Source organism: Polyodon spathula, chromosome 10, assembly GCF_017654505.1.
Source record: "Polyodon spathula isolate WHYD16114869_AA chromosome 10, ASM1765450v1, whole genome shotgun sequence".
Classification (NCBI taxonomy): domain Eukaryota; kingdom Metazoa; phylum Chordata; class Actinopteri; order Acipenseriformes; family Polyodontidae; genus Polyodon; species Polyodon spathula.
The window spans coordinates 8,410,546-8,476,770 of record NC_054543.1 but is presented as its reverse complement, the minus strand read 5'-3'; the positions used below and the strand labels follow the sequence as shown (position 1 = coordinate 8,476,770).

The following is a 66,225-nucleotide window of genomic DNA, read 5'->3' as shown; positions in this document are numbered from 1 at the left end:
TTGATATTCTTTGGTTTTCGTAAACGGTGCATTGCCAGCCTCGTGTAACAATGTGGTAAGCTGGAGACTGCTCCGTCGCTTTGGTTTTTGCCGTGCACAAGATGGCTGCTAATTGAATTTTCCTTTCCCCTTGTTACCTATTCGCGACGGCGTGCTCTTGAAGCGCTTTGATTTACGGCTCGGTGAGATGCTTCCAGATCAGATGAAAGGTGATTAGAAAGCATTGCGTGCGGGAATGGGGTTGAGGGTGCGAGCAGCACGGTGCCGGTTTGTATTCATGAACAGTAATGTGCCAGGTAGCTTCTCGCATGTAAGGCAGAATCTGTTTCAAGCAAGCACTATAACTGTTGTTTGTATTTTGTTTTCTGAACATGTTCTACATTGCTTTTAAAAAATGGCATCTACATAGCTAGTTTTTCAGCAGTACAAAATAGAAGTGCATTCACACGTCAGCGGTGCCCAATCACCCGGGGAAATCTGCCTTGAAACTTCGCTCTCCGATGCAGTTGTAAGTGCCAGTAAATTTCAGAAGAGAAGATGTATACGAATGAATGAAAGAGAGGAGGGAACCGTGTACCTGTGATTGCTGGACCGTCGCAATCTAAAATGAGATGAATACGAGACACACGCAGGTGTACAAAAAATACCTCTATTATACACCCTATTCAAAATGACACAAGCAGTGACATCCAAAAACTACAAAAAACAAGTTCCGTGAAGCTAGCAACAGTAAGATGATTACCTCCGGTTTTCAAAACGGCTCAGCGCAGGAAAGGTATCAATATAAAAGTCCCGTATCTTAAAGTCCCGTATCCAGCACAAAAAATATAGTTTCTGTACACATAGAAAGTGGGGTGCAGTGTAATGTACACACACTGGGGGGTTACCAAAGCTACTTAAGATTTACTGTAATAGCAACACTACTTTTTATGTCAGGTGTCCAGTTAAAACAGCCACTTCCCCTTCATTTTGAGGTGCTGACAAAACTAAAGATTGTGCATCTATGAAAGTGGGGTGCAATGTAATGTAGACACACTGGGGGTACAGAAAATAAAGATGACGCCATACTTTGAAATTGAATTATAGTAACTTTATTTTCTGTACCCCCAGTGTGTCTACATTACACTGCACCCCACTTTCTATGTGTATAGAAACTATTTTTTGTGCTGGATATGAGACTTTTAGCTAATAAAGTACAGAAAAAGTTAGTTCTGTATTTGTAGCGTTAATTAAACAATGCAAAAATGGGTGGATAGAAAGAAAATAAATAATAAATGTGATGTACACAAAGTTTATTTAATGAAATTATATTTATTGTACTGCATTTTGTATTGCATAAACATATAATCACATACAATACAATTTAAAGTAGATATTTAATGAAGATTACAATATAACAATGAAAATAATATATATCATAAATATAAAATATAAAAGGTCGTTTTAAAATATACTTAGATTGGCAGGAGTTAGAGACAATCGTTATATGAGATTAACGAGAGACTTTTATTTGAGGGGGAAAAAAATGCCGCTTCTGGAGTGAGATGCTGAAGTAAGTTTTCCCGCGTTGCTGCTGTTGCTAGCTTCACATTGCTCAAAAAACAAATGAAGAAAGTTGTACGTGCTCTGCGCAATGCCCTTCAGAACCCAGGGAGGTACGCTGAGAGTAGGGGGCAGGGGGGTGGGGTTGCACACTGGGTCTGCATTGTGTTTACTGTCAGTTCGCACCAGGGGGTGCTGTTTTCTCACCCTGCGCCCCAGTCCATGGACAGACAGAGCTTCTTGAGAAGGGGTCTGTTCAAAGAAGACAAAATTGAAAATAAAGCGCTGAGCCTGATAGCAGCAGCAGGGGGAGACAGAGAGCTGGTACGAATTCCTCTCAAGAGCGTTCTAAACACACAAGGGGCCCAGTTCAGAAAGTTTTAACTCTGCAATTATTTAAACACATTTTACAAAGTCTGTTCTTATACATAAAATAGTGCGTGAAACTATTGTAGACTGCTGTTCAAGAAATTCAACAGCAGTCTCGAGCAGTTTTGTGAATGTAGAAATATTTTATTCTGAAAAATAAATAAGTTAAAGCTTTGTGAATCCCACCGGGCCTGATTTTCAAGGCTTTTTAGTGTATAAAGATGTGTCAAAGTAATCAAGCTACGCATCTAGACAGCAGATCTGTAAATAAGGCATGTTTAGTTATTTCAAGTTTTAACAGATTAAATACAAGTGCATTTCACTTTTCTAGATTGTTTCCTTAAATGTGTATCATTTCCCTGCCCGGTTGTATTGTCCCTTGATTACTATATATTCATACTCTATTATCCTCCTTCATTGTTGTAATTTTTTTTTGGTTATTGTTAACTAGTTAGAAAACATATTAAAATATACTTTTGAAAAACTAAGACCTTTCTAAATGATTGTAAAAAAAAAAAAAAAAAAAAAAAAATTTTAGAACAGTTTTCTGAATATTAAAATGATTTTGATAGATAAAAAGGGATACAAAAGAACACCCTATGTATGTTATGATGTGAAGATCAATGTAGCGTACCTAACTGAGTTTGAGTCTCTTGCTTGGGTTAAGCACAGTTCCACAGATGATCCCAATTGCAGTGTTCCCAAAGTGGATCAGCTCATTGGGGTCATCCGTTACACTAGAGCACGTTTACTGAACAAAGTGCCTGCTGTCACAAATAAAGGAGGTTTTGTTCAGATCTTTGGGGTTTTCTGATCTTCAGGTTAAACCACAAGTATGGTACAGATGACCCTGAGTGTCAATTGGACTTCTCACCATTGTTGTCCAGGATGTCTATGGTAGGTCCTTTGGCTTCCAGCAGGGGGCTCCACTCAGGGGCCTCGATAGCATCCAGAAGGATGGATGCCTCTGTCTCCAGCTGTCCCACCGACTCCTCCACACGCTGCCAGGGATAGGGGGACACGAGGGACAAGGTTACAAATACAGCAAGGGATGAACAGGACCTTCCACTGAACTGTGGCCTTCTGTGTTGTCCAAGTTCATGTAACAGGCAGTGCAGTTCACTGTGATGCAGTGTAGTGTGATTCAGTACCGTGTGATACATTGCAGTGTGATGTAGTGTAGTGTGATGCAGTGCAGTGTGCAGCACAGTATGATGCAGTGCAGTATGATGCAGTGCGGTGTGTAATGCAGTATGATGCAGTGTGGTGTGACGCAGTGTAGTGTGCAGTATGATGCGATGTAGTGTGATACAGTGTGTGCAGTATGATGCAGTGCATGCAGTGCGGTGTGTAGTGCAGTATGATGCAGTGTGGTGTGACGCAGTGCAGTGTAGTGTGATGCAGTGCAGTGTGCAGCACAGTATGATGCAGTGCAGTGTGATGCAGTGCGGTGTGTAATGCAGTATGATGCAGTGCGGTGTGTAATGCAGTATGATGCAGTGTGGTGTGACGCAGTGTAGTAGTGTGATAAGTGTCTGTATGTGATGCAGTGCAGTGTTAGATGATGCAGCACAGTTAGCAATAGTGATGCAGTGTGGTGTGACGCAGTGTAGTGTGCATATGATGCAATGTGTGTGATACAGTGTAGTGTGATGTAGTGTAGTGTGATGCAGTGCAGTATGCAGTGTGTGTAAGTGCAGTATGATGCAGTGTGGTGTGATGCAGTGCAGTGATGCAGTGCGGTGTAGTGTGATGTGGTGTGACAGTGTAGTGTGATGTGAGTGTAGTGTGATGCAGTGCAGTGTGCAGCACAGTATGATGCAGTGCAGTATGATGCAGTGCGGTGTGTAATGCAGTATGATGCAGTGTGGTGTGACGCAGTGTAGTGTGCAGTATGATGCAATGTAGTGTGATACAGTGTAGTGTGATACAGTGTAGTGTGATGCACAGTATGATGCAGTGCAGTGTGATGCAGTGCGGTGTGTAATGCAGTATGATGCAGTGTGGTGTGACGCAGTGTAGTGTGCAGTATGATGCAGTGTAGTGTGATACAGTGTAGTGTGATGTAGTGTAGTATGAGTGCAGTGTGCAGTATGATGCAGTGCGGTGTGTATATGATGCAGTGTGGTGTGACGCAGTGTAGTGTGCAGTAATGTAGTGTGATACAGTGTAGTGTGATGTAGTGTAGTGTGATGCAGTGTAGTGTGATGCAGTGTAGTGTGCAGCACAGTATGATGCAGTGCGGTGTGTAATGCAGTATGATGCAGTGTGGTGTGACGCAGTGTAGTGTGCAGTATGATGCAATGTAGTGTGATACAGTGTAGTGTGATGTAGTGTAGTGTGATGCAGTGCAGTGTGCAGCACAGTATGATGCAGTGCGTGTGCAGCACAGTGTGCAGTGCGGTGTGTAATGCAGTATGATGCAGTGTGGTGTGACGCAGTGTAGTGTGCAGTATGATGCAATGTAGTGTGATACAGTGTAGTGTGATGTAGTGTAGTGTGATGCAGTGCAGTGTGCAGCACAGTATGATGCAGTGCAGTATGATGCAGTGCGGTGTGTAATGCAGTATGATGCAGTGTGGTGTGACGCAGTGTAGTGTGCAGTATGATGCAATGTAGTGTGATACAGTGTAGTGTGATGTAGTGTAGTGTGATGCAGTGTGCAGCACAGTATGATGCAGTGCAGTATGATGCAGTGCGGTGTGTAATGCAGTATGATGCAGTGTGGTGTGACGCAGTGTAGTGTGCAGTATGATGCAATGTAGTGTGATACAGTGTAGTGTGATGTAGTGTAGTGTGATGCAGTGCAGTGTGCAGCACAGTATGATGCAGTGCAGTGTGATGCAGTGCGGTGTGTAATGCAGTATGATGCAGTGTGGTGTGACGCAGTGTAGTGTGCAGTATGATGCAATGTAGTGTGATACAGTGTAGTGTGATGTAGTGTAGTGTGATGCAGTGCAGTGTGCAGCACAGTATGATGCAGTGCAGTGTGATGCAGTGCGGTGTGTAAGTGCAGTATGATGCAGTGTGGTGTGACAGTGTAGTGTGCAGTATGATGCAATGTAGTGTGATACAGTGTAGTGTGATGCAGTGCAGTGTGCAGCACAGTATGATGCAGTGCAGTATGATGCAGTGCGGTGTGTAATGCAGTATGATGCAGTGTGGTGTGACGCAGTGTAGTGTGCAGTATGATGCAATGTAGTGTGGTGCAGTGTAGTGCAATGCAGTGCAATGTGCAGTGCAGTGTAGTGTAATTCAGTGCCTTTATAGATTCTTACCCCTTCACAGAGATGAGGTTAAAAAGTTCTATAAACTTTAGAACTCTTAGCATAGTGGTTAAAGGCTTGCACTTGCCCTGTTATATTCCTCCCTCACCCTTCTATCCCTCTCTCTTCCTCCCTACATCTGTCTCTCATACCAGGATACTATTCAAATCAGATGAACATGTTGTGTTATTATTATTATTATTATTATTATTATTATTTAGCATATTATTATTATTATTATTATATTATTATTATTCTCTCTTCCTCCCTACATCTGTCTTGGAGTAAAATTGAACCTGTGTGTTTTTATTATTATTATTTATATTATTATTATTATATATTATTATTATATTGCTTAATACTGCATGGACCTTTTCTTTCATCAGTTGTGGTGTAGTTGACTACAGGTTCCTAAGTCTACTGCCTCCTCCTTACCCCCTCACAGAGATGGGATACTATAAAATCAAAAGTGTTATTATAGTGCCATATTTTACCTCCCTCACCCTTCTATCACCTGTATATAGATATTTTATACCAGATAGATTAAACGTCTCCTTATTATTCTGAAAGCGCATGGCTGCTGTACACTACCTATAGACTGATGGGAGGTGGAGGAGGTCTTCTCCCAGTTACCTTCTCGACTGAGTCCAGTCTGTGGTGCAGGACGCTGTTTTCCTGATAGGCAGTGCTATGGACAGCTGTAGGCAGTGTGCCCACTCCAGGTCCTGCAGACAAGAACAGCACAGCCCTCAATACAATACGCCACAGTACTGTCTTAATTTTTTTATTGTCTGTATAGTATAACCAAAAGAAAAGCACAGTTAAAACTGCAAAATACCATGCAAACTATTAGAATACTATTACACAGCACTGGCAGATACGAACACACACACAAAGCATACACCATCACATTCATTGTGCATCACAGTGTTTCAATAAACATTGAAACATTTCTGAACTCCTAAATACATTTTTAAAACAGCTTAAAACAAAATTCACACGTAATCATAAGCAATGCTTGCCGGTCCTATTGACTGTGACTTCTCTGTGCTTTATTACATTCTATTTAGCTTCGTTTAGGAGGATGGACGCTGACAGTTTGACTGACCATTGCTCCGCTGCCTGGCAAGGTGACCTGGAGATGATCTCTGTGCCAGTGAGCCTCTCTGATACAATTGCAGGCAGTATCAGAACAGCCATCGCACATGTTTCCTATTCCAGGCTCTGAGCTGAGAGCTGGCAAACAAGCTGAACCCAGGCCAGGACAGCCTTTAGAGAATTAACTCCGTTATTCATTTACAAAACACAAAGCAGAGCTGCGAAAGGGCAGGGAAATAGTTGTGTTTTACCGTCGAAGGATCATTTTTCCCTTTTATAGTAGTAAGGAGGTGGGAAGGATTTTGTTTTTTTTGCATATGTGTTGCCTAGTACTGGTTCATGGTGAGGGGACTGGGAGGAAGGGAGGCAGTGTGGTCTGGTGGTTAGAGGTGAGGGACTGGGAGGAAGGGAGGCAGTGTGGAGTAGTGGTTAGAGCTGAGGGACTGGGAGGAAGGGAGGAAGTGTGGAGTAGTGGTTAGAGCTGAGGGACTGGGAGAGGGAGGGAGGCAGTGTGGCAGTGGTTAGAGCTGAGGGACTGGGAGTGAGGGAGGCAGTGTGGAGTAGTGGTTAGAGCTGAGGGACTGGGAGTGAAGGGAGGCAGTGGTCTGGTGGTTAGAGCTGAGGGACTGGGAGGAAGGGAGGCAGTGTGGTCTGGTGGTTAGAGCTGAGGGACTGGGAGGAAGGGAGGCAGTGTGGAGAGCTGAGGGACTGGGAGGAAGGGAGGCAGTGTGGTCTAGTGGTTAGAGCTGAGGGACTGGGAGGGAGGGAGGCAGTGTGGTCTGGTGGTTAGAGCTGAGGGACTGGGAGGAAGGGAGGCAGTGTGGTCTAGTGGTTAGAGTGGGGAGAGCTGAGGGACTGGGACTGGGAGGGAGGGAGGCAGTGTGGAGTAGTGGTTAGAGCTGAGGGACTGGGAGGAAGGGAGGCAGTGTGGTCTAGTGGTTAGAGCTGAGGGACTGGGAGGAAGGGAGGCAGTGTGGTCTAGTGGTTAGAGCTGAGGGACTGGGAGGAAGGGAGGCAGTGTGGTCTGGTGGTTAGAGCTGAGGGACTGGGAGGAGGGAGGCAGTGTGGAGTAGTGGTTAGAGCTGAGGGACTGGGAGGAAGGCAGGTGGTGTAGTGGTTAGAGCTGAGGGACTGGGAGGGAGGCAGTGTGGTCTAGTGGTTAGAGCTGAGGGACTGGGAGGAAGGGAGGCAGTGTGGAGTAGTGGTTAGAGCTGAGGGACTGGGAGGAAGGGAGGCAGTGTGGTGTAGTGGTTAGAGCTGAGGGACTGGGAGGAAGGGAGGCAGTGTGGAGTAGTGGTTAGAGCTGAGGGACTGGGAGGAAGGGAGGCAGTGTGGTCTGGTGGTTAGAGCTGAGGGACTGGGAGGAAGGGAGGCAGTGTGGTCTGGTGGTTAGAGCTGAGGGACTGGGAGGGAGGCAGTGTGTGTGAGTAGTGGTTAGAGCTGAGGGACTGGGAATGAGGGAGGCAGTGTGGTCTGGTGGAGCCAGATTGAAGAAGCTGGAAAGAGTTTGTATTTGCTCAGCACACAATCCACATCTTGATGAATATCTCCTATTGCTTGAGCCCTGTCTGGCAGAGCAGCTTTCATCCCCGTTACATACAGCTCCCGGTTCACAGGACGGTTTGAGACCGCTCAGCACTTTTTACCGGCGCTTTTTCTATAAGATGCAGGACTACAATTACCAGAATGCACTGCAGTGTGAGGTGTGAAGCCTGTATAAGTGGGTAGCTAGCAAAGAGGCATTCAGGGAGCAGGGACTTGTCACTGTATAAAACATGCTGTAGCACCTGTAGCATGTGGATTGTTTAGTACCTGTTTTTTACATTATGTATTCCATAGTAGCTCCGTGCACTCTGCTATAGCAGATTGGAAGCTGGCTGGTCCCTGTGACAACCCAAACAGTAAGATAAACTGCTAAACTTGATCTCTTCCCATTTTCAAAATCTACATTTAATAGATTCAATATTTAGTACACCTTTTAGAACATAAGAACATAAGAACATAAGAAAGTTTACAAACGAGAGGAGGCCATTCGGCCCATCTTGCTCGTTTGGTTGTTAGTAGCTTATTGATCCCAAAATCTCATCAAGCAGCTTCTTGAAGGATCCCAGGGTGTCAGCTTCAACAACATTGTCATTGTCATACATTGTCATACACATGTTCAATAGAAAAGAAAGCATTTCTGCTCTACTTTTGTGTATTAAGCAGTATTTCAAACTTTCACATACGGTATTAAAGTGTACTGCTGTGTATCAAAATGTTAAACAGTGGCTTGCTATATTGTTTCAGACTTGTTATCCTGTTAGTAAGACACAAGCGAAACAATACATTCAAAGACCATCCTTTTCTCAGTGTCTTCAATTAATGCATTTGAAATAGACTTCTAGTTGGAACATTTGTCAATGCATGTGTTAAGTTTATTTTAGTATTTTGAAGACACAGGCACAGGAGACCTGTGTGGGCATCTTTGTGAGTGGGTGTGGGTGTGGAGTCACCTACCTGCGGCAGCCTGGTCCCTGAGAAGCAGCAGCAGGAGGCCCAGTATTGAGGTGCGTTTCATGGCCCGGCTTGGGTGTCTGGGTCCAGATATCCTGGTTCTGAATCTCTACAGGTCCAAGTGTGTGAGGGAGAGGGAGTGAGTGCAACCCTGTTGCTCAGAGAGACTGAGAGAGAAAGAGTAGGGGGGGGGGGGGGGGGGGGGGGGGGGGGGCTACAATGAGTCTCAGAGCCAGAGATGAAATTCTTAAGAGCTGAGCCAAGTCTGTAAGCCTCTCCCTCTCCCTCTCCCTCTCTCATTCACTTAATTTCCTATGAAAACAAAGAATTCCTATTATACTGAAAGAGGGGGGAAGCGATTCAAACACAGACATTACTACATTCAAAAGATAAGGATATGATACAGTTGTGACAGTCCGGAATGACGGCGATACTACAAACATACACACACACAGTGTAATTAACACAGATGTACAGGGGCTCACTCACACACACACAGTATAATTAGCAGATGTGCAGGGGCTCTCTCACACACAAACGCACACACAGTGTAATTAGCACAGACATGTAAAGGGGCTCTCACACACACAGCAAGAAGGGGATTGGCCCTGTGGAAACACTCTTACTGTTAATGAATATTTTTGGAGTGGTTTGAGGTGCGCTGCCAGCCTGGCTGCCTGCCTCAGCCTCTTGAGACAGGACTGCAGCCGTAGTGCTCCTGAGACCTGGGTTTGAGTGAGGGTGCGTGTGTGTGTGTGTGTCTGTCAGAATGTGAATGCGTATCTCTGAAATCGCTGTGGGATGGAGATCAGACGTGCCAAAGAAGTGCTGGCCAGTGGACAGACAGGAAGGCGGCTCCCACATGCTGATATATTACCTTCATTTAACCAGATGAGTCAATTGAGAACAGATTCTCATTTTCAATAACAACCTGGCCCAGAGGCTTACACCATAGCAGCAAAATTACACAACACAACACAATTCATACAAACAAACAAACATGAAAAATAAAAACATTTAAGACAATAAAAATCAGCATTAGCAGGGATTTAGGCATCCACAGCAAGAAAACTGTTTAACTTTAGTCTAAGTTATATCATGTTCCAATCATTGAAATGAGCTGCAACTGAAGACGAGAAACCTGAGGTATGACTAGTTTAATAAATTCATCTGATCTTAAATTATGATGATGAAAATTGTTACAAATGATGCAGATAAAAAGGGGTTATACCAAGCAGCGATGTGTAAATGATTAAATACCAGTGGGTCTGATGTCTCGTATGTAAATAGGGCCATTTAATTAAAGAATGAAGATCGCAGTGGTGAGTGTGATAAGGAGCTCCCGTCACAAATCTTACTGCTGAATGGTATAAAACAGCAAGCCTCCTAAGAGCGATTCTGGAGGTCATTTTATAAATGACATCACCGTAATCAAGAACCGACCGAGGAGAACCGACGTCTGAACTGCTTCAGAGAATGAGTAAAACAAGATTTGCTGCAATATAAAAAAATCAAGTCTAGACTTAACTTTAGCTTGTAGACATTCTCTCTCAGTAGACGCTCACTCTCAGTAGATGCTCACTCTCAGTAGATGCTCTCTCTCAGTAGATGCTCTCTCTCAGTAGATGTTCACTCTCAGTAGATGCTCTCTCTCAGTAGATGCTCTCTCTCAGTAGATGCTCTCTCTCAGTAGATGTTCACTCTCAGTAGATGCTCTCTCTCAGTAGATGCTCTCTCTCAGTAGATGCTCACTCTCAGTAGACGCTCTCAGTAGATGCTCTCTCTCAGTAGATGCTCACTCTCAGTAGATGCTCTCTCTCAGTAGATGCTCTCTCTCAGTAGATGTTCACTCTCAGTAGATGCTCTCTCTCAGTAGATGCTCTCTCTCAGTAGATGCTCTCTCTCAGTAGATGCTCACTCTCAGTAGATGCTCTCTCTCAGTAGATGCTCTCTCTCAGTAGATGCTCTCTCTCAGTAGATGCTCACTCTCAGTAGATGCTCTCTCTCAGTAGATGCTCACTCTCAGTAGATGCTCTCTCTCAGTAGATGTTCACTCTCAGTAGATGCTCTCTCTCAGTAGATGCTCTCTCTCAGTAGATGCTCTCTCTCAGTAGATAGATGCTCTCTCTCAGTAGATGCTCACTCTCAGTAGATGCTCTCTCTCAGTAGATGTTCACTCTCAGTAGATAGAGACGCTCTCTCTCAGTAGATGCTCACTCTCAGTAGATGCTCTCTCTCAGTAGATGCTCTCTCTCAGTAGATGCTCTCTCTCAGTAGATGCTCTCTCTCAGTAGATGCTCTCTCTCAGTAGATGCTCTCTCTCAGTAGATGCTCACTCTCAGTAGATGCTCTCTCTCAGTAGATGCTCTCTCTCAGTAGACGCTCACTCTCAGTAGATGCTCTCTCTCAGTAGATGTTCACTCTCAGTAGATGCTCTCTCTCAGTAGATGCTCTCTCTCAGTAGATGCTCACTCTCAGTAGATGCTCTCTCTCAGTAGATGTTCACTCTCAGTAGATGCTCACTCTGCGTAGACGCTCTCTCTCAGTAGATGCTCTCTCTCAGTAGATGCTCTCTCTCAGTAGATGCTCACTCTCAGTAGATGCTCTCTCTCAGTAGATGCTCTCTCTCAGTAGATGCTCACTCTCAGTAGATGCTCTCTCTCAGTAGATGCTCTCTCTCAGTAGATGCTCACTCTCAGTAGATGCTCTCTCTCAGTAGATGCTCACTCTCAGTAGATGCTCTCTCTCAGTAGATGCTCACTCTCAGTAGATGCTCACTCTCAGTAGATGCTCTCTCTCAGTAGATGCTCACTCTCAGTAGATGCTCTCTCTCAGTAGATGCTCTCTCTCAGTAGATGCTCACTCTCAGTAGATGCTCTCTCTCAGTAGATGCTCACTCTCAGTAGATGCTCTCTCTCAGTAGATGCTCTCTCTCAGTAGATGCTCTCTCTCAGTAGACGCTCACTCTCAGTAGATGCTCTCTCTCAGTAGACGCTCACTCTCAGTAGATGCTCTCTCTCAGTAGATGTTCACTCTCAGTAGATGCTCACTCTCAGTAGATGCTCTCTCTCAGTAGATGCTCACTCTCAGTAGATGCTCTCTCTCAGTAGATGCTCACTCTCAGTAGATGCTCACTCTCAGTAGAGATGCTCTCTCTCAGTAGATGCTCTCTCTCAGTAGATGCTCTCTCTCAGTAGATGCTCTCTCTCAGTAGATGCTCTCTCTCAGTAGATGCTCACTCTCAGTAGATGCTCTCTCTCAGTAGATGTTCACTCTCAGTAGATGCTCTCTCTCAGTAGATGCTCTCTCTCAGTAGATGCTCTCTCTCAGTAGATGCTCACTCTCAGTAGATGCTCTCTCTCAGTAGATGCTCTCTCTCAGTAGATGTTCACTCTCAGTAGATGCTCTCTCTCAGTAGATGCTCTCTCTCAGTAGATGCTCTCTCTCAGTAGATGCTCTCTCTCAGTAGATGCTCACTCTCAGTAGATGCTCACTCTCAGTAGACGCTCTCAGTAGATGCTCTCTCTCAGTAGATGTTCACTCTCAGTAGATGCTCTCTCTCAGTAGATGCTCTCTCTCAGTAGATGCTCTCTCTCAGTAGATGCTCTCTCTCAGTAGATGCTCACTCTCAGTAGATGCTCTCTCTAGAGCTCTCTCTCAGTAGATGTTCACTCTCAGTAGATGCTCTCTCTCAGTAGATGTTCACTCTCAGTAGATGCTCACTCTGCGTAGACTCTCTCTCAGTAGATGCTCTCTCTCAGTAGATGCTCTCTCTCAGTAGATGCTCACTCTCAGTAGATGCTCTCTCTCAGTAGATGTTCACTCTCAGTAGATGCTCTCTCTCAGTAGACGCTCTCTCTCAGTAGATGCTCACTCTCAGTAGATGCTCTCTCTCAGTAGATGCTCACTCTCAGTAGATGCTCTCTCTCAGTAGATGTTCACTCTCAGTAGATGCTCTCTCTCAGTAGATGCTCACTCTCAGTAGATGCTCTCTCTCAGTAGATGCTCTCTCTCAGTAGATGCTCACTCTCAGTAGATGCGCTCTCTCTCAGTAGATGCTCACTCTCAGTAGATGCTCACTCTCAGTAGACGCTCTCTCTCAGTAGATGCTCACTCTCAGTAGATGCTCTCTCTCAGTAGACGCTCTCTCTCAGTAGATGCTCTCTCTCAGTAGATGCTCTCTCTCAGTAGATGCTCACTCTCAGTAGATGCTCTCTCTCAGTAGATGTTCACTCTGAGTAGATGCTCACTCTCAGTAGACGCTCTCTCTGAGTAGACGCTCTCTCTCAGTAGACGCTCTCTCTCAGTAGATGCTCTCTCTCAGTAGATGCTCTCTCTCAGTAGATGCTCTCTCTCAGTAGATGTTCACTCTGAGTAGATGCTCTCTCTCAGTAGATGCTCACTCTCAGTAGATGCTCTCTCTCAGTAGACGCTCTCTCTCAGTAGATGCTCTCTCTCAGTAGATGTTCACTCTCGGTAGACGCTCTCTCTGAGTAGATGCTCTCTCTCAGTAGACGCTCTCTCTCAGTAGATGCTCTCTCTCAGTAGATGCTCACTCTCAGTAGATGTTCACTCTCAGTAGATGCTCTCTCTGAGTAAATGCTCTCTCTCACTCACTTAGTGGAGACCACCCATGGCTTGGCTCTCCAATCTTACAATTAAGCAACTTTGACTCTTTGTACAGGATCACTTTTTTTTGACAAATTTGATCGCAAAGTAAGTTTCAAAAGGCACAGGCCACATAAACCCCAATGTCCATTAATATGTTTGTTTATACTAGTTTATATCTAACATTATGGCATGAGAATAACATAACAGGACTGATTCAGAGAGTTGTTTTCTCTGTCATCCTCATTCCATCTAATATAATAATAGCTACTGCAGCGTTTGAACATGTCATTTGTAACCTACACAACTGCAGGCTGTAGCAGGATCATACCTATGGTGTTGGGTGACAAACTGTATTGCAAATATAGCAGGTTTCCAGGGAAGGGGGTGTGATCCAACAGCTGGAACTAGCTTTGGGGACTGTAAACAAACTAGAATGCCTTCGTCATTTCTGATTAAGCAGAGTTCACAGGAGTCAGACACGGAATTCAAGGAATGCTATTTCAGCGTAGAACTGAGCAGTCCAGTGGAGCTCTCTCAAACAGTCTATAGTTTTAAACAGAGTTGGCGTCTTTCCTGAAACTGCGCTCGCCCTGCACTAATCGCAGGCTCCTGCTCTACATCGATAGGTGCCGAGGTGCACAGGTATAGTCAAGCTACTACCTCTCAGCCCCACACCCTCTGTGATCTGCTGCACTCCCTCTGCCCTGCCAAGCTCCAAGAGCAGGGTCCTTAGAGAAACATTAATTCTCTAACCCTGTAATGCCCGCTTTGCTCACGTCAGAGAAGTTTAATCCAGGTCCTAAATAGCCAGGGGGCTGGCATGTGCACGAGGTAATCCACCTTTAAATAGATCCTGTGTGAAAGAGAGGGTGCAGTAAACACGCAGTGCACAGACAGAGAGAGAGAGAGAAGGGAGAGACTGCTGAGAGAAGGGAGAAGGCTCAACACCAGGGAACACCTCACCTCCACACAGAGGGAATCCTGCTTGCACACCTCCAGACAGACTGCCCTCCTGTAGGATGAACTTTGCTGCCCAGTTCCTCTACTCTCGCGCTAAGAAGAACGACGACCCCAGAGAAACTTCAGTGGATGAGTACGACCCCTTCTGGCAAAGGTCTGCAATTACACCTTGTCTCCGCTTCTGAGCGCTCCTTGAGACTCCCAGAGGGTTTAGGGGGTCTCTATGATCCAGGAACCTCCCCCTCCTCCTCCTCCTCTCCGCGGGCCTCCCTCTCCCTTAGCCTCGGACTCCAGCCTCCCCCCTGGCCCTTCTCTGCTGCCTCCCTTCCAGATCGTAGTGGCACTCCTCCTTCGCCTCGCTCTCTCACTTGTCCTGCTCCTCTTCTTTAGGTAAATAAAGGCCCCTCTCTATTCCCCTTTCCCTCAGCTCGAGAGCGGGGTTGCTTCATTAGCAGTGTGTGGTGTAAAGGGAGGGAGAGGGGGCTGTGGGAAAATGAGAGCTGGAACGCTTTGTGAAAGTGGGAGAGAAACATTCAAGTTGGACAGAGCAAGAAGGGGGGAAGGGGAGAGAGATAGGTGGAGGAGAAGACAGAGGTGTATAAAGAATAAGGGAGGAGGGGCTGAGCCGAGCTGGAGTCAGGGTGTGCAGTTCTAATGAGGTTTACACACTTTGTGTGGCACCACCTGCTGGGTAGATAGTGTAATACTGGGCTGCTGTATTTAAAGACGGTGTCAATGTCAAAGCTTAGTCAAGAGAATAAGCCTGCCGGAAAATTGCAGGCATTGATTTCCACACAGTTGTGGAATTCACTGTGGAAGAATCCACTCCCTCAGAATGAGTCAGTTTTTAAGTCAGATGTCGATTTTAATATCTCGGGCCCCCACCACAGAGGGAGCAGTTCTGAAGCTGAAGAATCCTAGTAAGTCAAGCTGAGCAGGGAGTGTCGTATTGAGATCACTGAAGACCAGAGGGATTGCAGACCTGCGTCGCCGAGGCAACACAGCAGGCTGCTGTATGAAAGCTTTAGCTTTGTCTGGTTTGCTCTCCCAGTCTATCTGGCTAAGGACTATTTCTGTAAAGTGTTTACTCCAGTCTTTAACTCCTTTTTAAATAAACCTTTTATTATAATATTTTGGTTTATTTTGTAAAAGGAACGAGTGTTGTGTTAATGAGATCACTGAGTCTTCTGGTTTGCCTGGGTAGTGATTTCTACCTCACTGTGGCTGGTGTTCGGTGTTATCAACAGTTGTACTAGTCAGTCTTTTTTCATGTTTTTTTCTTCACTGCAATGAAGAAGGCACAACCCAAAATGTTTTTCTACTTACAGAAAAAATGGGCAAACTGTACTGTTTTTCCTAACCACCCCATCTCCCTGTCACCCCCCTCTGTCTCTCCCCCTCCTCCCCCTCTCTCTAAGTGATGAGGAGCGCAGTGCAGACAGTAAGCAGGGCTCCCTGTGCTGTGAGGGGCAGCGCCAGAAGGATTGTCCAATCAGGAATGGCCCAACACCCCATCGCTCCTCATCCATTGCCCCTGAGAGGCTGAAGGATTTCGGGGAGGAGGAGTACCTGAACGAGGACGTGAAGACCTGGGAGATGAAGATCTTGGGGCGCCCTAAGCGCCTTCTGGGGGATGCTGCAGAACCCCAGAAACCAGCTAAGCCCTGTTCCACCAGTGTACAGAACCCTCCTGCCTTCATCTGCTTCGAGGACATCAGCGCAGCAGCCTTCAAAATCCAGTGTGGGGTTCAGAAATCACCCTGCACGGTAACACAGCTCCCACACCTCTCCCTCCTCACAGCCACTCCCTGCCTCCCTTTATACAGCACTACAAGATCCAGTGTGGGGTTCAGAAAACACTTTAATACAACTACATCCCATCCTCCCTGACACAGCCTCTCCCTCCTTCACCCCCTCTCCCTCCCCTATACATCTGTTGTAACCCTGTCTTCCCCCTCTCTCGTAGCAGTACAGATTTCAGATCTCTGGTTATACAGTGTGTGTGTGTTCCTCTCTCCCTCAGTACTCAGCTCTCGTAGCAGTACAGTTTTCAGATCTCTGGTTATAGTGTGTGTGTGTGTCCCTCTCTCCACCCTAAGTACTCACGGCTCTCAAAGCAGTACAGATTTCAGATCTCTGGTTATACAGTGTGTGTGTCCCTCTCTCTCCCTCAGTACTCACGGCTCTCAAAGCAGTATGGTGTTGAGATCTTCCTGAAGAAGGAACACCTGCACTACACATGCTCAGTGAAGGAACGAGGCGTGCTCTACCTGCTGACATCACTGCGCCAGGTAAGGAGCACACAGACCAGCATCACGGGTACCAACCTGCCACAATCTCACCAGACAACACTGCAGTTTCTCATCACAGTTCTGTCGTCCGAAATAGCATCCCTTATGCAGGAGGCACCTTACAGACAACTAACTTAAAAATGATTTTAAAGGAATAGATACTTAGAGCAATAAGCAGCATACGCGTGCATCTGTTCTAAACTCTACAAGGTGATCAGTATAGCTTTACCTAACCACGTAGGATTCACACCGGTTTCTCATCAGTGGCAATTCTGAAAACAGCTTTTTACTGGAAAATGTCATGATTTAAGAGCTGGCCAGTGAGGCTTTTCTGAAACAGTTTGTCTGAAGACATCCACCAGGGACCTATAGAGATTAGCCAGGGGCTATGATGGGTAACATCATGTCGCAATTATTTTTAAGCCTTAAGATGACATGTAGAAATAAATAACAAAAATAAGCCATCTTTTCTTGCACTGCTGCTGTGTTTCAGTTGCAAGGTATTCTGCCAGGAAATACAGCCAGTAATGTTGATGTCTGTTCTCCAGCGGACAGCATTTTGAAACCATGAACAGAGCTGTTCAAAAGTCTAAATGTGACTCAGTCTTACGCAGTGGAAGTGCAGTTTGAACCATTTTCTTGTGAAAGGAAAAAAATGTTTGTGTTACAAAACTAGCGAAAAATACAACTCGAGTCATCATAGTAACCCTACGGGAGATCCCTGTAACATTGACAGCTGGATTCTCCTTTCTCAAAAAAAAAAAGGAAGCAAATTGCAAATTTCACAAAGCGTCCTTGATAAGCCTGGCCCACAATCCACATGGCCTTAATCAAGTCTGTATGAACTTCCAAGGAGGTTTGGAGTTGGTTAACCTTCCTTCTTTTCTTCCACCTCCTTCTCCCTCTCTCCCTGTCCCCTCTTCCTGCTTTCTTGCTCCTCCCTCATTCCTTCTCCCCCATTTTCCCTCTCTTGCCCCCCTGCCCCTCTCAGGACCAGCAGAAGAAGGGTGTGATCGTGGCCTCAGACAGTAACTTCTCCATGGCGGTGGCGCACCACGCCTCAGAGCTGCGCATCCCCGTCTTCGTCATCATGGCAGCCAACACTCCCCCCTCGCGCCCCAAGACCTGCCGTGAGTACGGAGCCATGGTGATCTCGTACGGGGGCACCCTGCGAGACTCACAGAGCCACGCACAGTGCCTCGCTCGGGAGAACGGCTACCTGTACCTGGAAGAGTGAGTACAACGTCCATTTCACTAACACTGTCATAGTTAACTTACACTGCACACCATATGCTGCACTAACACTGTCAAAGTTAGCTGTATTTACATTGTACACTGCTCTAACACTGTCACACTGCACACTATATTAACACAGTCACACTCCACTGTACAGTAAGTGTGCACTGCCACTGGTCTCTACCCCTCTCCCTCAGGGAGGACAGTGCTGTGTACCTGGCAGGCCTGGGCACTATGGGGCTGGAGATCTATGAGCAGGTGCCCAAGTTGGATGCAGTGATCCTGCCAGCAGGGGGGCACTGCGGGCTCCTGGCTGGGACGGCAGCCGCGCTCAAACACCTGAACCCCCGAATCACTGTCATTGTGAGTAACACGCACACACTCTCACACATTCTCACACTTCAGGGGGTGAACTGAGTGTGCTGGGGAGTGTAGTTTGTATGGGGAGTTAGTGTGTGTATATTAGGGGGGTTATAATAAGTGGGGGTGAGTGTGAGGATGTGTAGGAGTGCAGTGAGAGTGTGTGGGGGAGTGGGGAATGTTTTGTGACGGGTGGCCTCACTCTCTTGTGAGACTCTTATTTGCTCTCAGGGGGTGGAGCCAGAGGATTGCCCTCTCCTGCAGCAGTCTCTGAAGCTCGGCTACCCCGTCAAGGAGCTCCACAGCACCGCCAACAGGAAGCTCTATGGAGGTAACTCCCTCTGCCTGTCTCCTGCATTCTGCTGTGCTTTTACAACTGTTTACCACAGTAAACGTTTGACACTGGGTGGCACTAACATTACTTTTAACCCCCCCCCCCTAGATCTGGTGGGCCCCCCCTTTGGCAACAGTGCGTTCCTGCTGGCCAAGAAGCTGGTGGACAAAGTCATCACAGTCAGGTAGGGAGAGCCGCCACAGAGCAGGGGAGTAACGCAGGACTGTTTCTATTCTACTCTCTTCTCTCCCTCTCTCTCATCCCCACATGAGAGACAGAATAGTACTGGTAACACGGACTATATTAGATTTGCATTTTCTTCAATATACACGATCTCTTATATTTATAGCCCCTCTCTCACCCAGGGAGGAGGATGTGCTGGTCTCAATGCTGCGGTTCCAGGAGTACGAGAGAGCCACCATCGACGCCGAGGGAGCCATCGGGCTAGCAGCCATCCTCGCAGGGAAACTGCCAGAGCTGCAGGGCAAAAGGTGAGAGAGAGAGGGGGGAAGAGAAGGGAGTGTGGTGTGTCATTGACTCTATTGCAGTGTGGAGCTCAGACAGTTTGTGTGTGTATTGCTGTGTAACGCAGTGTCTCTTCTCTGCAGGGTTGCTATCGCAGTGTGCAGTGCCAGTATGGAGCTGCCCCTGCTCAGACAGTGTGTGGACCGAGCTCTGGCTCTGGATGGCCGGGTCAGTAAGTTCTCTGTCCAGCTGGGGGAGTGGCCTGGAGACACAGCCAAGCTACTGGACTTACTGGCCAGAGAGGGCGTGAGGTAGGCGTGACTGGGGAGATGGTGAATCAGTAGAAGAAACAAATCAAAGTAATTCAAATGAAGCTAAAAGGAATAACTCAGAGCCAGAGGAAATAAAGCAGGCAGGGCACTGAAACACATCTGGGTGCAGCTGGGGGCCAGCCCTGGAAATCTGCTCTTGGAAAACTGGTCATGGAAAAGTCTAATAGTTTTTGTTCTTCTCTTTAAGTTCAAGTTTTTTGGCAAGTACTGAAGCGTTCGACAAATAATATGTTCTTGTATTTCTGACAAGGAGACATCGTCCCCTTTTCTCTCTAACCTCTCTCTCACAAGCTCTCTCTCCTTTTCTCTCTCACCCTCCTGTCCCTATCTGTTTAATCCCCTCCCTCCTTCTCTCCCCCCACGCTCTCTCTCGCACCCCCTCTCATTCCCTCTCTGGCTCCCCCTGCAGGCTGCTGGATATCAGTCACGAGAAGCAGTTCACCTCCTCCAGCGTGTTCAATGTGCAGGTGAGGAGCCTTCTTCAGATCAGAGCCCCCTTCCCACAGTGCTGCCTGGGCGCCCCCTCATGACTATACAGCCCTCTGTGCCCAGACTGAAGAAACATTTCAAAGTAATGATCAATGCATTAAATTTCTCTATCTTAAACTCTTTCTCTACTATCACTCCACTCCCCAGGTCTCATGTGTGGTGGAGGCGAGGGACAGGCAGCAGACAATTCAACTGCGCAACATGCTGACAGAGCGATACACCATGCTGTGCTGGCATGAGCGGTGACCACCAGGGGAGCCAGAGAGACACACAGCAACACTGCACACACACACAGAGTAACACTGCAAACATGCACGCACACAGTGACACCGCACACACACAGCAACTGCAATCTCACTCTGAAAAGAAATACTTTCGAACGCACACACACTCATCCCTGCTGTGAATACCAGAGCTGCTGTAGCACTTAGACACACTAGCACTTCACTTGATGATATGATCCAGTTATACATAAAAAAAAGCAAGCATGCTTGTCACAGGTACGTCCTTAGGCTGACAGGGACACATATTTCAATATATTTGCATATATCTGCATATGTTTGCATTTATTTCACCTGAACACGTGGAGAGTAAACTGCAAGTGAAGCACACAAACACTTCATCTGATGTCTTTGGTCAGTTTCTTATGGTTTTACCTGCATAGTTTATGAGTTTTTGAACTTATGGGTTATGTATTTATTATTTATAATCCAATGTCTGAATGTGGTTGAAAATAAACAAAAACTTGAAAACCTTTTTCTTTTTTAATATTAAGCTGTTCAATGAGAGGGAGACTGTGAATCTGGAAGGTCTATTTTATTGATCTAAAAAGAGGCAAAACTCAACACTTTCTTTCTCCTCAGTGTGTTTATCAGGTGCATTGAGGCTGCAAGATTAATACGAATTATACAAAGGATTCCAATACAACGCTGGTTACATCTCTAAAATGTTACCTCTCCATGTAATTTTGTGTGTCTGTCAATGTTTGAGAGCATGAGAGGGAGAATGGAAATGTCAAACTTTTTGGACTGACTGTAAATTGAACTCTGAGCTGGAATATACTTGTTTTTGTCACCCCATCCAGTCTCCTCTCTCACTCTCTCTGAAGCAGTCTAACCAGAAATGGCCCCCTCCACCTCTCATTACCTGTGATGAAGAGAGTGTGAGAGCAGAGACAGAGAGAAGGCAGGGAGGATGAAAGTGTTACCTCACTGAGGAGAGCTTGGGTAACGAAAGGAGACAGCTCTGCAGCAGAGAGGGGGAGATTAGAGCTGGATAATTCTGATCCCAATAGTGAAGGGCAGGCTGACCCCAGTCAGTTACCTGCTACAGACATTTATAGCCTTTCCAGACTTTTAGGCAACTCTTCATCAACCTTCCCAGTCACATGCAGCTACCAGAGTGCCAGACATTTCTCAGATAAGACAGCCGACAAATAGGAGCTTTATTACTCTTGTGTATAAGAGTTATCTGCAGTTAAACCATGTAATCACAGGACATGGGGGAGAATCCTAGCTTTGTTCATCAGGTCAGGGGGAAAACTAGATTAAAACATGCAATCAAGGGGGGAGGCAGAACATGTACACTGCCTCAGTTGTAGCAGAACTCTCTCTAAGAATGAATGTAAAACCCGGACTGGCTCATACTGGTCTGCAATGAAGTCTTGGCGATAAAAACACCCAGTCCAGTATTAAAACAGGATATATATAAACCCAGATCCCCTGCCCCCCAGTCCAGTACCCTCGGTCAGCATGCCACACAGAAAAGCGATCAGAACCATCCAGTGCAGTCGGGTCCCCTGGAAAAACGCTCCCTCCCTGTGGGGCTCCATCAATCACTGTGTGGTGTGTGTCCCATGTGTGAGAGGGGTGCTACAGTACTCTTCTCCAGCACAAGCACTCTCTACCAAAGCAGGGATCTTTGTTTCTGAACTATAGCTGCAGATGGGCTCTCTGTTTATAAAGGGGGGGGTGGGGGCATTCCTCAGCCAGCCAGACACAGTCACAAGGTGAGAGCGCAAACACGCACACACTCCGACCCCCCAGACACACACACACACACACACACACACACACACAAACTCACAATCACACTCCAATCCAGGCAGCCATACTGCCATAAACAAACACACATGCACACACAATCACACAAACTTGATCAACACACGTGAACCCAGACACACACCGACACACTCACAAATACAGTCTGTCTGTCTGTCTGTCTCAATTGAAACGCTGGGTTCTATTCACAAAGCTTTAACTCCTGAGTTGTTTAAAGAATCTTTCTCTTTTCTTTCAAAATCTGTTTTTCTGAAAAAAAAAAAAACAAAAGGCAATGTATTCCTGAGACTGCTCTGGGCTATTGTTGGTTTCACTGACAACAGGGAAACACAGTTTCAGGAATTTCAAGCACTGTGCCTCATTCACTGAACAGGGTTTTTTTAGCACTTTTTTAAAGCCTGTTTTGATCATTTAAAATAAAGTTTTCAGTTCTGTAATAAAACTTTTTCAACAGTCCCTACAGTTCTGTGAACATGACTCACTGTCTGCTGGTCTTAACTGAAGGCAAACTGTGGATTAATTCCTATACCTGTGTCCATCAAATTGTCTGTCTCTGTCTGAAACATGTCTCTGCCCCTTCTAAAGAACCATTCCACCCCTCTTGCTATATTTGTTTACTTCCAATCAAACAAACTACAATTGCAAATTACACTTTAATATAATTTCAATAATAACACATACAAAATCATTAAATCTAATTTAAGAAAGCTATTAACACACAAATAAACAAGCAAAAGAACAAAAAGGAATTATTTCTACATCATGACACGGGGTTGGGACGCTGGTGTAAAAGGTGACTCGGCACAGAGTCAGAGAAGAAAGTTCTGTCTTCTTACCACTTTCTTATTTTACTGCTCAACACCGAACAAAAATAACTTCAAACTGGGGTTTCTCTCACTTTCGTTTTATGCATATGATAATTCCCAAGAATAACAAACACATTCATAATATAATGCATTTTTATATCGTCCTAATAATTATTTTTGGTATTGTAAAACGGTGTGTTTTCATATATATTTTTTTTTTTATTTATTTTTACTAATAAATCTTTCCACAACCAACAAAAAAAAGCTTAGTGCAGGCGGTGTAATGCTTGGGGTTACGCCGCTAACAAGCTGAACTACGTACTAGCTACCTTGGTGTGGTTAATTCAAATTGGTCCAAAAAGAATGCATTTAAAATGAAAAGCTTAGACATACTGTTTTGAGTCACTGGCCACCAGGAATATGTAACGTATACTGTTGAATTTCGGCATATCAATTAATAATATATGGACAGATACTAAGCCTGGCCTTCGAAAAACAAATAGCAGAAATGGGAATTAGCAGTGACGGGAATTTTTAACCCTCTTACTCCTCATTAGTAACCGGTCCACTAATATACAAAACAAAAGTTGAATGGCGTGCAATGACAACAGTTTTCGATGCACTTAACTGAGCGATTCATGCAAGGACTATGAATTCGAAGATGAAACATCGCCACTGTGTCTCGGAGTAGTACCGCGTATTAAACTGCACAGTCCCGGGCAGTTTTTACTGCAACAATAGCCCCTCTTACCACGCTGTTTGTAAACAGTAACGTAAACAGATCCATTAGCTGGCAGACCTCGTGTTTACTGAAAATTACCCCATGGAAACGGAGATCTCACCCAGAACTGGCTGTTCTCTCTTTGCATTAGTTCTGAAAATGAGAATTGGCCACAGCGTTAGTTACTGGCAGTTTCAAATACAAATTGAGAAATTCAAACTGCAGACACTTGTCGAAATAGCAAGTCATCCGGAAACGTGCTGGACTTATCTCTTATGAATATGTACGTGTATAATGCGTACGTAGGATTATATACATATGGAGAAAAATAAGATTGTGGCAGCAGCCGAGAGGTATTCCCATTGAATGTAAAACAGCTTCTAAAATAAATAAAATTCCCACCTTTGTCCTCTTGAGTAAACACGCATATATATATAGAGAGAGAGAGAGAGAGAGAGAGAGAGAGAGAGAGAGAGAGATGTTGTTGTTGTGTTTTTGTTTTTGTTTTTTCCTGCGGTGTAGCTGGTTTAATTGAGTTTAATGACCTCTTTGAACCTCACTGCTGCCGTTCGTGTGGCGGTGCTCTGAACTGTGAATTGCGGGTATGTGTATTGCAGGGCCGATCATTCTCCCACCCGGCAGTAAAGTTCAACACCCGTGTGGTGTTTAATTCGGGATCAATAAACGCGTTCCCACCTGCGCCGTTTAATGTCGGTTAATTCATTAGCCGCTACTGCAAATTAATTATAAGCATGCTGACTGGAAAAAAAAACAAACCCCACAGCGTTCGTTTTTTATGATGTTCTTAAGACGTTTAGGTAAGGCGAGCCACACATTTTCCAGCTACACTTTGAACTCGGGTAAAACACCAGACACGCAGCATGGCGGTGTTATAACGCGGCGCGATATTTAAAACGTCTTGCGGTGTGTAGTTAAAATAACGCTGGATCAAAGCAGCACTGCTGCCAGGATTTTAAAGCCTCGTTCTCATCAAATGGATCTGAGATACAACAGTGGTCTCTACGCTTTAGGACTGGTCTTCTGGATGGGCATAGTTTCCTATGAGTTTTGCATAATGCTTTCTGATTGAGCGTTTTGAATAACTAGCATTATAATACCATTGGTTGGTTTTAACAGTAACGTTATCATTCCATGCATTGCTTTGAAAAGTAATTAAGTAATCAAGCGGTCACGGTTAAGGATCTGTCAGAATTCTAGCACATCTTCCCGTGTATGTCGCCCCTGCACGAACACGAAGGTGAGCACAGACAGGTTTGAACGAGCTGCACAGATCCAATACCAACATTCAAATGACTTATTGAAACGTGGGCGCGTCGCTTCTACAGGTTCACGACGGCATTTCCGCATGGTTTTATATTATCATTACTGGCCTTGTCCTTACTTTTACAGTACAGTAATTACTGTGTCCAGTAATTTTGCAGTTTTCCCATGTTTATACTCGGCATTTACCATAGTTTACCCTGGTTTGCCATGTTGTTTTTATATGCTTACCATGCCTCTGTGCTTTACCTTGCTTTCACTGGGCTTTATTACACTTTGCTGTGCTTTTACTATGAGAACCTTTTGATAAGGGTGCACATGCTGTTCCTTTTATGATTTGTTTAGCTGGTCCAGGGTGCACATGATTCTAGCACCCACAATCTACTTCGTGTCTTGAGTCCTCTGTCACTGAAACTCCATATAAAACCTGTGGTGTTCTGAAAGTGAAATAAACATCTTTTGTCTCGGAAGATACCAGAATGTTAATTTCTGTTCCCCTGTCTGCGTAGACAGTATATTAGCTTGCTAACCCATGCATTGACAAGATTTCATTTTTCTTTCATGATAATTTTTTTTTTGCCCTGGACAGACACCAATATTCACACTGTTCACTTTTCTATAAAAAAAAAAAAAAAAAAAAAAAAAACGGAGTTGAATTCATTGAATAATTCACACAGTACATTCTCACCCCACACCGCTCTTCTAATAGGACCGTGTTAAGTTTCCTATCGCTCCTGTACTTTATAATGCAGAGATGTTTTTCAAAGTCTTAGAAACTTCACGTATCAAAACAGTTTAAAAACAATCTAAAAATCAAATTTAAAAAACAAAGGTAAGATAAAGTTCTGGAAGGTTTTGTCTCGGGGGCCTGCTTTGAAGGTGAGCTCAGGTGTGGATTGGGCCAGGTGTGATCTCACTTCAAAGACCTGGCACAGACTCCCGGACCCACACCCCATTACAAGACATTAGAGCCACAACTCGCAATAAGCATTTAGGGGTGGGAGCAGGGTCTGGGAGCTGAGGGATATAAATGGAAGAGGCCCGGTGTCAGAGATCAGAACACACCAGAACTGGCACCAAAGAATCAGTAGCCACAGCAGGGAAGGAAACGGAGGACCTGGACCAGAACGACTGACACCAGACTGAGAGACTCGACTGGGCAAGCATGTGGAAGGAGCAAGGCAGCGCCACTGCTGGTAAGTGTGACTCATTGCACTACACTGCATTAAAGAAAGGACAGAATAATATTACACAACTGGTCACATGACCCTGAGAGAGACAGCATCTCCGTGTGTAGATCAGTTAACCACCAGCATGTGATCATATGTGGAGCAGCGCTAAGCTGAATCTAACAAAATACTTAATAACAAGCAAACTCTACTGAGTTGTGCGTTTTTGAATCCTTGGGGGTTAAAATGATTGCTAGATAACTTTCAACATGGTGTTATCTCTGGACAGAAATACTACATTTATTGTGAAATCTTAAGCAGTATGTTTTTTTATTCAGCACTTATAACAATCCTGTATTTTATCAGCATAGAAAAAACATGGGGGGACTGCAACATTACAATGCAAAATTACTGTGGTAAACTTTTCAAAAGGGCATTTAGAAATCCTTCTCTGTAGTAGTCTGTCTGTGTGTATCAGGCAGGTCCTGTTCTGTGTTCTGGTCTCACCCCAGCCTCTCTTTTTCTCCCCTCCCAGGCAGCACAGTCCGGTCCCGGGGAGCGAGCAGGAGGAAGCGCACCTCCTTTTCCAAGGAGCACCTGGAGCTCCTGCGTAGAGCCTTCGACGGGGATGCTTACCCAGGCATCAGCCAGCGAGAGGGCCTGGCACAGGCCACTGGACTACCGGAGTCCCGCATACAGGTGAGAGTTCAAGAAATACCAAACCAACCCATCCAGCCTAGTCCAACCCAGCCAGCCTAGTCCAACCCAGCTGATGCCAGCCAAACACCCTCACTATCCACGCGTCACCCTTCCACCCTGCATAGAAGTGTATTGCAATGTAGCAGGGTCAATGAATGGGCACAGTGTACTACAGCATAGTGAAAGCATGTGTAGACTGATGTGTCGAAACCCGCAGAGAGACACCACAGTGATTTCCTACAGTTTGATTTTCTTTTAATTTCCATGTCTTTGCTACTATTTAGTCAATAGTGAATTGTCTACTTTGCTTTTAGGCTAGTCTTTTTTATTGTTTCTAAGTCTCTTTAAGAACATTGGTGTAGCCTGGGAACAAAACAAAACATCAAACAAGCCTTTTATGAACAGTATTTTAACATTTCTTTTTTTTGTTTGACAGGTTTGGTTTCAGAACCGAAGAGCCAGGAACCTGAAGAACAGGGGCAGCAGCAGGAGTAGTAGGGGGGAGGCTGAGCCCGGGGACGCCAGCCCAGCTCAGTCCGAGCCAGGGAGCCGGGGTTCCCTGAGTCCCCACTTCACTCTGCCAGGCTCCCTGCAGCAGCACAGCGAAGGAGAGGAGGAGGAGGGGAATTGCTGTCACACCTCCCTCCCCTACTGCCCTGCAGACCCCCCGACGCACCCCAGACTCAGGCAATGGATCCCCCCCTTCGAGTCTCTGTGGAGCCCACCTGCAGTGAGGGGGGGTTATAATATAGGACTAATAAAACAGGAAGCTCAGAGTACAGCAAGTCTACAGGACTGTCCCTCACTGCACAACCAGAGCATGACTGCAGGACCCCCTGGACTGCCCCCTGCTGGCTCCTGTCTCACACAGCACAGCTACTCTTACCCTCCCCTCCCCAGAGAAGCATGGGAGCAGCAGAGGGACCCCTGTCCCCCACCAGCCTGCCCCGCGGCCCCCTCAACCCAGCACTGCACCCCCCAGTGGAGCCTGTGGGCTGGTGCGGCGACCCCTGAACTTCCGGAGCAGACAGCAGTTCCAGACTGGGTTCTAGATCATATTCCAGTTCCAGAGCAGACCGCAGTTCCAGACTGGGTTCTAGATCATGTTCCGGTTCCGGAGCAGGCTCCTGGGCTCTCCTGCTGTGTGGTTTCAGATCAAGACCTGTGTTCTCTGCAGGATCTGTTGTGGGAGCTGCAGCCTGAGTGGCTGGAAATGAGCAGCGTGTTCAGAGCAGAAGAGCCAGAACTGGCCCTCTACTAAGAGAGAGAGAGGGACAGTGACAGCAACAGCGAGTGAGTGAGAGAGAGAGAGAGAGAGAGAGAGAGAGAGAGAGAGAGAGAGAGAGGCAGAGGCAGAGAGGCTGTTGTAGCAGAGCCGCTAGACTGGCCTGTAACTGTTATTCCCCCTTCCTCAGGTGTGCACTTTGGGGATGGAAAGAAGACTCCCACTGCATAGCAGTTTGATGCATTCTTGGTTTTACTATGAGTTTCCTAAGACACACCTGAGCTTGTTACCTGTACACTGGGTCAAACTACTTTGCAATAAGAGGCTTATTTCCATCCCTGCACTCCCAGGAGAAATTCAGGAAACGTTATCAGCCTCTTAAGATTGCTATCATTATACTGTTGCATTTAATACCTCACTTTTGTACAGTGCTGTGAGAGGAAAGGCGCTATATATTTATATGTCAGTGCAATGTAGGGGTTCCTTTTTCAAAGCATTGATTTATTTTATTTTGTACTTATAGACTCCGGCGTGGAGTGCATCCCTTTCTGATGTAAATGTATTGAAGTGTTGGATTATTATTGTGGAATAAAGTTTGCTTTTAACATGTTCTGCTTGTTGTTGTTTTTACTATGCCTGTTGTTTCTATAAAGCCGGTGGTTTGGGAACACTGGATAAACGCACATTTCACCCTTAAAAGTTTACCACGGTATTTTTGCAGTTTTTCCATGAGAGGTACGGTAAAGCATATTTAAAAAACATGGAAACACATAAGACCACGGGGAAAGCATGGGTGAAAACTGGAAAATTACCGTGCAAATTTACCGCCTTACACTTTTATTACGTTTATCACATAACTGTTATACTGTAGTCGCCTAGGATAAAGGCATCTGCCAAATAACAAAATAATAATAATAATAATAATAATAATAATAATCTTAAACCATGTACGTGGCTTAATATTTACATTGCACAGTATGCACACTATCCAGTATCACATCGCCCTCTACTGGAAGGTAGCGGTAGTCCCCTATATGAATACGGCTGCATTCTTGTAGTATACACTGTACTTTGTGTGCAAAGAATCCAGTTAATAAAGTATAGGAAAAAATATGTCCTGGCTATGAAATATATTGTTGCAATATTTAAACAAATTACCCTTAACGTAAATGCAATGATTGCACGTATACGGTTTATATAAGTTTTGATTCCATCGCGGAACCAATGGTACTTGGAACCTTCTGTGTTTGTTTCGTGTCGGCAACTAAAGCGTGTACAAACACTTCCGGGTGGACACACGTGTGTACTGTGCTGTTTGCAAGCTTTCGGAGGAGCGGAGTAGGTAGGATTTATTGAGAGACGCTGCGGTTTGTGCGACAAATCGGGTATTAAGGCGAGCTTGGAGTTATTGTTGCAGTATTTAAAAATAGCGGTATATATTTTGATAGCTAAAAATTCAGTAGCAAGGGCTAGGTCATTAAACTCAACCCGTACTGAGATACCGCAGTCAGTAATTTGATATTATTCCAAATAAATCAAATACAAGTTTTGTAATGATTTGGATGCAGTCCAGTAATAACCTGGACACAATAACGGCGCGTTGATCACAGCATTGTGTGTGTGTGTGTGTGTGTGTGTGTGTGTGTGTGTGTGTGTGTGTGTGTGTGTGTGTGTGTGTGTGTGGTGGTGGTGGTGGTGGTGGGGGGGGGGGGGGGGGGGGGGTGAGCTAGCAAGCTGTATAAGCACGTGTGTGTGGGTTGAGGATGTTGTATTAATCTCTGCGGAGTCTGAGGATTTAGAGGGAGGAAGGGAGTGAGGTGTTTTTGTCTGTGCTGTGTTAATGTCACTCAGGGTTTGAGAATCTTGTATCGATGATCTGTCCTCTCTCTCAGGGTTTGATGATCTTGTATCAGTGCTCTGTTCTCTCCCTCAGGTTTTGATGATCTTGTATCAATGCTCTGCCCTCTCTCTCAGGGTTTGGTTTTCAGAATGGAGGAGAAGGAGCACAGGAAGCACCAGAAGAAGCAGAGCGGCCCGAAGGCCGACAGGAAGAAGAAGAGGAAGGCGCCAGGGGTTGGCGAGGAGGAGGATGGAAGGAGGAGGAACCCCAAAGCGTTCGGGGTGCAGTCTGCCGTGCGCATGGCCAGAACTTTCCACAGGTGAGGGAGAGCCTTTCCACAGGCGAGGAGAAGAGAGTGAGAGCACTTCTATTTTTGCTATCTAGATAGACATGCTAAATAATTCTGTATGTTTGCAGCATATAAGACTCGTTGATTGTAGAGCCGTTTGGTTGATTCCTGGTTTCACTGAGTTTAATAAGACACACCTGAGTTTGTTACCTATAGTATACACTGGGATTAACAACTCACAGTAAACTTGAGTGAGTGAAACTTCCATGTGCTTGAGTCTTAGTTCCATCTCTTGAGTGAGTGTGAGTCTCCACCACCCAGAAGCAGGTTTCTAATGCCCCCCTCCCCTCCCTCCCTCCCACAGAGCCCAGGATCTGCAGACGAAGAAGCACCACGCGCCGCAGGTGGACCGCTCAGCTCTGGAGCCCCCCCCAGTGGTGATCGTGGTGGTGGGGCCCCCCCGTGTGGGCAAGACCACCCTGATCCAGTGCCTCATCAGGAACTTCACTCGGCAGAAACTCAGTGACATCTGTGGACCGGTCACAATAGTGTCTGGTGAGTGAGAGGCTAGGGGACAGAGCAACATCTGTGGGCCATTGATGATAGTGTCCAGTTTTAGAGAAGGGAATTCTTCTCTCCTGATATTTCTTCTCTCTCTCGTCACAGGAAAGAAGCGACGCCTCACCTTCATCGAGTGTGGCAACGACATCAACACCATGATCGACCTGGCCAAGGTGGCAGACCTGGTGAGAGGCTGGGGCTGGTTGCTGGTGCTGATTAGTGCCAGTCTGAGATGATTGTGTGTCTTTGTGTTGTGGTCCAGTCTCTTGCTATCTCTGTGTGTATGACTCATCTTGACCCAGTCTCTCTTTCTCAGGTTCTGATGCTGATCGATGCCAGTTTTGGGTTTGAGATGGAGACGTTTGAGTTCCTGAATATCTGCCAGGTCCACGGGTTCCCCCGAATCATGGGGGTCCTGACCCACCTGGACTTCTTCAAGAACAACAAGCAGCTGCGCAAGACCAAGAAGATCCTCAAACACCGCTTCTGGACTGAGGTCTATCAGGTGAGAGGGAGGGGAGTGTGACTTCTTCTGGACTGAGGTCTATCAGGTGAGTGGGAGGGGTGTGTGACTCCTTCTGGACTGAGGTCTATCAGGTGAGTGGGAGGGGTGTGTGACTCCTTCTGGACCGTGGTCTACTTGATGAGAAGGAGGGGGAGTGTAACTCCTTCTGGACTGAGGTCTGTCAGGTGAGAGGGAGGTGGGGTGTGATGAGACGATGATGCTGTCTGTGTGTCTGTCTCTCTGTGCCCTCACTGTCTCTGTGTGTCTGTCTGCAGGGTGCAAAGCTGTTCTATCTCTCTGGGATGGTGCACTCTGAGTATCAGAAGCAGGAGATCCGCAATCTGGGGCGCTTCATCTCCGTCATGAAGTTCAGACCGCTGGTGTGGCAAACCGCCCACCCCTACGTGCTGGCAGACCGGTGAGGGAGACAGTATAGCACCTTTCATTATAGTGTGCAGTGTCTGTAGCGTGACATCCCACAGATCAACTTTTTTTAATAAACCCCCCCCCCAGCATGGAGGACCTGACTGACCCAGAGACCCTCCGTATCAACCCTTTGTGTGACCGCAAGGTGTGTCTGTACGGGTACCTGCGAGGGACATACCTGAAGAACCGCAGCCAGGTGCACATTCCAGGTATGAGCCACACCTCTCCAGACTGCTTCCCCTGATGACTTCATTTTTTTTTTTTTTTGTGTCCGTTTAATTCATCTCTCTCCTTCCCTTCTGTCTCTCTCTCCTCTCCTGCCCTCTCGCTCTCCCCTCTCCGATCTCTCCCCTTCCCTGCTCTCTCCTCTCTGCAGGTGTGGGTGATTTCTCCCTGGCTGACGTGAGTTTCCTGTCAGACCCGTGTTCTCTGCCTGACTCTCTGAAGAAGCGCGCTCTTAATGAGAGGGAGAGGCTGCTCTACGCCCCTCTGTCCGGGGTGGGGGGGGTCGTGTACGACAAGGACGCCGTGTACATCGACCTGGGGGGCAGCCACGTGGACAGGGAGCAGGTACCACCGCACTATAACACACTCCCTCCCGCCCACCCTGACCAGCAGCATTGACCTAGGAGGCAGCCACGTGAACCACCAGTACACACTCTCACACTCACTCTATCCACATTACCCAACTACCAGAAAGTACACTGCTCACACTCACTGTGCACTTAGTCACACACAGTGTCACGTGTTCACTCGCTCACTGCAATGTCCTAATTCCTGTCTCCCCACCTCTTTCTCAGGAGGAGGCGCGCCCCACTGCGGAGCTGGTCCAGTCTCTTATCGGGGCGCAAGCCACCATCGATGTCAAGATGGCTGCCAGCAAAGTGTCGCTCTTCACAGGCTCGGAGCCTCTGAGACAGGGAGAGCTGCAGGAGGAGGAGGGGTGAGAGAGGAGGGGAAACTGAACAGTCTTGCACAGATTACAGAGAGTGGAACAATTCATTGTGTTGATGATATTTACACAATATATCAGATCGCAATAGACGGGTGTGTCAGTGATGCACAGCAGTCTTGCAAACGATTCTTCGATGATCTATAAATGCACTTTGTTTGTATGGATTCATTAGGTATTCATTGTATTCTTGTATTATTTGAGTTTGAGTTTTAACAAAATAGTTATTGATTGTTTGGTGATGTTGTTACACATGAAACAAGGCAGCCTTTCTGGACCAGGACTGTGTGGGGATGCAGGGCGTGATATTGTTTTATCGTTGCACCACTGCTAATTGTGAATGAACTGATTGAACCCCGACAGGGCTGAGGAGAGTCCCAAAGAGGAGAGAGTGTGGGACCCCGAGACACAGAGAGAGAGAAGGAGAGCCGTCTTCACAGAGGAGGAGGAGGAGGGGAGCGAGGAGGAGGAGGGGAGCGAGGAGGAGGAGGAGGAGGAGGACAGTGAGGGAGAGGGGGAGGCAGGGGAGGAGAGTGAGAGTGAGGAAGAGGAGCTAGAGAAGCAGCCTGCCCGGAAGAGACTGAGAGTGGAGGGAAGGAGCGATGGAGTGAAAGAGGGAGTCGGTATAGAGGTGCCAGCCTTTGCAGACAGTGAGGATGAACTGGAGAAGAGCGAGGGAGAGGAGGAGAGTGAGGTAGAAGGAGAGAGCGGTGAGGAGGAGGAGGACGACGGCAGTGAGGGAGAGGGGAGGAAGGCCATGGATTCAGGGAACTGCTCTGAGGAAGAGAGCGGGGGGTCAGAGGTAGACTCCCCTCTCCTCGAGGAGTCGGAGTCAAAGGTGAAGCCTCCGAAACACAGAGAGGCAGAGCTCGAGGAGGGGGAAGAAGAGCCATGCTTCGAGACTGCAGGTAACCATCTCTGTTTGTCTGTCTAGCTATTGTAGTCTGTCTGTGCCTAGCTGGCTGTCTAGCTACAGTGGTTGTCTGTGTCTGTTCTCACATTTCTCTCCTCCCCCCCCAGGAGAGCTGAAGTGGAAGGAGGGTCTAGCTCAGAAAGCCTCCGAGGTGTTTCTACGGCAACAGCGGAGCACACCCAACCTGCGCAAACTGGTCTACGGCACTGGTGAGAAACCAGCAGGCCGACTGTGAAGGGAGGTTCTCTCACTGATTCGAATCCTGTTGAGTGTATTCCGTTCTCCTGCGCTCTGTTGTCCGGCCCAGGCTCTGTTGTGCCCCAGCCCCCCCCCCCAGTATGTTTCAAAGAGTGCAAGAGAAAAAAATGCACGCTCAACATGACTAGAGAAAGCCACCAAACAATTCTATAAACACATGTCATTAAATCTAAATGTAAAACAGGCTAAAAGCTGATCTGAATGTGTTTCAGGGGTTGATGCAGTACCTGTTGTGGTTTCAACATTTCAAATGCTTTCACTGAGATTGCGAGAGTGACGTCTGAACCGTATGACAGTATAAGTGTCTGTGTTTTGATTAGCCCCAGTGTAGAGATAGCAGGCTCAGGTGTGTCTGGTTAAACTCATAGTAAAATAAGGAATGGCTCAAACTGCTGTGCATTGGGAGACTTGCTGTATTCCCATCGCTGACACGTCTCTGTGTTTGTGTTTCCCCCGCAGTGACAGAGGAGTCGGAGGAGGAGTCGGAGGGTGGGGGGGAGCTGGGGGGGCTGTTCCACGTGAGCCGCCCCGAGAGCGAGAAGCGACGCCGGGCTGACGGGCTGGACTGCAGCCACTACCCCCCAGATGCTGCACGGGACTGGGACCAGCAAGAGGTACTGGGGGGCCTGTTGAGAGGGTAGCTTGTAGTGGAGGGTCTGGCCTGGGTGCTGTTGAGAGGGTAGCTTGTAGTGGAGGGTCTGGCTGGGGTCAGTAACCCTGTCCCTGTCCCTCAGGTGCTGGACTCGATCCGGGACTGCTTCGTGACGGGGAAGTGGGAGGATGACAAGGACGCGACTAGACTGTTGCAGGAGGACGGTAAGGAAGAGCCACTCTCTTTTCAACTCACTCCTGCTCTTACTTCTAAACTCACTCTTAAACTCAGTCTTGTTCTCTTACTCACTGTTAGTCTCAGTTATTTTCACACTCAGTCACACTCCCTCACTTACTCTTGCTTGCTCACTTTTTTCACTTTCACTGAAAGTCAGGTTCAACAAAAAAATAGTACAAAGTTCTTTGTAAGATGCAAGCTGATTTTCACCCACTCAAGTTCAGAGCGGGCAATAAGCCCAGGAGTGGGTAGCCAGTTTTATCTTCCGCAGGAAATATTAGCTTGTAACCTAAAGCACTTATGCGATTTTATACATATAGTTTACTCGTGTCATACAGCATTTACACAATCTCTCTCTCTCTTTCTCTCTCGCAGAGGAGCTGTATGGAGACTTCGAGGATCTGGAGACGGGAGAGCTGCACCAAGGGGATTCTGGGAAGCAGGAGGACCAAGCTGAGGTAAGTAGACCAGGGGGCATGCGGAGAAAGGGGATTGATGACGGTTTAACCTTATATTTTGATTTGGCGTGCGATACCTTTACTAAGCCTGTCTGTTCTGTTGTGAACAGGAGGATGAGAGTGGAGAAGGGGAGGATGAGGATGAGGATGGAGGGAAGGTGAAAGGCAATGCAGAGGGCGAGAAGCAACAGCGTCTGGACAAGAAGCGTCGTCTGAAGGAGCGTTTCAACGCGGAGTATGACGAGGGAGATGCCACCTTCTTCGACGATCTGAAGGGGGAGATGCAGCGGCAGGCAGAGGTCAGGGGTCACTTGAGCCGGTTAAGGTTGTTTGAGCTCAAGGGAGGAAATGCATATGACTTGTATGAGGTTCGTTTATTCTTATGTTCCTATTCTCTCTCTCTCCTCAGCTGAACCGTGCTGAGTTCTCTGCGGTGGATGATGAGACGCGGGTCCAGTACGAGGGGTTCCGACCCGGCATGTACCTGCGCCTGGAGATCCATAACCTGCCCTGCGAGTTCATCACCAACTTTGACCCAAACTACCCTGTCATCCTGGGGGGGCTGGGAGCAAGCGAGGGCAACGTGGGGTACCTGCAGGTCAGGAGAGTGCCATTGTGCGTGTGTATGTGAGAGAGAGAGACAGAGCCTGCTTGTCTCTGCCTGAGTGTGTGTGAGTGAGTGTGTCTGTCTCGGCGTGTGCTTGCATCTCACATGCTTATGTGTGTGTGTGTGTATCAAATTGTTTTGTAGGATTTGATTCTCTGGTCAATAGCACAGTGCTAACCTGTCTGTCTGGTGCTTAGATGCGTCTGAAGAAGCACCGCTGGCACCAGCGCATCCTGAAGACCCGCGACCCGCTGATCTTGTCCCTGGGCTGGCGTCGCTTCCAGACCCTCCCCCTCTACCACATCGAGGACCACAACGGCAGGAACCGGCTGCTCAAATACACCCCCCAGCACATGCACTGCGGGGCCACTCTGTGGGGTGAGTGAGAGAGCTGTTCGAATACAAAGTGTGTTTGTGAGAGAGATGGAGATGAGAAGAGAGTCTCTAACCCCTGCTCTGTGTTTCAGGTCCCATCACTCCACAGGGCACTGGGTTCCTGGCTGTGCAGTCTGTGTCCGGCACCAAGGTGAGTGAGGGAGCGAGGAGACCAGGCTTACTGCTGCAACACTCTAGTCAGTCTAGCGGTCAGCAGTACAAAAGCTGTTGGCCTCTGACATTGTGGGTTTAATAAAAGTGATTGTGACTGCAGCTCAAGTGGAACACCGCTGCCCTGGAAATGATTTGGAGGGTTCTAGAGCGGGGTGCCCTGACGGTTTTGTGTTCTGTGTTCTGCACTCAGGCTGGGTTTCGGATCGCTGCCACTGGCGTGGTTCTAGACCTGGATAAGTCTGTCACTGTGGTGAAGAAGCTGAAGCTGATTGGCTACCCGTACAAGATCTACAAGAACACTGCCTTTATCAAGGTGAGCCCTCCGATCACACTCCCACCCCCACTTCACCCTCACCCCCACACCCTCTCTCACACCCTGTTTCTCCCCCTCTCTGTACCTCTCTCTGCAGGACATGTTTAACTCGGTCCTGGAGGTCGCTAAGTTTGAGGGGGCTGCGCTGCGGACGGTGAGTGGGGTGCGGGGGCAGATCAAGAAGGCATTAAGAGCGCCCCCTGGAGCCTACCGAGCCACCTTCGAGGACCGTCTGCTCATGAGCGGTGAGAAACTCTCTCTGTCTATGACCAGTCCTGACTCAGTCTCTCTCTCAGGTTCTGGTGCTGATCAATGTCAGTCGGAGATGATTGTGTGTTTGTATATGGTACTGGTCCTGACCCAGTCTCTCTCAGGTTCTGGTGCTGATCAATGTCAGTCTGAGATGATTGTGTGTCTGTGTCTGTGCGTGATGCTGGTCCTGACCCAGTCTCTCTCCCACTCTTTCTCTAGATATCGTGTTCCTGCGCTCCTGGTTCCCAGTCTCTGTTCCTCAGCTCTATAACCCCGTCACCTCCCTGCTGCTGCCGCTGGGGGAGAAGGAGAGCTGGACGGGGATGAGGACGGTGGGGCAGCTGAAACACGATCTGGGAGTGAAGGTCAAACCCAGCAAGGATTCGCTGTACAAGGTATGAGAGAGAGAGAGAGTGTGTGTTTGTGTGTATATTTGTCTGCAGGGATGGAAATAAGACTCATGTTGCATTGGAGTTTCACCCTTTACAGGTTTTACTATGACCTTGATTTATCCCCAGTGTATATGTAACAAGCTTGGGTATGTCTTATTAAACTGCTAGTAAAACCAGGAATTGACCAAACTGCTATGCAATGGGAGTCTTATTTCCATTCCTGGTCTGTCTGTGTGTGTGTGTGTGTGTGTGTGTGTGTGTGTGTGTGTGTGTGTGTACTGATGTTTTTAGAAATAATAAAAAAGCTTTAAGTAACAAAGTCTCGTTGTCATCAAGATGAAATTGCAGACACTGAGAAAGTCTTGACTGTTTAATTGTTATGGGCATGTTTGAATTGTGTTCTGATTTCTCCACTGCGAGTTGGGTTCTGATCACCCCTGTGTGGGTTGGGTTCTGATCTACTCTGTGTGTGTCTGTGAGTTGTGTTCTGATCTCTCCTCTGTGTGTCTCTGTGAGTTGTGTTCTGATCTCTCCTCTGTGTGTCTCTGAGTTGTGTTCTGATCTCACTGCGTCTGTGTCTGAGTGTGTCAGTGCGAGTGGGAGTGAGTAGTGAACTGATCTCTCCTCTGTGTGTCAGTGTGAGTGAGTTGTTTACTGATCTCTCTGTGAGTGTGTCAGTGTGAGTGAGTTGTTTACTGATCTCTCCTCCCGTCACTCAGCCTGTGGTCCGTAAGAAGCGACACTTCAACCCGCTGCACATCCCCAAAGACCTGCAGAGGGCGCTGCCCTTCAAGAACAAACCCAAAAACGCAGAGAAGAAGGGCAAGGTGCCCCGGGACCTGCAGAGGCCTGCGGTCATCAAGGAGCCCCACGAGAAGAAGGTAAGAGACCCCTGCACAGCCCCCAGCCTCGCCCCTCTAGAGCCACCTGCCTCTCCTCACTGAGCCTTCTGACCCTGCTGCTGCCGCTGCTTGTCTTTCTGAGATCTGAGCAGATCAGAAGCCAAGAAGTACTGAGCAGGCCTGACCCTGTTGCTGCTGTTGCTGTTGTGTTTGATGTATTTAACTCTCCCTCCTCTCCTGTAGATCGCCGCCCTGCTGGCTGCTCTGAGCACGGTGCACAATCACAAGCGGAAGAGTGCCCAGGCCAGGCAGCGCGAGCAGCACAAGGACTTCCTGCAGCAGCGGCAGAAACAGGAAATGGACAAGATGAAGAGGCAGAAGGAGGCGCGCAAGAAGATGTTCCGCATGATTGGACAGCGAGAGAAGAAACAGCAGAAATCCAGCCTGAAGGGGGCAGCGCAGCACGACTGAGACACAGCCAGGACAGAACAGTACCAGAACATAGACAGAACCAGCCTAGGATACTGACTGACACACAGGCTACATGACTCTGTAGATTCCCTGTTCTAAACACAGGCTACAGGACTGTAGAATCCCTTTTCTAAACTCTGGAGTGGCGATGATAATGAAAGATGATTTTTTTACCTAGTGAGCACCCGACTGCGATAAACTAGAGTGAGAGAGAGAGAATTCCTCACTAGAAGGTTTTGGAATATATGGTTTCAAGTGCAGAGAAGTCTATCAACACACACTGGGAGGCGTGTGTCGATGAGATGTTTTCCAGGTTGTTTTCAGAGCCATGTTGAGTGAATCTCTGTCCCTTTCACTCCTGTTGAAGAATGACCAAGCCACTGACCAGCAGTCCTGAGTGTGGAAATGTACACAGGAGACCTGACAGAGAATTCAATTCAAATATCCTGTTTTGTGTTTACTTCGTTTAGAATTAACTGAATTGTAATGTAAAATAAAGTGGGGTTTTTATCAGTTATTTAGTGTGCCTTCCTGGTTTTCTAGGCTAATTCTCTCTGTGTGTCTCATTGAATTGATATGAAGTGTGTGTGAGTGGAGTCTCCCTCTCGCTTTGTGTCCATACTGAGGAAGTCTGTCTCTGTTCTTGACAGTAACAGGAAGCTCTGTGTGTTGGTCCTGCAGCAATAGCAACTCTGCAAAATATAATACATTTCCTATTATATTGAAGGGCTCGGCTGACAGCAAAGCAAACATGCCAGTGCATGTTTGAAATATATATTTCAAATGACTTACTTTGTCTTGTATTTGTTTAAAAAAAATCTAAAGCTACCCTGCAGGCAGTTTTTACAGGTGAGGAGTCATGACTGAAGTCTGGATGGTAAATGTGTGTAAGTGAGTTTGCATGCTCAAGCAGGTGCAGCAGACTGAGTCAGTGGAAAACTTTAAATGACAAAATAACTGTCTGGAAATACTGCGTCACAATAGCCTAGCTGTGTGTCACTGTACAGCTCGGCTAATTCAGAACACACAACAAAGAAATCTTCCACAGTGTGTAGACTGGAGTAGCCTAGCTGGTACATCAGAGTGTAACCATTAATCTGTCCCCCCTGTAACACTCTGAAATCCACATTGTTCTGTGTGTTTTATTTCTCACCGATGTATTTGTTATATCCACCAGGGAGCAGGTTTACTTGTATATAAATTGCATTGAAATATATAGTAGACCCTGATACACATGCAATACAGTAATCAGAAATGTATTTGTATCTATACTCTGTATCAGATGCTGTCAATGTCAATTATACTGTAAATGATATATTTTTAAATACATATAGTGTAGGGTGCAGTGTGAGATACAAGCTGCTGTTCTCCCACTCAAGGTGTGTGTGTATATATAATATAGCACATGCATGGGGGTAGGCGGCAGTAGGGCTTGTAGGTGATGTAATCACACATGAAGACATAAGCCCGATATACACGCCTTCCAGAGGAGCCAGCTCTTTTGTACAGCGGTATGGGTGCTATGCCTTAGTGAGAGAGGTCCCACATCCTCTGCCTGTGTGAAGGACCTGCCTGCGTTAACTGCTGCACAGGAAGCGTGGAGAAACATCCCACAGCAGTCTATCCAGAGGCTGATCAGGTCTATGCATCAATGCTGCCAGGATTGTGTTTATGCTCAGGGAGGTCATACCTGATACTAGCTTTGTAATGTTTTCATTTTGACAGTGTGTCACGTTTCATACTGAAAACTTATGACTGGTTTGTATTTAGGTTCACATTTTCTGTGATTTTGTTTCATATCTGTTTACCATATTTGATTAAACCCATTAGACCCGAGTGTTGCGTTTCTTTTGTGCATGTGTGTGTGTGTGTGTGTGTGTGTATATATATATATATATATATATATATATATATATATATATATATATATATATATATATATAGTGCCGAGAAAAAGTTTGTGAACCTCAATGATAATTATGGAAATTCCAAGATAGCCTTCTTGAATCAAAACCAGTCTTTTCTTAAATATCCAATAGGGTTTATATTAACCAATTCCATCAATCCACTGTCATACAGTCTACAAATAGAAAAAGTTCAAGACCACAGTCACTCTACCCAGGAGCGGTCGTCCTACAATCTATCCAAGAACAAACCGGAAAATCATCAAGGAAGTCACAAAGAACCCCAGAGTAACATTCAAGGATCTGCAGGCCACTCTCGCCTTGGCTAATGAGTGTTCATGACTCAACTGTCAGAAAAAGACTGAACAAGAATGGTGTTCATGGAAGGATAGCCAGGAGGAAACCACTGCTCTCTAAAAGAACATTGCTGCCAGTCTGAAGTTCGGCAAAGAGCACATAGATGATCCACAAGACTTCTGGAACAATGTTCTCTTGACGGACGAGTCAAAGGTAGAACTTTTTGGTCTCAATGAGAAACGTTATGTTTTGAACGAAAACCAAACATTGCATTCAAACAGAAGAACCTCATCCCAACCGCCAAGCATGGTGGTGGGAGTGTGATGGTTTGGGGCTGCTTTGCTGCCTCAGGACCTGGATGGCTTGCCATCATTGACACAACCATGAATTCTGCATTGTATCAGAAGATTCTGGAGGAGAATGTCAGGCCATCCGTCTGTGAGATGAAGCTGAACCGAAAGTGGGTCATGCAGCAAGACAATGATCTTAAACATACAAGCAGATCTACAAAAGAATAGCTGTAGAAGAAATTCTGCATTTTAGAATGGCCTAGTCAAAGTCCAGACCTAAACCCCATCGAAATGTTGTGATAGGACCTGAAGCCAGTTGTCCATGCAAGGAAGCCTCAAATATCATCCAGTTGAAGCAATTCTGTAAGGAGGAATGGGCCAAAATTCCTCACATGGATATTGAATATTGTATCATTTGTGGATAAATAAATGTTGAAAAAGTATCATGTTTTTTTGTGTTATTTGTTTAATCAGCTTATCTTTATCTATTATTAGGATTTAGATTAAGACTTTAGGTTTGCAATATGTGAAATATGCATTCGTGCTGCGCTGCACTGACGCACTATTGATAGCATTACTTACGGTAGCAGGGCGTGCCTAAAGGGGAAGAGTCTCAGACAAACACTGGGCAGAAGTTCAGTACCATTTCCTGCGAAGCAGAGCCGCTGAACAAAAACTAGTGAGATTATAGTCGGTGAGTGTGTAGTATTTTTAAAAATATATATGTTTTGGAGGGGGTAAATGTTTAAAAACAAGAGAACAAATATTATTTTGAAGTTTCATCAGAATCGCAGAAGGATGCGAAGTACTGACTGGTCTGAGTGATTGAAAACTATTGTTTTTAGTTTACGTTAGCGTCGGAGAGGGGATAGGGAGAGAGGGAGAGAGGGAGAGACAGTACCCTTTTCTCCTGTCTCCTTCGTATATTCAAATGCGCTTTCTGGTTTACTTGCTGTGCTATTTTCCAGACCCGCTGCAACTAGCGTATTTATAATATTGTCTTGTTTTTTGAAGTTCTGTGTTTTTTTTATTTTTATAATAGACTCGGTTTCAGCTGTTTTTGGTGTGTTTCCGGTATGGGGGGGGCGATACAAAACCTAATAAAAAGTGACACACAATTAAATTCCAACGCTTTTTATTTTAGTCGGGAGTCGATTCTCTTGTTCCTCTGGATAAAGGTGTCTGCTATAATAATAATAACTAATAATAAATAATAATAATAATAATAATAATAATAAAGCAAGCAAAATAAAATACATGAACCCCTATATTAGTAATGGCATCTCACACCAAGGGTGTATTGAGTTACACAAGAGGATACTAAAACAGTAATTTAATGTCTGTACTCGCTTGTTTGTTGCCTCATTCTGCTGAATGGGTCATCTAAGCAGCTGATGACTGCAGTGAACTCAGCATGATTTATATTTGAGATATTTTGTAAGTGCAGTGTATGGAATTGATGACTGTACCTTTGTGTACAGTATGAGGGGCGTCATTTCAGAAAAAAAAAATGGGGGGGGGGTTGCAGTTTACAACGAGATTCTTATTATGAACATGGTTATTATTAAAATAAATTCTACAAAATGTGCAATGCAAGTGTTTTTAAAGCACCGCACTGGTTTTTAACAACTTCGAAAACAAAGTGTGAGACGTTACGGTCGTCGTTTTCACTGAAACTGTTGTGTTTTAAAAGTGAGTAAAGCCTAGGATGACCGAATTGTTCTGCTGCCAGATTACGATATTCCGGTTCAATAAACATTTTACAGTTGTATACTGTAACTACTGCTGCATTCAACAAGTGGCGGTACAACGTCATTTTTTAAAAACCGTTTTAGAGTAGCAGCTAGGGACATTAGAAGGGACATTAGACTGCTCTTATTCATAAAAAAAAAAGACATGTATTGCATCGGGTTTACAGAAGAGCCAGGGGTAAGAATACAGTTTAACTCTATTTTAGCGCGGCTATCCGAATACATCTCACAAGGTTTGATACATACTTGCAACCTCGAGTTTGATACATTTCACCTGCTTTCCACAAAGAATGACACTGTATCAAATATAAGCACCACAATTCTGTGAAGTAGAAACAGGTAGCAACGCTTTAAATAATGTTTACCCAGATAATCACGAATACAATAAAATACAGTGGGGAGGGACTGCCTCCTGCCCCCTGCCCTATAGCAAGCCCCTGGTTCTTAGGATGCTCCTTCTAACTTAGTGCAGTCCTGATGTGAGAGCATGTAACATACACAGCTCATATGCATGGAGTCCTGATCTGAGAGCATGTAACATACACAGCTCATATGCGTGGATTCCTGATCTGAGAGCATGTAACATACACAGCTCATATGCATGGATTCCTGATCTGAGAGCATGTAACATACACAGCTCATATGCATGGAGTCCTGATCTGAGAGCATGTAACATACACAGCTCATATGCGTGGATTCCTGATCTGAGAGCATGTAACATACACAGCTCATATGCGTGGATTCCTGATCTGAGAGCATGTAACATACACAGCTCATATGCGTGGATTCCTGATCTGAGAGCATGTAACATACACAGCTCATATGCATGGATTCCTGATCTGAGAGCATGTAACATACACAGCTCATATGCGTGGATTCCTGATGTGAGAGCATGTAACATACACAGCTCATATGCGTGGATTCCTGATCTGAGAGCATGTAACATACACAGCTCATATGCGTGGATTCCTGATGTGAGAGCATGTAACACACACAGCTCATATGCGTGGATTCCTGATGTGAGAGCATGTAACATACACAGCTCATATGCGTGGATTCCTGATCTGAGAGCATGTAACATACACAGCTCATATGCGTGGATTCCTGATGTGAGAGCATGTAACACACACAGCTCATATGCGTGGATTCCTGATCTGAGAGCATGTAACATACACAGCTCATATGCATGGATTCCTGATCTGAGAGCATGTAACATACACAGCTCATATGCGTGGATTCCTGATGTGAGAGCATGTAACACACACAGCTCATACGTGTGGAGTCCTGATCTGAAAGCATGTAATGCACACAGCTAATATTTACATGTTAGTTTATTTTTATAAGTTTGTTTCAGCGAGTTTGCTGTGTTTTTTATGATATTAAATACAGCTCAGCAAGCACATTGTCATTTTAGATATTTCCAAACCATTCTTTTTCATTACCACAATCTGAGCTAAATTTAGAGAATGGCAGTTTTTTTATTGCAATCAAGTAAGCTGCAGTACATTTAATTCAATTCCCTAAAAAACAAAAGCTTGTTAGTATACTTCCTAGTACAGTGGCAAGTACTTTGAGAAATAAACTTTCTTTTTCCTGCAGCAGCTGTCCCTGTTTTAGTACAAAACTCGCGCTACTGTATTTCACGACGGTAATGTCTTAAATTACTGTGCTGCTTCTTTGGCTGAAGAGATAGCAGCTCATCATCTTACTAGGGAAGCTGCTGCACAGTGAAATAATCGTCAAACAAAAAAAACTGGGGCTGTGTGTGAATATTATGAGATTCCTGCAATCGCGCTCTGAAATGCACACTTCGCATTGTGGAAAAGTAAGTTTTGATACACAGTGAAGTTCAAGTTTCGCCATAGTCCATTCAGCGCTTCTGTAGATAACGAAACATGAGTGTGATGTTACCAGCGGGAGCAGGATTATTGAAACACATGGTCTGAGAAGTAATCGGGTATCTGTGACTGCACATTCTCTTGGAAGTAATATATTACTGATTTACCTCAGTATTATATGGTGCTCCCGCAGAATTGCACAATGCTATCATTCCTTGCTCAACCATGTTGATAGTAAAGTGTGAAAGCCCTGTGTTGAATGTTTCTAAGTGTTCAGTGGCTCCCTCCAATCCCGCTGAGTGTACCAGTATTTCATTCTCTTCTTGGGGACGGGGTTGATTTAGAGGCCAACCCAGTAAACATATTTAAAATCATTAAAGCTAAGGAAGTAGAAAGCTGATATTAACGTAATGAGTCTGTTTCTGCAGCACATGCTGTGGTAGAAATGTTTAGAATGCTTGGTTCCAGACATTGTGACATCTACAGGCTCCGGGAAATTCATAGTGTGGCTGCTGCTAATAAGAACATAAGAACATAAGAAAGTTTACAAACGAGAGGAGGCCATTCGGCCCATCTTGCTTGTTTGGTTGTTAGTAGCTTATTGATCCCAAAATCTCATCAAGCAGCTTCTTGATGGATCCCAGGGTGTCAGCTTCAACAACATTACTGGGGAGTTGATTCCAGACCCTCACAATTCTCTGTGTAAAAAAGTGTCTCCTATTTTCTGTTCTGAATGCCCCTTTTTCTAAACTCCATTTGTGACCCCTGGTCCTTGTTTCTTTTTTCAGGCTGAAAAAGTCCCTTGGGTCGACACTGTCAATACCTTTTAGAATTTTGAATGCTTGAATTAGGTCGCCACGTAGTCGTCTTTGTTCAAGACTGAACAGATTCAATTCTTTTAGCCTGTCTGCATATGACATGCCTTTTAAGCCCGGAATAATTCTGGTCGCTCTTCTTTGCACTCTTTCTAGAGCAGCAATATCTTTTTTATAGCGAGGTGACCAGAACTGAACACAATATTCAAGATGAGGTCTTACTAGTGCATTGTACAGTTTTAACATTACTTCCCTTGATTTAAATTCAACACTTTTCACAATGTATCCGAGCATCTTGTTAGCCTTTTTTATAGCTTCCCCACATTGTCTAGATGAAGACATTTCTGAGTCAACAAAAACTCCTAGGTCTTTTTCATAGATTCCTTCTCCAATTTCAATATCTCCCATATGATATTTATAATGTCTCCCTCTCTCCCAGTGTCCCCAGTGGAAGATGCATTATTACCAATATAAGAATGCTGAGGTGAGCTGCTGCTACAAGTACCTAATGTTCAGCTACAACATCGTGTTCTGGGTGAGTGCCAAGAGCCAGGGCGTTCGTGTTGTTTTTTTTGTTTTGTTTGTTTTTTTTAAGTTGTTAACAGTTGTCAGGGATATGCATCGGTGACGGTTCAGTGAAGCAGAGAGATTACCAGTAGGGTCCAAAAGGTTTGTGTTCATATCCAGCTTCCAAGTATAAAGGGTTGAGCAGAACGAAAGGTGGAGCCGGGCTGAATTACTTTGCTAAGGTGTGTTTTTTTTAAACATTTTGTAGGACAACTATTGTACTCTCAGGTAGTGTAAAATCTAGAACTAGACTTCTAATCAAAGCATTTTGTCATTACTTTAAGTTTTATTGTGTTTCTAAATACTTTTTTTATAGGAACAAATCCTTTGAACCACAAGTTAGAGTTTTTTGCTTCCTCTTTATTCTGTTTGTGGTCAATGGAAACTGTACTGTTACAATGACAGGACATGGCGAGACAGCATGTTCTTTACACTCTGTCTGCCTGCGTGCCTGTGCTCAGTCTTCTGTGTCTGACACTCAGGGAGTCGATTCGTCAGGAAAGCCTGCATGATTCTAGGAGAGTCACCCCTGCCTGTCTGATAGCTGGCAGGAAACGCTGCTCAACTTTCTGTGTCAACAGGAAGTGGAAACAGCTTGGCGTGACTGCTAAGAAATTATGGTGTCTCTACCAAATGTTGTGAAAACACCCTGCCCCCTTCCAGGAATGTTTACCCGCAGGAATCTCTCCACAGGCCTCGTACCGCACCGCACCGCAGGGTGCAGGGTACAGGGTACAGGGTACAGGGTACAGGGTACAGGGTGCCGGGTGCCGGGTGCAGAGTGCTCACTGTCTTCTGTGAAAGTACACTCACTCCTGTGGTTTTGTAAGCAGGCCAGGTTCATAATTCTTGCAACATTGCTGTTTTGCGTTGTTTTCAGTTCAGCTTAAATGTCAACATTATTGAACAACCATGTTGTGGCTAAACAGTGCGTCACAGTGCCCCTGTCACTCTTCCTATGCACATCATCCTGCACGTAGCCTGCAGTTTTCACAGCAAAACACTAGATTCACACTTCCTTTGCAGCAGGTCTCAGGACCCCACCTGAAACAAACTACCTGTGCTCAAAATATTTGCTCTCCATTGTTCGCTGTCCAGCAATGTCATTACCCTGGACCTTAATAATGAGCACTATAAACACATGGCTAATTGTTTAATATATATTTTTTCTTTTGATTTGCAGTTGGTTGGAGCTGCTTTCTTAGGCATTGGGTTTTGGGCGTGGAGTGAGAAGGTAAGTGCTGATGCTATTTTATTTTTTTTATATGCTGCTGTGGGTGTATTATCGACAGTCCATACAGATCTCTTCTCACAGAGCAATTCTGACACTGCCCAAGTATCCAGACCTGCTTTCTGTATCCTGGTTTCAACCCGGTGTGCGTGGTTCTGTTCTGGTTCTAATCTCAATCCCTCCCTCTCTGTCCCTCTCTCAGGGCGTGCTGTCGGACTTGTCCCAGGTGACCCGGCAGAACGGTTTCGACCCGGTGTGGGTGGTTCTGGTGGTCGGCACGGTGACCTTTGTCCTGGGGTTCGCAGGCTGTGTGGGAGCGCTGAGGGAGAACATCTGCATGCTCAAGTTTGTGAGTCCTGGCTTCCTGTGTTTGTGTTGGCACTTGAGACACGAGGCTGTCATAGGCATGACTGTCAAACCTACTGTCAGTGAATGAAAACAATTGAACACATTGGTTTTGCAGAAATCTCTGGATTGTTTAAGTTTTGCAACGCTGTCGTGTTTAAGCCTTGCAGTTCTGGGGTGTGTGTTTAACTCTTTGCTCGCTGTGTGTTTGACCCCTGCAGTTCTGCGGGGTGATCGGAGTGATCTTCTTCCTGGAGCTGACTGCAGGGGTGCTAGCATTCGTGTTCCAGGACACCCTGAGGGAGTGGATCAGTGACTTCTTCCTGACCAACGTGAAGGGCTACCGGGACGACATCGACCTGCAGAACCTCATCGACTCTCTGCAGAGAACGGTGAGGCACTGACTCATACTCACTCTCACACACCGCTAGGACATCGACCTGCAGAACCTCATCGACTCTCTGCAGAGAATGGTGAGGCACTGACTCATACTCACTCTCACACACCGCTAGGACATCGACCTGCAGAACCTCATCGACTCTCTGCAGAGAATGGTGAGGCACTGACTCATACTCACTCTCACACACCGCTAGGACATCGACCTGCAGAACCTCATCGACTCTCTGCAGAGAACAGTGAGGCACTGACTCATACTCACTCTCACACACCACAAAGACATCGGCCTGCAGAACCTCATCGACTCTCTGTAGAGAACAGTGAGGCACTGACTCATACTCACTCTCACACACCGCTAGGACATCGACCTGCAGAACCTCATCGACTCTCTGCAGAGAACAGTGAGGCACTGACTCATACTCACTCTCACACACCACAAAGACATCGGCCTGCAGAACCTCATCGACTCTCTGTAGAGAACAGTGAGTCACTGACTCATACTCACTCTCACACACCACAAAGACATCGGCCTGCAGAACCTCATCGACTCTCTGCAGAGAACAGTGAGGCACTGACTCATACTCACTCTCACACACCACAAAGACATCGACCTGCAGAACCTCATCGACTCTCTGTAGAGAACGGTGAGGCACTGACTCATACTCACTCTCACACATCGCTAGGACATCGACTTGTAGAACCTCATCGACTCTCTGCAGAGAACAGTGAGGCACTGACTCATACTCACTCTCACACACCACAAAGACATCGACCTGCAGAACCTCATCGACTCTCTGTAGAGAACGGTGAGGCACTGACTCATACTCACTCTCACACACCGCTAGGACATCGACCTGTAGAACCTCATCGACTCTCTGCAGAAAGCATTGAGACACTATGGGGGAGGGGGGGGCCAGACATTGTCTAAATATTTGCTTTACCTGCAGTAACCCAAGCCCCTCTCTCTATCCTGTTACAGAATCAGTGCTGTGGGGCTCGAAACCCTGATGACTGGAACACCAATAATTATTTCAACTGCACAGACGACAACCCCAGTCGGGAGCGCTGTGGAGTGCCCTTCTCCTGCTGCCTGGCCGACCCTGCTGTGAGTCTCTGTCTGATTGTCTCCTGCCTGGCTGTCTCCTGTCTGCCTTTCTGTCTTTGTGCTTGTCTGCCAGTTTGCTGCCTGTCTCTGAGCGATTGTGCTTCAGTCATTGGAGTCGCTCCGTCTTAACAGCGTGGAAACAGTTATTCCGAGTCTGTCCTTGTTTGGATCTGCTATTACTCCTGGTATGAATGTTGGTTGTGTAGATGAAGGATCCTCTGAAGTCCTGCTGGCCTTTGCATGCATCTTTATCACAGGCTGCAGACACCCCATACCATATAGTATAGTATATAGCTTAATTTTACTACCCATTGAATGGAAATCACAGTGGAAATGGAATTGTGTTATTATTAATGGGTCTCTCTCTCTCTCGTCTCCACAGCAAGCAGTTGTGAACACGCAGTGTGGCTATGATGTCAGGGCCCGGCCGGTATGTTGTTTGGGGTGGAGGGGTTTTAAATCATTTAAAAATGCGTTTTTGTAACCAAATGAAATCTTTCTGATGCTGATCGTCATTTAGCTTTTTGAGGAAACGACTGTCTTGACTGAATAAACTTTCCTTATCTGGTTTAACTCTATACAGCTCTGCAGTGCAGAGTTCTCTTCATCATTTGATCCTCTGTACAGCGCTGCATGTGTTAACCCTTTCCTCCCCTGCAGGAACGAGACTGGAACACTGTGATCCATGTTAAGGGGTGCATCCCTGCTCTGGAAGCCTGGTTACCCCGAAACCTCTACATCGTGGCCGGAGTCTTCATCATCATCTCACTGCTGCAGGTGGGGGTCTCCTTCTGCAACTTCACAATAAAATAATTGCTTGAACATATGTACGTTTTGATTAATTCAATGAAGTTTTCATTTCACAAAACTCCTTTTCATAGGTTTGAGAGAGTTAAAAGTTTGTTCTTGGCCTTTAGTGGACTGTTAACCAGAGAGAGAATATAACGCACAAGACTCCCCTTGCATAGCAGTTTGAGCCATTCCAGGTTTTACTATGAGTTTAGTAAGGCACATCTGAGCGTGTCAACACACTGGGGCTAATTAAGCTCGTAGTAAAACCTGGAATGGGTGAAACACCAATAGAACAGGAGTCTTATTTCCATGCCTGAAGCAGTCCTTACAGGTCTGTGAGCTGGGCCCATGATTGTAGATGCACAGCCCCAGCAGAACTGCATTTCTGACTGCTTAACTCCTCCCTTCCTCTTTATTAAATTAATCTTGTTTTTTTGTTTTTTTTTTTAATCTAGATGTTGGGCGTCTTCCTGGCTCGTACTCTGATTGGGGATATTAAGGCAGTGAACTCTGGCTTCCGATACTGAGGGGCTGGCTGGAGCAGCGCGTGTGTGTGTGCGCGCACCCCTCCACTCTGCAACACATGTGTTCTGGGCTTCACATTCCCAGCTAGTCCACGTCTCTAGCCACAGTGTAGAGGTAACGAGCTCAGGTGTGTCTTATTAAACACATAAGAAAACCAGGAACGGATCAAACTGCTATGCAACGGAAGTATTATTTCCATCTTTGAATGGGTGTTACCTGTACACTGTGGCTAATCAAGCTTGTAGTAAAACTTGGAGTGGGTGACACTGCCGTGCAACAGGAGCCTTATTTCCATCCATGTAATATAAGAGGTTGCCTTTTTATTTTGTTTCCGAATCTCTCAGCTTTGCGCTGATCAGCTTTCCACTCCACTGAGCCAGTTCACATCTGCACATTCCTTCGTGAAATCATTGAGGGAGAATCAACACAACTGTACAGCCATTTTATTAGTTTATACAACACACACACACACATCCACCAACAGGACTAAAAGTAACGCCAACGTTTCAAGATTAAAAGTTGGCCTCTATTTTTCTAAAGTGAACACAACACCAAAAAGTGAGTGTGAGTATTGTGCAGGGGAAGGGTCTGTTAAAGGAGTGGGTGTTCAGCTTGACGAGGTGTGATCAGCGTTAAAGGTGATGCTTGAAGATGGCGCCCATATTAAAGAATAGATGCAAAGTTTGGGAAAGTTACCTTAAAATTTGCAGAACTGCACATGTGCGCCTCCATAGCATTCAGTACGCAGGAACAAATTAGACTGTGACAACAGACAAGTTAATTTTTGCAAATATATACCCATGGGAATTAAAAGGGAAGCAACTCCCATCATAAATATCTGATTTCGGGCCATTACGTAAAAGCAGAGTTCCTATCGAATAGACCCCTGTCCTAAACAAGAACAAACATCACTGCAGTTCCTTCTTTGTTAGTCTTATTACTTTAAAACCTATTTAAATAAATGGGAGAAGATGATGCACTTAAAATCCGAGCCCATTTTGTTTGATGATGCTTCTGCTAACTAACTTCGCCCTACAGCATTAGCAAACGACTTCCAAAACCTGAACGCTCGTGTTTTTGGACCCAGAAGAATTGGGGTTATTTTATTTTTTTGTACATTAACCAAACATGATAGCTTCAATTCTCTTGGTCTTGGCCTGAGAACATTTCTTTAGCAGTGTACAGAGAGAGGTGCTTGCACTATTGTAAATGATCTGCAGCTTTTATTACTGTTCATTGTATTGCTTCTGAAAATGCGTGTGTTTTGATTGGGATGTAATCCACTTGGAGGTGCATTAGGAGCCGGCTGTGAGAGAAACATGCTCCGATTCTGGGTTGATGCTGTCTGATTCTTTCTGTGATGTGGCACCAGCACAGACCAGCCCTCTCAGGAACATGTCACCATTTTTGAGTAATTCTTATTTGTTATATTTTTTACTTAAGTAAATGGTTTTTGTTTTTTTGCATTAAAGGGAATGTAACCATCTAAAAAGTTTAAACTGTGTCATCTTTGTTATGAAGTGCTCTAAAAGCCCAATTGCCTCTCCTGTTGGTGGGATTCATCTGTGGAACAGGCTGCTGCTGGAGTGTGTGTGTCGGGCTGGCCTTGATTAGAATACTCTGGGGTTCTGTTCCAGACGCTGTTGGGAGTGTGTCTGGTCACTGTTCAGGTTCCAGTGTTGGGTCTTGGTGGTTCTCGGGCCCGTGTTGGTCCGGTTCTGCTCCAGTGCTCAGTAGCTTGGTTCTGCTGGTGGGGTAATGGGTCAGGGATCAGGAGGGTTATGTTCCAGTGGATAGCAGGTGTCCTTATGAGTTGAGTTTCTGGTTCTGTTCTTGGGTCAGACTGGTTTTACTGGGGGGGGGGGGGGGGGAGTGGTACTGGTTATGGGCTGATTCTGCTAGAGGGGTACTGGGTTGGGCTGGTTTTGCTGGAGGGGTACTGGGTTGGAATGGTTCTGCTGGAGGGGTACTAGGTCAGACTGGTTCTGCTGGAGGGGTACTGGGGTGGGCTGGGTCTGCTTTCAGGGTACTGGGTCATTAGTTCTGTTCAGCTGGTCTCTGCGAGGATGCTCAGAGCTGTGTCGGCCTGTGATGCCAGCTTGCTGTTGCTGTGGTTTCTCAGCTGCCCCAGAGTCTCCCTCAGAGCGAGAGCTTCCATCTGAGACCTCAACTCCACTGAGAGGAGGAAAAAGAGGAGGGAGGGAGCAAGGAAGGAAGGAAGGAAAGGGAGGGGAGGGGGTTATTAACACTAATCAGATGCTGTGATATAACTTGGCTTACTTTACCAGAACAAGCCTGTAGTGCATTGCCAATCTGCATACAGTTTTACCAGTATTGTCATCTTATTAGTAACTGTCAAACTGTTTTATGACATCCTTTTTAGAACACATTGATAGATGTTTGGCTGTGTTGTTTACCTCTAAACACTGTACATGTATGTGGGAAGCCAAGGATGGAAACAAGACTCCTACTTGCACAGCAGTTTGATCCATTCCCGGTTTTACTAGGAGGTTAATAACAAGCACCTGAGACTGTAACATATAAACTGTGGCTAATCAAGCTTGTAGTAAAACCTGGAATAGATGAAACTGCTATGCAATAGGAGTCTTATTTCCACCTCTGGAAGCTGTGGGGGTTGTACAGTATCGTAGTTGAGTTGTGGTTCATACCTGAGTTGACCAGGCTGCACACCAGCCCCACTGTACTGAACTTCACCTCCACCGCAGCCACAGGGTCCTCCAGCATCTGCTGCAGCGTGGAGAGCAGACCGGCTGACATGAAGGGCTCCTCCACCGCGTCTAGAGAGAGAGAGAGAGAGAGAGAGAGAGAGAGTGAGTGTAAGCGAGTGTGTAAATGTGAGTGTGCGTCAGTGTAAGGGTGTATGTTTCTCACCGATGTCGATGGTGGAGGCGATGGCCAGTGCCACCAGTGCTTTGTTCTGCATGATCACATGCTCGTTCATTGCCATGGTGATGAGGTGCTGCACCCCCTCCGCCTGGGTCACTGCCTTAACCACTTCCTGTTGGGACACAAGGGGCAGGAGTTAGGAGCCTGTCTGTCAATAAGTGTCAGCGGCTCTGTGTGTGTGTGTGTGTCTGCCTGTCTGCACTGTGTCTGATCAGTCCTGCAAGCAGTCTACATGAGTGTCCTTTTTGTCAGTGTGTCTGTTCAGTGTGCTAATCTCGGTGTCTCTGGTATCTGAGTGTGTCTCTGTCCCTGTGTCTGTCTAGGTGTCTCTGGCAGTCTTCTACTCACAGGTGCCCGGCTGTGTCTGATCAGGGCTGCCAGCAGTCTGTTGGCCTCTCCGCGCATCCCAGCATGATCCCGGGCATCGCACCACTGCATCACCCTGTAGAGGAGAGCTTCATCCTGCCCCAGCACTGCTGCTGCCTCCTCTAGAGAGTGAGAGAGAGAGACACCACTGCATCACCCTGGAGAGGAGAGCTTCATCCTGCCCCAGCACTGCTGCTGCCTCCTCTAGAGAGTGAGAGAGAGAGACACCACTGCATCACCCTGGAGAGGAGAGTTTCATCCTCTCTCAGCACTGCTGCTGCCTCCTCTAGAGAGAGAGAGAGAGAGAGAGAGACACCACTGCATCACCCTGGAGAGGAGAGCTTCATCCTGCCTCAGCACTGCTGCTGCCTCCTCTAGAGAGAGAGAGAGAGAGAGAGAGAGAGAGACACCACTGCATCACCCTGGAGAGGAGAGCTTCATCCTGCCCCAGCACTGCTGCTGCCTCCTCTAGAGAGTGAGAGAGAGAGACACCACTGCATCACCCTGGAGAGGAGAGTTTCATCCTCTCTCAGCACTGCTGCTGCCCCTTCTAGAGAGAGAGAGAGAGAGAGAGACACCACTGCATCACCCTGGAGAGGAGAGTTTCATCCTCTCTCAGCACTGCTGCTGCCTCCTCTAGAGAGAGAGAGAGAGAGAGAGAGACACCACTGCATCACCCTGGAGAGGAGAGCTTCATCCTGCCCCAGCACTGCTGCTGCCTCCTCTAGAGAGTGAGAGAGAGAGACACCACTGCATCACCCTGGAGAGGAGAGTTTCATCCTCTCTCAGCACTGCTGCTGCCTCCTCTAGAGAGAGAGAGAGAGAGAGAGAGAGAGACACACCACTGCATCACCCTGGAGAGGAGGAGAGCTTCATCCTGCCTCAGCACTGCTGCTGCCTCCTCTAGAGTGAGAGAGAGAGAGAGAGACACCACTGCATCACCCTGGAGAGGAGAGCTTCATCCTGCCCCAGCACTGCCGCTGCCTCCTCGAGAGAGAGAGAGAGAGAGAGAGAGAGAGAGAGAGAGAGAGAGAGACACCACTGCATCACCCTGGAGAGGAGAGCTTCATCCTGCCCCAGCACTGCTGCTGCCTCCTCTAGAGAGAGAGAGAGAGAGAGAGAGAGAGAGAGAGAGAGAGAGAGAGAGAGAGAGTGGTGACGTAGTCACTCTGGAGAGGAGAGGCTTCATCCTGCGATCAGGGAGGAGCTGCTGCCTCCTCTAGAGAGTGAGTCGGTGAGAGACACCCACTGCATCAATCTGGAAAGGTAGAGTTCATCAGCGATGCCTCTCCGCACTGCTGAATGCTCCCACGAGGAGGAGATGAGAAGAGAGAGAGAGAGAGAGAGAGAGAGAGAGAGACACCACTGCATCACTCTGGAGAGGAGAGCTTCATCCTGCCTCAACACTGCCGCTGCCTCCTCTAGAGAGTGAGAGAGAGAGAGAGAGAGAGAGACACCACTGCATCACCCTGGAGAGGAGAGCTTCATCCTGCCCCAGCACTGCCGCTGCCTCCTCTAGAGAGTGAGAGAGAGAGAGAGTGAGAGAGAGAGACACCACTGCATCACCCTGGAGAGGAGAGTTTCATCCTCTCTCAGCACTGCTGCTGCCTCCTCTAGAGAGAGAGAGAGAGACACCACTGCATCACCCTGGAGAGGAGAGTTTCATCCTCTCTTAGCACTGCTGCTGCCTCCTCTAGAGAGAGAGAGAGAGACACCACTGCATCACCCTGGAGAGGAGAGCTTCATCCTGCCCCAGCACTGCCGCTGCCTCCTCTAGAGAGTGAGAGAGAGAGACACCACTGCATCACTCTGGAGAGGAGAGCTTCATCCTGCCCCAGCACTGCCGCTGCCTCCTCTAGACAGTGGGGGAGAGAGAGACACCACTGCATCACCAGTGCTTGAAATGAAAAAAAAAAAGTGGCGGTACTCACAGTATTCTCAGGCTCCCTGCCCAGCTCTCTCTCTGTCTCCCTTTCCATCTCCACATCTGTCTCCCTGTCCAGCTCTCTCTCAGGCATCCTTTCCAGTTGTCTCTCTCTCCCTCTGTCCAGCTCATCTCGTCTAATCAGTACTGATCGCGACTTGACCTGAACCATTCAAAATAAATTCCACTGCTCTGTTTTGCAATACACTCTGGGAGATGCAGTTGTTTTGTAATGCATTCTGGGAGTTGCAGTCTAATGCTCTGCTGTGATGTAAACCTTGCAGCTGCTGCTGGGACAACAAAGTAACAGCTAGAAACTCACATAATTGCAGCTGACAGTTTGGAAAAGAAAACGGGCAGATAGTCAGTGATAAGCACCAAATTTCTACTCAAATGTTTTAAATTCAGAAGTGACGGGACTCAAATATTTGAAATTGAGAGTTTGTGGTACTCTGTACCGGTGAGTACCACCGCATATCAAGCACTGTGCATTGCCCTGGAGAGGAGTGCTTCATCCTGCCCCAGCACTGCCGCTACCTCCTAGAGAGAAGGTGAGAAGAGGGGTGAGAGGGTGATTGGGGAAGAGTGTGGGGGAAGCAGTGAGTGAGAGAAACAGAATTTCCGAGAGAAGGGTTTGGCATGTTACCTTGTCCGTCCACCATCATGCGCAGCATCCCCAGCAGTTTGAACTGGACGGGGGGCATCTCAGAGCACAGCAGCTTCCGAATCCTCTCCGAGACCCCGTCCTGCAGCATCCGCACCTTATTGACCGCTGGGAGACACGAGTACAGAGAGAGAGGCGGTCAGAGCAATGCACACTGTATCATACTGAGCAGCCAGCGCGTATCGATGCAGTGCGCCAGGCACGCTGTTTGTTTTGCACACTCCACTGTCCTCCTCACCAGGGATGGCCAGGTTTCTGAGTGCACTCAGTGCTGCTTGTTGGACAGACACATCCCCTTCGTCCACGTGGCGCTCCAGCAGGTCCAGAATCTGAGAGACAACCCCCGAGTCAACCATGTGGATACAGTTACCATCTGGGAGAGGAGAGGAGAGAAAAACAAAAGCAATTAAATTGCGCTGTTAAAATCAGAGAAACGTTGGCCAGCGTGTGAGTCTGTGAGTGTCACTGTGTGTGTGTGTGTGTATGGATGTGCTGGTGTCTCTTTTTTGTGTGTGTATGTCTGTGTGTCGGTCTCTGTATCTGTAGCTATGAGTGTGTGTGTGAATGTGGATGCATCTCTGTGTGTGTGAATGTGGATGTGTCAGTGTGGATGTATCTGTGTGTGTGCGAGAGTGTGGATGTGTGCTTATGTGTGTGTCAGTTTGGATGTGAGTGTGAGTGAGGTTGGGGGTGTGTGTGTGTGTGTGAGTGGGTATGAGTGAGTGTGCGAGCCTGGGACAGAGAGACAGAGTCAAGGGGGTTAAAACCTCTAGGGGACAGAGGACGAATTGTGATAGAGAGAGATGGGGGTCTGCAGCACTGCCTCCCAGCAGCAGGGACACAGTGAGGGTTCGAGAGGGAGGGAGGGAGGATGTATAGAGCTGCACTCGCCCCCAGCAGCAGGGACACAGTGAGAGTTCGAGAGGGAGGGAAGGAGGATGTATAGAGCTGCATTCACCCCCCAGCAGCAAGGACACAATGAGACTGGATGCGATCTTGACGCTGCAGAGGTCAGGGGGGTCCGTGCTGGTCTGCAGCCCCCTAATCATCTCCGAGAGAGCCTCTGGGACCTCTGAGTCTACAAACTGCAGCTTCAGAGAGTCTGAGAGCCCAATGAGAGGCACACACTGTACCCCTGTCACCCCTGTTACCCAGTCATTCCACCCCTCCTCCACACAGAGAGAAACACACACTGTACCCCTGTCACCCCTGTTACCCAGTCGTTCCACCCCTCCTCCATACAGAGACAAACACACACTGTACCCGTCACCCCTGTTACCCAGTCATTCCACCCCTCCTCCACACAGAGAGAAACACACACCGTATCCGTCACCCCTGTTACCCAGTCATTCCACCCCTCCTCCACAAAGAGAGAAACACACACTACCCCTGTACCACAGTGTGACACCCCCCTCACTCCACCCCCACAAAAAAACATGCCCTGTACCCCTCACTCCACCCCCACACAGAAACACAACCTGTACCCCTAACTCCACCCCCACACAGAAACACAACCTGTACCCCTCATTCCACCCCCCACACAAAAAGACGCCCTATACCCCTGGACCACAGCGTGACTGCTCAAACACCACTCCGTCCCTTCCTTCCCCTCTCTCACTGCTCTCTCCCAGTGCTCCCAGCACTTCCAGTATGACGTGTCTTCTCTCTGCATTGGAAGTGTGGCGTAGCTGCACAGTCAGCACCTCTGTCACGTGCATCTCGATGAGAGCTTCCCTTGCAGAGTCTGGAAAAACAACTGGGACCAGTCACCACTGAAATGGGGAGGCCTGGAGCAGCACATCACAATGCACGGTGTGTGTGTGTGTGGCTGTGTGTCTCTCGTCAGCGTCTCTGTGGCTCACCCAGGTCAGCCAGGTTGCAGAGTGCCAGCAGACACACGTTGACCAGGACGTCATTCTCAGGAAACTGCTTCATGATCCTGACCAGTCGAGGAATCACCCCACACTGCACCAAAGCCTCCTGCTGAGAGTCTAGGAGAGGAGAGGGGGAGAGAGTCTGAGAGAGAGAGAGAGACCAGAATCACCCCACACTGCACTAGAGCCTAGGGGAGGAGAGAGTGCTCCAGAATTGCCCCTCACGTACTGTTGTCGAAGCAGAGTCTTCCAATGGCCTGGCCCGTGTGGAGCAGCAGTTCCTGGTCCGATGTCTCCAGCAGGGGAACCAGAGCCGAGACCAACCCAGCCTGAATACAGGGCTCCCGCACGTCCGCTGAAACACACGGCACACAAACGAACGTCAGAGAAGATGACTATAGTGAAACACAATGAAAGCAGAGTAAAGCATATTTAAAAAACCAACACGTATAGTAAAACAGCAAAGAAAATGCCCATGGTAAACATTCATAAGGACATATGTACTTGGTATGCCGCATATGACACTTCTTCACTGTAGCTTCTTCACCCCCCCCCCCCCCCCCCCCCCCCCCCCCCCCCCCCCCCCCCCATACCCCCCCCCCCCCCCCCCCCCCCCCCCCCCCCCCCACCCCCCCCCCCCCCCCCCCCCCGGGCCTCCCGTGTTTGGCCAGCTCTGCAGTCACCAGTGTGGCCTGGGCAGTGAGGGGTGTGTTCCTGCGCAGGATTGCAGCCAGAGAGGGGAGAATACCGCTGTCCACAATCTGCTCAGCAGCACCCTCTCCTGGGGTCGGACACAAACACAGTGATACCACAACCGAACTCACAGAGAGAGACTTACATAGTGATACTGCACCACAAACTCACAGAGAGACACACACAGTGATACTGCACCACAAAACTCACAGAGAGACACACACAGTGATACTGCACCCCAAACTCACAGAGACACACTCCCACGCACTCACACACACACACACACACACACACAGACAGGCACTGGTGCCTGCTGGTGAGAGCAGGTGGTTTGCTGGTCTGCCTGGGTTCTTATATAACACCAGCTGACTGCCCAGTAAGAAGCCAGTGAAGATGTGTCCTATTTCCTAACCCTCAGCTTGACACCAGCTCACAGGCAGTTACTGGGATCCTTCATAAACCCAGACAGCACTGGGAGGGGTTTGATGACAGCCTAGACAGGAGAGCTCCAGAAAACACTGTGATTATTGTTAGTGTTGCTGGGTATGGGGGGAGGACAGTGCGTGGAGGAGCGCTCGGCCAGGGCAGGAGGCAGGCTGTGCTTGTTAGTGTTGCACGTGTTGCCATGGAGACAGCCGGCCTCCCGTCAGGAGAGACAATGGCTGCTAGAGCGTTGTGGTATGTGGGATAGCAGCCTGTCTGTGGGGTAAAGGATGGCTAGGATCCTTTTTCTCTGTAACACACGCAGAAACACAACACTGACTGACACTGATGCTAACACAAACACACACACACACACAGAAACATATATACAAAGCCACTCACAAACAGACTCCTACATATTGTTGACACACACACATTTCATACACACTCTTACACACACAGACTCACAAACAAGCTGGCATTATATCTCAGTTAAACACACTCACGCGCACTGATACACAGCTGGATAAAGAGGTCAGTCTCTTCAACAATCCACACTCATTTAGAGAGGTAGAACTGAGGAGTATTACTGAGTCCATCACAGACAGACTGTGTGTGTGTGTGTCTCACTCACTGTTCTCCTCCAGTGCTCTCAGAATGGTGTCAAGTTTTGTTCGGAGCGCCTCCTCTTCCTCTATCCCCCCACTCACCTTCATCTGCTCCAGCACAATGCTCAGAGAGTCTGGAACAAGAGGCAGTGTCACACAACCGCACAGCACACCACAACATCACACAGGCCAGCACAGCGCTCAGAGAGTCGAACAAGAGGCAGAGTCAAACAACCTCACAGCACAGTGCTCAGAGTCTGGAAACAAGTCACAGCATCACGCAAGACTACACTACCCAACACTACAATGAGACACAGGGACGCAGAGTCACACAACAGACTGCAACACAATAAAACAACGCAACTCTGTGATGTCTAGCGAAGCACATGCAAACACAGTAGCCTCTGTCTGGGGTGGTAGGTTATTGTTCGGATGACAGAGGCTGACAGCTAGCCATGGTACACTGTTATAAAGCTAAGCCCTAGCTCAGACCCTGCACACTGCGGTCTGAGTAAGTGAAACAGTGCCGCACAGTTATATAAGATAGCCCTCACCCCACAACTGCTCTGCAGTGAGCAGCACAAAGCTGGGGACAGGCAAGGTGCTTCCTGCCCACGGTGAAAATGACACACACAGAAACAATGAGGAATCTCTCTGCTCTCACTTACCCATCATAGAGGCTCTGCAGTGATCCGCAGGCAGGCAGGCAAACAGGCTGGCGAGCAGGCTCTCTCTCTCGTTCTGTGTTTCTGTCATGTTCTCCTGCACTCTCGCATTCTCTCTCTCTCTCTCTCTCTCTCTCTCTCTCTCTCTCTCTCTCTCTCTCTCTCCCTTTCCCTGTCACCCTCCTCCCTCCTGTCTCTCTCTGCACTTAATTCTTTTAAAGCTCAAAATTAAGCAGACCACTAGGCTCTGGAGACCCTTTGACAGCGTGACACACATGCCCTGGAGAGAGCCAGAGAGGCAGAGAGTGAGCGAGGCTGTGTGTGTGTGTGCGTGTGTGTGTGTGTGTGTGTGTGCGTGTGTGTGTGTGTGTGTGTGTGTGTGTGTGTGTGCGTGTGTGTGTGTGTGCGTGTGTGTGTGTGCGCGTGTGTGCGTGTGCGTGTGCGTGTGCGTGTGGATGTAGAAGCTTTGTATAACACTCAAACTGCAGTCGGCATCTTAAATGATCTATGAGGTATTAGTAATTTAAAGGTACTGGTTAACTAGCACTCCTTTAAAAGAGTATCCAATGCTTGTTTTGCTAGTACTAAGAGATGTATTTAAAGTCTTGGTTAGAATTCTTTTAAAAGGAACAAAACACATTTCAAAGCCTTGGTTAACACTAAAGCTAATGCATTGTCCTGGGCTGCTGTTCCACTTTACACCAGCAGGTGGCAGTGTGACTGTAGCGAGGAGGTCACAGTGCTGGAGTAAGCAAGGTTTGTGACGTCACAGGGACGTGTGTATTTCTGTGAGGTTTGGCCCTGTCATTCACGCACACACAGACTGATTAACACGATCCCTGCTATTGCTGCATTACTATGAGCTTATAATTAGAAAATATATCACTAGACTATTTTAGATATTTATACATTTCATCTGATTAAAATCGATGGACTGAAGAACACGTGCAGTTTCACCTTGTAACCACAAAATGTCGGACAACATCCTTTTTGTTTGCTATTTAAGTCAATTGGCTGAGATACCCGTTGATTGCAGCGCACTGAACAACCTCTTCCATTACAGAACGCGTGAAAGTGCTTCAGCGTGTGGGCTGGGTGCTGCAGCGGTTGGATCTGTGCGTGTGTGTTAGTCAGTAGTGCTGCAGCGGTTGGATCTGTGCGTGTGTGTTAGTGCCTCGTCAGTAGTGCTGCAGCGGTTGGATCTGTGCGTGTGTGTTAGTGCCTAGTCAGTAGTGCTGCAGCGGTTGGATCTGTGCGTGTGTGTTAGTGCCTCGTCAGTAGTGCTGCAGTGGTTGGATCTGTGCGTGTGTGTTAGTGCCTAGTCAGTAGTGCTGCAGTGGTTGGATCTGTGCGTGTGTGTTAGTGCCTCGTCAGTAGTGCTGCAGCGGTTGGATCTGTGCGTGTGTGTTAGTACCTCGTCAGTTGTGCTGCAGTGGTTGGATCTGTGCGTGTGTGTTAGTGCCTCGTCTGTGCAGGCGTGTGTGTTAGTGCCTCGTCAGTAGTGCTGCAGTGGTTGGATCTGTGCGTGTGTGTTAGTGCCTCGTCAGTAGTGCTGCAGTGGTTGGATCTGTGCGTGTGTGTTAGTGCCTCGTCAGTAGTGCTGCAGTGGTTGGATCTGTGCGTGTGTGTTAGTGCCTCGTCAGTAGTGCTGCAGTGGTTGGATCTGGTTGGTTAGTCTGTGCGTGTGTGTTAGTGCCTCCTCCTCAGTCAGTGTGTGCTGCAGTAGGTGCAGCGGATCTGTGCGTGTGTGTTAGTGCCTCGTCAGTTGAGCTGCAGTGGTTGGATCTGTGCGTGTGTGTTAGTGCCTCGTCAGTAGTGCTGCAGGCGTGTGTGTTAGTACCTCGTCAGTAGTGCTGCAGCGGTTGGATCTGTGCGTGTGTGTTAGTGCCTCGTCAGTTGTGCTGCAGTGGTTGGATCTGTGCGTGTGTGTTAGTGCCTCGTCAGTAGTGCTGCAGCGGTTGGATCTGTGCGTGTGTGTTAGTGCCTCGTCAGTAGTGCTGCAGCGGTTGGATCTGTGCGTGTGTGTTAGTGCCTCGTCAGTAGTGCTGCAGCGGTTGGATCTGTGCGTGTGTGTTAGTACCTCGTCAGTTGAGCTGCAGTGGTTGGATCTGTGCGTGTGTGTTAGTGCCTCGTCAGTAGTGCTGCAGCGGTTGGTGTGTTAGTCTGTCAGCGTGTGTGTTAGTGCCTCGTCAGTTGTGCTGCAGTGGTTGGATCTGTGCGTGTGTGTTAGTGCCTAGTCAGTAGTGCTGCAGTTGGATCTGTGCGTGTGTGTTAGTAGTAGTGCTGCAGCGGTTGGATCTGTGCGTGTGTGTTAGTACCTCGTCAGTAGTGCTGCAGTGGTTGGATCTGTGCGTGTGTGTTAGTGCCTCGTCAGTAGTGCTGCAGCGGTTGGATCTGTGCGTGTGTGTTAGTGCCTCGTCAGTTGTGCTGCAGTGGTTGGATCTGTGCGTGTGTGTTAGTGCCTCGTCAGTAGTGCTGCAGCGGTTGGATCTGTGCGTGTGTGTTAGTGCCTCGTCAGTAGTGCTGCAGCGGTTGGATCTGTGCGTGTGTGTTAGTACCTCGTCAGTAGTGCTGCAGTGGTTGGATCTGTGCGTGTGTGTTAGTACCTCGTCAGTTGAGCTGCAGTGGTTGGATCTGTGCGTGTGTGTTAGTGCCTCGTCAGTAGTGCTGCAGTGGTTGGATCTGTGCGTGTGTGTTAGTGCCTCGTCAGTAGTGCTGCAGTGGTTGGATCTGTGCGTGTGTGTTAGTGCCTCGTCAGTAGTGCTGCAGTGGTTGGATCTGTGCGTGTGTGTTAGTGCCTCGTCAGTAGTGCTGCAGCGGTTGGATCTGTGCGTGTGTGTTAGTGCCTCGTCAGTAGTGCTGCAGCGGTTGGATCTGTGCGTGTGTGTTAGTACCTCGTCAGTTGAGCTGCAGTGGTTGGATCTGTGCCTGTGTGTTGTTAATAACTCGTCAGTAGAGCTGTGTGCAGTGTATTTAGTCGGTTCTCAGTTTTGAGACCCAAGGTTTTTTCTCAGTGTGCTGTGGTGAGTTTCTCCAGCAGGTGCACAGAGAGGGTTAAGCGATCATGCAGCAGCGAGTCGTAATGAACACGAAGGGCTGCTGCAGCCGCTGCTCATAATCCATTAGCTAATAGGAACATCACGCACACTGAGACACACACACAGACACACACACACACTGAGACACAGAGACACACACACACTGAGACACAGAGACACACACACTCACTGAGACACAGAGACACACACACACACTGAGACACAGATACACACACACATGTGTCTCTGTGTGTGACTCACACTCTACTGAGACACAGTGTCTCTGACTCTGTGTCTATGTGTGTGTGACCACACACACTGGACACAGAGACACACTACAGTGCACTGAGTACACAGATGTCACACACTCACTGAGACACACAGAGTGTGTGACACACACTGAGACTGAGACACACAGATAACTGTGTGACTCACAACACTGTGACACAGAGTTAACACACACACTGAGACACAGAGACACACACACTCACTGAGACACAGAGACACACACACTCACTGAGACACAGAGACACACACACTCACTGAGACACAGAGACATACACACTCACTGAGACACAGAGACACACACACTCACTGAGACACAGAGACACAGACACACACACACACACAGAGACACACAGACACAGAGACACACTCACTGAGACTGAGACACACACACACTGAGACACAGAGACACACACACTGAGACACAGACACACACTCACTGAGACACAGAGACACACACACTCACTGAGACACAGACACACACACACACACACTGAGACACAGACACAAACACACACACTGAGACACAGAGACATACACACTCACACTGACACACAGACACACACACAGACACAGACACACACACTCACTGACACACACACACTCACTGAGACACAGACACACACACACACACTGAGACACAGAGACACACACACTCACTGAGACACAGACACACACACACTGAGACACACACACACACACACACACACCCTGAGACACAGACACACACACACTCACTGAGACACACACACACACTGAGACACAGAGACACACACACACACTGAGACACAGAGACATACACACTCACTGAGACACAGACACACACACACTCACTGAGACACAGACACACACACACACAGACACAGAGACACACACACACACACTGAGACACAGAGACACACACACTCACTGAGACACAGATACACACACACACACACAGACACACACACACACTGAGACACAGACACACACACTGAGACACACACACACACACACACACACTGAGACACAGAGACACACACACTCACTGAGACACAGAGACACACACACACACTGAGACACAGAGACACACACTCACTGAGACACAGAGACACACACACACACACTGAGACACAGACACACACACACACACTGAGACACACACACACACACTGAGACACAGACACACACACACACAGACACACACACACTCACTGAGACACAGAGACACACACACACACTGAGACACAGAGACACACACACTCACTGAGACACAGACACACACACACACTGAGACACAGAGACACACACACACACTGAGACACAGAGACACACACACTCACTGAGACACAGAGACACACACACACTGAGACACAGAGACACACACACACACTGAGACACAGACACAGACACACACACACACAGAGACACAGAGACACACACACACACACACACACACACACACACACACACACACACACTGAGACACAGAGACACACACACACACACTGAGACACAGAGATACACACACACACACTGAGACACAGACACACACACACACACACACACTGAGACACAGAGACACACACACACTGAGACACAGAGACACACACACACACTGAGACACAGAGACACACACACACTGAGACACAGACACACACACACACTGACACTGAGACACACACACACACACACAGACACAGACACACACACACTGAGACACAGAGACACACACACACACACTGAGACACAGACACACACACACACTGAGACACAGACACACACACACTGAGACACAGAGACACACACTGAGACACAGACACACACACACACACACACACAGACACACACACTGACACACACACACAAACACGCACACCTGTGAGACACTGTGTGTGTGTGTGTGACTCTGAGACACAGAGACACACTCTGGTCTTGTGTGTGTGTGAACTGTGTCTCAGTGTGGGTGAGTGACTCTGTGACTGTGTCTCTCACTGTGTGGTGTGACTATGTGTGTCTGTGCACACTGAGACACACACACACACACACAGACACACACACTGAGACACACACACACACACACACACACACACACACACTGAGACACACACACACACACTGAGACACAGACACACACACACACACACTGAGACACAGACACACACACACACTCACACACTGAGACACAGAGACACACACACACAGAGACACACACACACACACACACTCACTGAACACAGACACACACACACACAGACACAGAGACACACACACACTGAGACACAGAGACACACACACACACTGAGACACAGAGATACACACACACACACACTGAGACACAGACACACACACACACACACACACACACTGAGACACAGAGACACACACACTGAGACACAGAGACACACTCACTGAGACACAGACACACACACACTGAGACACAGAGACATACACACTCACTGAGACACAGACACACACACACTGAGACACAGATACACACACACACCCTGAGACACAGAGACACACACACACACTGAGACACTGAGACACAGAGACACACACACACACACAACCCTGAGACACAGCGATTACAGACACAGACACACACACTCACTGAGACACACACACACAACACAACACACACTGACACACACACACACACACTGAGACACAGAC

The 66,225-nt window shown here is 47.3% G+C and overlaps 4 protein-coding genes across 6 annotated transcripts; 3 read left to right on the top strand and 1 right to left on the bottom strand.

Annotated features, from left to right (window-relative positions):
- The first annotated feature begins 14,137 nt into the window (after window positions 1–14,137).
- LOC121321497 (L-threonine ammonia-lyase-like) lies at window positions 14,138–20,598 on the top strand. Of its 2 annotated transcripts, none has more exons than XM_041260476.1 (11): window positions 14,138–14,496; window positions 15,761–16,109; window positions 16,517–16,633; window positions 17,625–17,866; window positions 18,067–18,232; window positions 18,461–18,560; window positions 18,672–18,747; window positions 18,929–19,054; window positions 19,172–19,339; window positions 19,770–19,827; window positions 19,997–20,597. In XM_041260476.1, exons 1-11 carry the CDS (start codon window positions 14,402–14,404, stop codon window positions 20,093–20,095), a joined length of 1,596 nt encoding a protein of 531 aa, XP_041116410.1. In that variant the 5' UTR covers window positions 14,138–14,401; the 3' UTR covers window positions 20,096–20,597. The 2 variants fall into 2 exon arrangements, with proteins under 2 accessions (XP_041116410.1, XP_041116408.1); XM_041260474.1 differs by having other exon boundaries at window positions 14,406–14,732; window positions 19,997–20,598.
- An 8,470-nt stretch (window positions 20,599–29,068) lies between these two features.
- On the top strand, window positions 29,069–38,784 carry bms1 (BMS1 ribosome biogenesis factor). The gene is made up of 23 exons (XM_041260983.1): window positions 29,069–29,152; window positions 29,785–29,969; window positions 30,304–30,494; window positions 30,606–30,685; window positions 30,817–31,005; window positions 31,281–31,423; window positions 31,519–31,640; window positions 31,808–32,001; window positions 32,232–32,374; window positions 32,747–33,291; window positions 33,404–33,505; window positions 34,014–34,168; window positions 34,289–34,370; window positions 34,759–34,841; window positions 34,952–35,140; window positions 35,251–35,439; window positions 35,646–35,826; window positions 35,916–35,974; window positions 36,188–36,310; window positions 36,408–36,555; window positions 36,782–36,957; window positions 37,674–37,835; window positions 38,040–38,784. Exons 2-23 carry the CDS (start codon window positions 29,800–29,802, stop codon window positions 38,265–38,267), a joined length of 3,654 nt encoding a protein of 1,217 aa, XP_041116917.1. The 5' UTR covers window positions 29,069–29,152; window positions 29,785–29,799; the 3' UTR covers window positions 38,268–38,784.
- A 2,575-nt stretch (window positions 38,785–41,359) lies between these two features.
- Window positions 41,360–51,613, top strand: LOC121321783 (tetraspanin-14-like). The gene is made up of 9 exons (XM_041260982.1): window positions 41,360–41,452; window positions 45,602–45,697; window positions 46,913–46,963; window positions 47,163–47,309; window positions 47,527–47,697; window positions 48,681–48,806; window positions 49,189–49,236; window positions 49,467–49,583; window positions 50,054–51,613. The coding sequence occupies exons 2-9, from the start codon at window positions 45,617–45,619 to the stop codon at window positions 50,123–50,125; spliced, it is 813 nt and encodes a 270-aa protein (XP_041116916.1). The 5' UTR covers window positions 41,360–41,452; window positions 45,602–45,616; the 3' UTR covers window positions 50,126–51,613.
- On the bottom strand, window positions 51,415–60,412 carry LOC121321781 (rap1 GTPase-GDP dissociation stimulator 1-B-like). Of its 2 annotated transcripts, XM_041260980.1 has the most exons (11): window positions 60,251–60,412; window positions 59,609–59,716; window positions 58,088–58,213; window positions 57,847–57,975; window positions 57,603–57,728; window positions 56,223–56,357; window positions 55,967–56,092; window positions 53,379–53,518; window positions 53,016–53,142; window positions 52,793–52,921; window positions 51,415–52,298 (listed from the first exon to the last, which is right to left on the bottom strand). In XM_041260980.1, the coding sequence occupies exons 1-11, from the start codon at window positions 60,336–60,338 to the stop codon at window positions 52,171–52,173; spliced, it is 1,362 nt and encodes a 453-aa protein (XP_041116914.1). In that variant the 5' UTR covers window positions 60,339–60,412; the 3' UTR covers window positions 51,415–52,170. The 2 variants fall into 2 exon arrangements, with proteins under 2 accessions (XP_041116914.1, XP_041116915.1); XM_041260981.1 differs by lacking the exon at window positions 57,603–57,728.
- Window positions 60,413–66,225: the final 5,813 nt, after the last annotated feature.

What these genes read in the sequence shown, in the direction of transcription:
- LOC121321497 (XM_041260474.1), top strand. Translation starts at nt 14,566, where the DNA reads ATGATCCAGGAACCTCCCCCTCCTCCTCCTCCTCTCCGCGGGCCTCCC. An exon ending in GTCCTGCTCCTCTTCTTTAG is followed by an intron (nt 14,733 to 15,760) that starts GTAAATAAAGGC and finishes CCTCTCTCTAAG; the next exon opens with TGATGAGGAGCGCAGTGCAG. An exon ending in TTCAGAAATCACCCTGCACG is followed by an intron (nt 16,110 to 16,516) that starts GTAACACAGCTC and finishes TCTCTCCCTCAG; the next exon opens with TACTCACGGCTCTCAAAGCA.
- bms1 (XM_041260983.1), top strand. Translation starts at nt 29,800, where the DNA reads ATGGAGGAGAAGGAGCACAGGAAGCACCAGAAGAAGCAGAGCGGCCCG. An exon ending in CAGCCAGGTGCACATTCCAG is followed by an intron (nt 31,641 to 31,807) that starts GTATGAGCCACA and finishes TCCTCTCTGCAG; the next exon opens with GTGTGGGTGATTTCTCCCTG. An exon ending in GAGCTGCAGGAGGAGGAGGG is followed by an intron (nt 32,375 to 32,746) that starts GTGAGAGAGGAG and finishes GAACCCCGACAG; the next exon opens with GGCTGAGGAGAGTCCCAAAG.
- LOC121321783 (XM_041260982.1), top strand. Translation starts at nt 45,617, where the DNA reads ATGCATTATTACCAATATAAGAATGCTGAGGTGAGCTGCTGCTACAAG. An exon ending in TTTGGGCGTGGAGTGAGAAG is followed by an intron (nt 46,964 to 47,162) that starts GTAAGTGCTGAT and finishes TCCCTCTCTCAG; the next exon opens with GGCGTGCTGTCGGACTTGTC. An exon ending in TCATCATCTCACTGCTGCAG is followed by an intron (nt 49,584 to 50,053) that starts GTGGGGGTCTCC and finishes TTTTTAATCTAG; the next exon opens with ATGTTGGGCGTCTTCCTGGC.
- LOC121321781 (XM_041260980.1), bottom strand. Translation starts at nt 60,338, where the DNA reads ATGACAGAAACACAGAACGAGAGAGAGAGCCTGCTCGCCAGCCTGTTT. An exon ending in GAGAGCACTGGAGGAGAACA is followed by an intron (nt 58,214 to 59,608) that starts GTGAGTGAGACA and finishes CGTGTGTTTCAG; the next exon opens with CGGACGTGCGGGAGCCCTGT. An exon ending in TCAGACACAGCCGGGCACCT is followed by an intron (nt 53,143 to 53,378) that starts GTGAGTAGAAGA and finishes GTGTCCCAACAG; the next exon opens with GAAGTGGTTAAGGCAGTGAC.